Source organism: Camelina sativa, chromosome 2, assembly GCF_030686135.1.
Source record: "Camelina sativa cultivar CO46 ecotype springtype chromosome 2, ASM3068613v1".
In the NCBI taxonomy this organism is placed as follows: domain Eukaryota; kingdom Viridiplantae; phylum Streptophyta; class Magnoliopsida; order Brassicales; family Brassicaceae; genus Camelina; species Camelina sativa.
In genome coordinates, this window is record NC_141881.1 from 11663672 (window position 1) to 11724534 (window position 60863).

Genomic DNA, 60863 nt, shown 5'->3' on the forward strand with positions numbered 1-60863 from the left:
CAGAGAAGTCGTCCATAAACACTTCCACTGACTCCTCAATTAAATCCCAGAAAATTGAAGTCATGCACCTCTGAAAGGTGGCAGGAGCATTGCACAAGCCAAATGGCATGCGTCTGTAGGCAAAAGTGCCATAGGGACAAGTAAAGGTTGTCTTTTCCTGATCATTTGGGTGGATAGGGATTTGGAAGAATCCACTATACCCATCAAGGAAACAATAATAAGGATGACTAGCTAGTCTTTCCAACATTTGATCAATGAAGGGCAGAGGAAAATGATCTTTCCTAGATACGGCATTCAACTTCCTATAATCTATACACATCCTATGTCCTGTGATGGTTCTAGTTGGGATTAAATCATTTTGTCGTTTTTGATCACAGTTATGCCTCCCTTCTTAGGTACACAATGCACTTGAGATACCCAAGTACTATCAGAGATAGGATAGATAACTCTAGCATCAAGTAGTTTTAGGATTTCTTTCTTAACTACCTCTTTCAGATTAGGATTCAATCTTCTTTGGGGTTCAATACTAGCATATGATTCATTTTCAAGATTGATCCTATGGGTGCAAAGACTAGGTGAAATTCCCTTGATATCATCTAAAGAATAACCAATAGCCTTTCTATACTTTTTTAGCTCAGTCACTAGCATCCCCAATTCATCATCACTCAACCTAGCATTCACTATAACAGGATAAGTAGAATTGGTTCCCAGAAAGACGTACCTGAGCCCGGAAGGAAGAGTTTTGAGTTCTACCTTTGGAGCTTTCAGTTCTGACCAGTCGTCAGCATGGGAGTCTGGAATGATCGCGGTCGAGTGAGAGGGGTTCGACTCGATCGAACGGGACATTGGTGTCTCGAGTTGGGTCTTGACGTCGGTCGAGTGGGAGATATCACGTTCTGAACTCTTTGTCTCAACTGCACGTACCTCCTCTGCGTCAGATAGCTGCTCGAATTCCTCTGATCCATCCGTTTCTCTGTGGGAATCTAGCAGATGCTTGTAACAAGTGGTCTCCCCATGCAGAAATCCTTCTTCTCCATCTTTGGTTAGAGCAGTTTTGAGATGATCTTCTTCAGCTAGTTCCTCCAACAACTCATCAGCCAATTTATCCATCTCTTCAATGTAGAAGACTTGTCCTCCTATCGTTGGCTTCTTCAAGGTATCCTTAATGTCAAACTTCATAGTGAAGTCGTCGCCCAGATTGAGGTCAATCTTGCCATTTCTGACATCAATGATGGCTCCAGCAGTCGCTAGGAACGGTCTTCCTAAAATCAGAGGATCTTTAAGTTCTTCATCCATCTCCAGAACCACGAAGTCGGTTGGCACTTCCACGTCTCTGATCCTGATAGGTAAATTCTCTAAGATACCATGTGGAAGTCTCACTGATCTATCTGCAAGGATGAGGGAGATGTCGCATCCCTTAAACCTTGTGAAACCCAACCTCTTAGCCACAGAGAATGGCATCAGATTCATTGAAGCGCCAAGATCACATAAGCACCTCTCAAAAGACATAGGTCCAATGGAGCAGGATAGAGTGAATGATCCAGGATCTTTGAGCTTCTTGGGTACAACCTTCTTCTGGATGATTGCACTGCACTCAAGACTTAGTACAACCATGCCTTGAACTTCTTTTGATCTCTCCATCACTAAGTCCTTGAGGAATTTCTGGTAGTGAGGAACAAGTGCGAATGCATCCAGTAATGGCATCCTCAACTCAATCTCCTTGACTTGTTTTTCGAACAAGGCTTTGTATTTCTCAGTAAGCTGCTTCTTGAACCTCACTAGAAATGGTAGAGGAGGCTTGTACGGTAGAGGGATGAACCTCGCAGGTCTGTCTTCAGAAACAACAGGCTCCTTAGCCGCTTCATGTTTGGACTGCGTCATTGGTTCAACTGGGTCTTTAACTGCTTCGTCTGGGTTCTCCATCTGAGCGTCATCCTGACCAAAATCCTCCCCAGCTAATTCCTCACTGTCCTCAGTGACGTCTGGAACTCCTTGCCTGGGAGGAAATGTTTTCCCACTTCTCAGCGTAATAGCATTGGCGAACTCCTTGGGGTTCTGAACAGCTTTACCTGGGAATTGGCCAGACTTTGGGGCAGAAGTAGAAGTCGATTGGCCCTCCAGGTACCTTATATTCGAATTCAGAGTTTTGAATTGACGTTCAGATCATTGTAGGAACATTCCATCCTCTGACTAAGGTCAGCGAACTTCTTTGCAGTATCCATGGAACCTCTAGCTTGGCCCTGAAGAATTTGTTGCATCATCTGCTTCATTTCTTGATCTGGGGTTGGTGTAGGCTGAACTGGTTGAGGGCGGAATCCTGGCGGTGGTCCTGAGGGAGCTTGGTAACCCTGCTAGAACTGTTGTTTTGGAGCGAATCCCGGATTGTAAGGCACAAAAGGTTTTTGTTGCCCTTGCTGTTGTTGTTGAGGTGGGTACACATGATCTTGTGGATTAGCAACATTGGTACTTCGGTAAGACAAATTGGGGTTCGTCTTGTAGGGGTTGTAACCTTTCTTGTATCCACCCTGATTTTGAACATAGCAGATCTCTTCACTCTGCTCACCCTCCCCATCTGGAACTTGGAAAGGGTCGTCCTCAGAGACGAAGTGGACGCTCCTCTGCTGGCTCAACAAGATACGGTCAAGCTTCTCATTGACATTCTTGAGGTCCTTCTTGTACTTCTCGTCAGACCCAGCGTCGCCGCGAAATGTGCGGTCATAATCCTCGTTGTAGTTACCGTCGGACTGAGCGAGATTCTCCACCAGTTGCCAACCTTCATCGACGTCCTTGTTCAGGAAGTTACTGTTAGAAGCGGTTGCAAGCAGCATACGTATTTTGGGAAGGACACCACGGTAGAGAGTACTCAGTAATGACTCATTGCTGAAACCATGGTGTGGGCATTGGCTGTGGTAACCCTTGAAACGCTCCCATGCTTCACATAATGATTCTGAGCTCTTCTGAGTGAAGCTGGAAATCTCATTCCTGAGACGTGCTGTTCTGGAGTTGGAGGAAAACTTGGCCAAGAATGCTTTCTTGCAACCATCCCAGGTGGTGATTGATCCCTTGGGATGGTTTTTCTCCCATTGATGAGCCTTGTCTCCCAGGGAGAAAGGGAAGAGGCGCAACTTGTAACCATCCTCACTCACGCCGTTGATCTTGGTGAGACCACAAAGACGGTCGAACTCGTCCAAGTGTTCGAGTGGATCCTCCATAGGCAACCCGTGAAACTTGTTTCCTTGGATCATGGTGATCAGACCACTTTTTATCTCAAAGTTGTTGTTCGGCACGGCGGGAGGGACGATTCCAGCACGTTGAGTATGAGTGTTCGGTGCATCCCCAACACCAATGTTTTGCGGTCCCTGATGTGGTTCATTCTGGTGTTCCATAGTGACGTGTGCGGGATGATCAGTGGGTTGACAAGCTTGTCGTGGGCGTTGCAACCGATTGATTTCGTCGATCACAGGAAGGAGATTCCGATGCCCTCTTGATCTGGTGTGCATGCAAGGTTGCAATCAATGGGTACCTGAGATGCAAAACAAACAAGCAGAAAACCAAAGCAAGTCAGTACTCAGAATGATTGTGTAACAAAACTTAATCGTGCAAAACTTGAAATCTTAAATGTAGCAAAAAGAATCCCAAATGGCAACGGCGCCAAATTGATACTAGGCTTTTTGTGTGTCTATCCTAGCAGGTTCAGTTAACCTTAAGTGTTGTAGTATTTAAGGTGTCAATCCAATTGGGATGTTGCTAACACTCAAGATGCGATCAAGCAATCACAAGTCAAGCCAGTTCAAGAAGAGTGTTTTTCTAACAATAGTAGAATGGTCAAAATACAAAACGGAAATTAGTTACAGAAACAGAAACGAAAATGTATGACAAGAAGCAAGCAAGAAAAAGAGAAACCGAAAACGATTCTAAGCATGAACAAATGAAACAGTCTCGGGAATGTAATATCAATCAAAAAGATAAAAGTCCTAAGGATGGGAGTAATAGACGTCGGTGAAGTATCCTAGTCTACAGAGTGTTTAACATGCCACAAGCAATCTATCCCTAAACAATGAACATCATGACTTAGCTAATCCAATCTCTTGACAGAAGCTACTCAGACTCAACCACTTCCAAACCTAGCTCTCGCTAGAGAAACATGATCAAGCATTGCATGACAAACAAGTTCATTCACGTCAACAAACATCCTAGACAATTCATCTCTTAGGCTAGGAACGTAAGTCTCTGGCAATAGTTGGTCAGACATTTCATCGAACACCTTTTGGGTGTGGAAATGTCTCAAACCTAGTTCCAATTGATCAGAGAAAATTTAGTATTTCCTACTCTAGCCCAGAAGGGAAATCATACAATCAACACTTAAACACTCTGCATCCTAAGATCCTCCACCTAATCTATCCCATCCTCAAGGACTAACGCACTACTCAGATCCGAAAATCATAGTCAAGGTTGCAAACGCATAAAACATTGAAACAAGCATTCTTAGATAGATTAAAATGTGAAGAACAACTTTGTAGAAGAAATCAAATCAAAATACTGAATAAGTTCAAAGATATCGGGATACAAAGTCAGAGTATGTTTTTGGTGGCTAGGGAAACCTTACAAAAGAAAACGAGATAAAAACTAAGATGATGTCGCAAAGACTTAACAAAACGTATTTATAGTAAAGACATAAAATCCCTAAAACTTAAAACGACAAGATGAAGAGTCGGTTTGGGAATCTCCTGAAGCGTGTAAGATGGAACGTCTTCCTCACATGTGCGAACGAGTAGTGGCTCGAGTGAGTGATGGCGTTGGCTCGAGTGGAGTGACGTCGACTCGAATGGTGGTCGACTCGAACGGTGGTCGACTCGAACGGTGGTCGACTCGAACAGCGGGACTCGAGTGGAGTGATGATGCTGGCTCGAGTGGAGTGATGGCGACTCGAACGGCGCGACTCAAACGGCATGACTCGAACGGCACGAGGTCGCTTCGAACAGCGTGACTCGATGGGTGCGACTCGAACGGCCTGGCTCCGAAGTCTCCTAAATATCTGAAATACTCCAAAATGCACGATGTATGCGAAGATAATGCAAGAACTACCTAAATATGCAAAGTGTACAAAAAAAGACTAGAAATTTATGCAAAACAATTAGTTATCCTAACTAAATGCATGACAAAAACATGTTTAGCAGAGACAAAATATAGACATATCATCTCATCAAATCTATTATGGTATCAGAGCCAAGATCCTTGATGTGGTTTATGGTTTCGTTACGTTAGCTTCCGCAAAGAAAAAAAAAAATCTGTTTCGTCTCTTCTTTTATTTTGACCTTCCTCCATCGCTTCTTCTTTTAACGTTGGAGTCTTTCTTTCTTTTTGTTCTAATTTTGAGTTGGTAATGAGATTTATCCAAACTCCATCGACTAAAAAAAATATATATATTCTGGAATTTGGGCTTCACACACACGTGAGTGTGTTGTCTTGTGTGGCCATGATTTGGCTGGTGGTGGTGACTACGAATATCACCCAAGACATACGGTGGTGTTCGGCCTGTTGGCCAAGTGAAAAAAAAAAAAAGGAGAAAAAAAAAGAATGATATTTTGTCTCTTGTATAAGAGATTCGGGCATAATAGCACGTGTTTGTGCTACTCTATCTATCGTCATGTGGTTTCTTTGTTTTACTACGAAAAAGATGAAGCCATGACGATGACTTTGATGGATAGTCGAATACGATGCTGATTCGGCGGTGATAAATTCAAATTCGACCATGACTACACAAGTTTCTTCATGAACAAGAAGTTCGAAGAACGATTCAAACTTGTGATTTTAAATCGATGGAGATTGACTCTATGGCTGAGTATAAATGCCACGAAAATGACTCTACGGCCGAGTATAAACGCCGTTGATGACCCTAAGACTGGGTATAAACGTCGATGATGACCCGAGGGCCGGGTATAAAGCCGTTATTTTGAAGACTTGTCCAATCTCACCCGTGTTACCACGCATGAGCTAGCCGGGGGTATTGGGAGATTGAGAACTGGAGATCAAACCAAAAGATCGACGGTCGAGATAATTGTCCAAGAATATGGAATACATGAATATTTAGAATATATAGTTTAGGAATGTTAATATTTATGTCTAATGTATAATTTACATTTATATATATCTTAGAATAGGAAACTAAATCTCTATATAAGAGAATGCATATTGTATCATTGAAATTAGGAGAGTCTAATATAATTCTTCCTAAACACCTTTGTGTTCTTGCTCTCATCAAATCTATCAAGCTGCTTTTATGAATTGAATGTGTTGGTGTTGAGCTTGCTTTGCTTCATAGTACAATGTATAGAAAATAATATCAAAATGTAATTCTTTTGTGTGGGAGATGCTGGGTTTTTTTTCGTTTAGCTTGTTTGTTAATTTGGTAATGTTCTTGTTGTTGCTATTTATATACTGACACATATGTTGGTTAGTTGATACTGTAATTATTTCCCATTTAATTATCATTTATTATTTGTTATTCTTTGGTCTTTTGTCCATTTGTTTGTAGCCGTTGGAATGATGTGCTGTTACATATTTGTGTATATTTATTGCCATTGGTCATTATTGTTGTTATCAAATCTCGTAGAAATGGAAGTTTGTGATTTCTCGATCGTTTACCAGTTTTACAGTATCTCAAGAACAAGTTCAGTTGTTCGATAAACACATACATTTGCACGTTACTATATCCGTACTTTTGGTTTTAACCATAGACGACGTTATATCGGAGAGGTTTTAGTGGCCTTATGCAAATTTGGCTCGCAAGATGCCAAGATCCTATAATCTTTCTTTTCTTAGTTTTTAGTTTCCCTTATCTTTCATACGATTATATAAGCAAGCGGTTTAATTTTTAATTGCAGAAACAAGGTAAGGACACAGACGTTTTATTTTCTTTTACAATAACAGAAGCAATTGTTAGTTCAGAAAAGAAAAAAAAAAAGAAAAAAACAATAGCAGAAGGAATCAAGCAAGCAAACATGTTTTATTCTTCACGCGTGGTTTGATTTTTTTCTTACGATAAAGAAGCAAACAGAACTCGTCTTCGATATTTATGTTTCGGTGAGTGCGTCAGAACCCCAAGTGTGCGATGCTGTAAATTTCCAAAATCCAGATATAAGAGAATTGATAATGTTGTTTATTCTAAGGACGTGAACTATATGTAATTAAAAAGTACAAAAGACGAACCTGCACGAGATAGATAAGAATCATCGTCAGCTGCAACATTCCAAGCGAAGTAACCAAGCAGACCTTTTTTCTTAGTGTATCTCACTTTCGTCACGACGCTCTCAATATCGTCGTACATAATCAAAGTCGTTCCATCAAAACAATAATCTCCGACCACTGTCTGGTCATGAACCGGTTCTGCTTTGTGATACTTTATGAAATTAACTATCTGATTATAGTTGGTCGAACCGTCAGCTGACACCGCTACTCCGGTGGTGGCCGCAACATCAGCACCGTGATCCTTGTCGTTTGAGAGAGTCCAGGCCCATCCGAAGTAAGGAAATCCAAAGACTGCTTTCTGCTCCGGAAGTCCCGCCTTAATCCACTGTTTCAAACCGGAGTCGCCGCATGGACCTTTCAACAAATTTTTATTCAAGTTAAACAACAAAAAAAAAAATACTCATATATGGATCAATGGTAGTTGACGTACGTATGAACCGAAAAAATCAAAGTTATGTTCATCTTATAAACTTTATTATACCTTCTGGCTTTGAAGTATTATACAGACCGGCGGGTGGACCAATGGTAGTGGACGAACCGAAAAAATCAAAGGCAATAATATTAACCCAATCCAAGTTATCTTTAATCAAATAAACCGGGTAGTGACCATCCACGTGAACCGGGTAGGAACCAGACGTGTAAACTGGGCAGTAGTAAACTGCAGCCGTCAACAGCAAAGTCGGCTCGCCCGTGATTCTGCTCTCGACCTCAACCGCTAATCGCCACTCTTCAAGTAGTTTCCCGAAGTTCATCATCTCCAGAAAATTGCTTGGGTACTCCCAAGCTAAATCTAGGCCGTTGAATCCGTACGATCGAGCGATCCTGATAGAAGAATCAATGAACGATTTCCGAGAATGGTGGTTACTTACCATGCATGGACACAAACGCGAGTTTGTTCGCGTCTTTTCCGCCGATCGACAAGAGGGTCTGCACGTCACTGTTTTTCTTCTGGACATCTTCAGTGAAGTTTGAGAACTCTTGTTCGTGACTTTCGGGGACAACGACTTTGTGGGTGTTAGGGTCGACGTCGGCGAAGGCGCAAAAAAGGTGAGTGAAGAGACTTGACTCAATATCCGTGGGTGGAAATTGTGGGTGTGGGGTTCTATCATCACCGTGATACCAGTAGGAAGCTTTTACGAAGGATGAGGATTCGGGAGCCTGAGAATCTGCCATTTCGTGGAGACTCTTTCTACTAGAATGTTTTATATATGTTTCTTTGTTTGTTGTGAGCTTGTGGTAGTGATACAAATTATAATGGTGCTTCCTTTGTTTATATAGAAATTTTGGGAAGAGATATTTATAAATATTTAAAGAAAATACAAGGTCAACTAATATTTTTTCCTTAGTTTATTCATTAGTGGATTTTAATTGATTTCTAAAGAACGGTCTTTGTTAAATATTGTAACTTGTACATGTACCAATAACTAAAAAACTACATAATGAAAAAAATATAAACTAAAGAAAAGTCTTTGTTGAGTCATTCATATCATAGTTAATGCATTTCTATTTCAAATATCTCTTATAAGCAATGTTCAAGAAAGCGGTCTAGGCGGCCGCCTAGGCGCCGTCTAGGCGCTAGGCGCTCAGCAGACGCCTAGATGACCGCCTAAACCGTTTAAAATTACATAAATTGTATTTTAATATTTATTTTTGATTTTTAAATTACATATATTAAATTATTATGTTTTATATCTATATATGTAATTATAAACATTTATATGTTGTTAATATAATTTAAATAAATGTATTTTTTTACTTTTGTTTATAATTTATATTTTTTTTATTTTTATAACATATATTTTTGTATAATTTTATATATTTAATGTTTTATGTTGTAAACGCCTAAACCGCCTAAAAACCGTCTAGGCCCCGACTAAGCGTTTTAGGCGCTAGGCGCTGGATCACCGCCCAGATACCGCCTAGCGCTTTCTTGAACACTGCTTATAAGTCAAAAAAAAAAAACTTAAGTTATAATGACCAAATGGTTGTAAAGCATATATAAAGTCATTTGCACCCAAAAAAAAGAAAGAAAAGAGTTTATGCATCTGACTGAACTATTTTCACCATGTTTTCAATCAAATCCAACCATTGAAATGTTTTAAATGATAACTACCGAATATATAATCTTTTCTACATTCCCTTGGATCCATCAGTTTAATACTTCAATATGTATTAAAATAAGCATTTCAATATAATTTTACTCTATTCATAATTTTACTCTATCAGTTCTAGATGAGACATTAACAATATGAGTAAGATATATTCAGTATTATGTTATCCTTTATAATGATTAATCAAATAACTAGAACTAAACTATAATGTTGTTATTAAACCAAAAGTCACCTTCAAAACCAACTCCATCTTAATAATAGCAAAATGTTTTAGAGTTTCATAATTATAATTTAAAAAACTGTTCAAGAAACTATCTCCAGCCACACATAGCTTAGTCCTCTATTAGATTTTGACCCCCAAAAGGCCAAAAATATGACCTGTTAGATTGAGCAATGGGGGATCAAATTTTGCAGCTTACAATACCAAAAATAATTTATCTTCGATCTAAAAAGTATGTCGCGTTTAAATCAAACTTCAATCAAACCGAATTCTTAACCAAATAATTGATATGACTCGAGTCCTGGCCTGAATTCAACAACGTATATACATTTTACCAAGTTATACATCTAATAGAGTGGGATATTTTGTATGTTAGTTTGTCCAAAGAAAAGTAAAGTCTTTCAATAATAAAAATAGACTAGGTTATAGTCTATGGAATAATAATTAAAAGACTCGTTTATAGTCCATATATATATATATGTTTTTTTTTGTCAACCGAGCACTACTTAAAAAAATTCTAAGGTTGGATAGTTCATATATCTAACAGGTATATTTGTATCACAATGTATATATTGGTTGGCATACATTTTTTTTTGTGTGGGTGTAAATGTTAACAAGTCTATTTGTCAAATAATGTTTTCATTCACATGCATGACAATAATATCGTGACAAAATCGGATGTTAGAAATTTTATGATTCATATATATATATATATATATATATATATATATATATATATATATATATATACTTGTCATTTTAGTATATGTTATTACAGTATATATAATATAGGGATACAATTGGTATGTACGATAAAATAAGAGAATAACGGGGATAACCTTTATAATTGTTAGCATAACAAAACTTAATTAAATAACTTTTTGGTAAAATAATTACAAAACGTTGATTTGGTTATTGTAATTCAAAGTGGCTTAATTAGTATTTTAGACTTAAGACATCTTCGAGGACAAGTTTAAGTTATGATACAAAATAGAATCATATATTGTTTTTTGTTTTATTTCGTTAGATGAATTTTATATGAAAGGTACATTAATAATATGAAGTAAGCACGTCGTTGTTTCTTTTGGAATGCATTTTTCTAAAAAAGTAAAACTTTTTTTTTAATTGGTTTACAACAATACATAATAAGTAAGCATTTTTCTAGCTGTCTTTAGAGGAGTGTCACGCCAACAGCTTAGACAGTGGTTCGTGTCTGCTATCGTTGTAGAGAGGCTAGATACATCAAGTCCAAGTGTTTCAAGTTGTAGCAAATAGCGGTAGTAGCGGTGTAGATAGTGGTAGTAGCGGTGTAGCCGGGAATGTAGCAGGTGATACGAATTGAGCAGGCAGGATGTACACAACCACAGAGATCGGTGGTACCATTACCGGGACCATCGCATGTATAATTTCTGAGACTTGGATTTTGTGAATTTCAGTAGTTCATATTTTATGATTTGCCTATAATAAAGTATTAGGGTTCTTAAAATTTCAAAATACACACATATATATATATATATAAGAAACTCAGTATTAATGTTACTTAATCAAATAGGGAACGAACTATTGATATTACTAGGAGCACAAAAATCAAATAGAGAAAAGATGTGAATTATATTAAAATAATGAAATTATAAATAAATTAAGGAAGTAAGATATGATATATATTTTTTTATTCAATAAATCGGTCGTAAGTGCTTTCGGAAAATCATAATTTATGAGACTCCGGATAAAACCGATCACGAACTATTACCTAGCACAAGAGTAATAAAACTCAACCGAACAGATCTACATTATACTCTCGGGACTACTAACAAGTAACAACTAATAACTTATTTTGGACGAAGCAAGAGAGAGATGCGATTTTAGAACTTTGAGTTTTTGTGTGTTTTGAGCTTCAGAAATAATGAGAGGCTGCGGTTCTTGATACTATGATTTTTTTGTGTCTACTAGCAGGTCTCAATTAACCTAATGTAGTTGTTATACAGAAGGTGTCAATCCAAATGGGAAACTTTACTAACAATCAAGATGCAATCAAGCAGACACAAGTTAAGCCAGATTCAAAATGAGTTTTTGTCTAGCAACCTAGTGTGAACGAGATGCAAGAACAAAACGAGTTTGCAGAACAAGAGCTAAAATGCAATAATAGAAGATAGCAAAAACAAGCTAAACGAGCAGAGAAAACTGAGCAAGCTATTGCAACAGAAATAAAGAACAAGCTTAAAGATGCAGAAACAATCAGATAAGTAGAGGCCTTAAGGATGAGGGTTATTGATTTCGGTGGAGTATCTTAATCTACCTAGAATGCCTAACAGAACACAATCAAGCTATCCCTAGACAATGAACATCATAGCTTAGCTAATCCAATCTCTTGACAGAAGCTACTCAGACTCAATCACTTCCAAAACTAACTCTCGCTAGAGAAGCATCATTAAGCAGGCATGAAAAACAAGTTCATTCACGTCAATAAACACCCTAGACATCCAATCTCTTAGGCTAGGAATGTAAATCTCTGGTATTAGTTTGTTCAAGCATCTCATGGAACACCTTTTGGATGATGAAATGCTTAAGATCTAATCCCAAATGATCAGTAAGAAATTAGCAGTAAGAACACTAATCCAGAAGGGAAATCAAACAATCTAAGCTTAGACATTCTATTAGACTAAGATTCTCCACATAATCTATCCCATCCTCAAGAACCCTAGTTCACTACTCAAGAACAATCATCCTCCAAAACCCAGAAAACATTAAATCAAGCATGTCTAGATAGATAAAGATGAGATAAACAACTTTGCAGAAGAAATCAAATACAAAAATTAAATAGATTAGGAGATCTGATTGTATCCCACCTTGTAACTTGAGCAAACACCTTGTAAAAATCCACATCATAAGTTTGATCAAAACCTTTTGCAACTAACTTCGCTTTGAACTTCTCGACTTATCCTCTTTCATTGAACGCTTTGTCTCCTCCAATTAATTCGACCAGTTCCCAAGTATTCTCCTCCTCAATCAACTTGATTTTAGTTCCTATAGCTTTTCTCCACTTCTCATGCTTTACTACATCCTCTAATCTCTCTAGATCTTCTTCACCAGCAAACATCACTCTTCCTCTCAGTTCCACTTTGTTCTCTCATGAGACCTCACATCCTTGTTGACCCCAAACATCACACACTAGTTATCGAGCTCCTCCGCAAGCGTTACCGAAGTCTGCAAATTATGTACCTCCAACTGCCCCCTGGATTCCTTTACTTTGGCGAGGATCACAAACATCCGAATGGATAATCAATCTATTTTTCTGCTTCTGCCAAATCTCACACATATTATTCTTGATAATTATTCTCAACCCCTTTTGTTGAGTTGTCCAACACTAAGCAGATTCTTCTTCAAGCCCGATACAAAATAAACTGAAGAAATCACCTATGTTATGTCGTTGATCTCCAATCGCAAACTGCCTTTCCCTTCTACTAGCATCCTTCTATCATCTACAACCTTCAAATGTTGACGAAATGTGACGTCGAATTCGATAAACCAAAATTTTTATCTTCAGCTTTAGGGAGAGCGGTTTGAGCCATCAATATCTTCTTCTAGTTCCGCATAATTCACTATCATTTCCCAGCTTGGACACTCATTTGTAAAATGACCCATCTTGTGACACTTGAAACATTCAGCATCAGATTTGTTAAAACTGGTGCCACTTCTGCCTCATCCTCCTCTACCTGGGACATAACCTCCTCGACCTCTTCCTCCTTCCATTTTCAGAATATGCTCCTCTCCAGCTTGCTTACTCATGTTTTTCTCATGCACAAGCAAAGAACTTTGTAGTTCATCCACCGAGATACACTTGATATCCTTCGATTCCTCTATAGCACACACCACATTCTCCACCAAAGTTTGAAGTATCTTCTCAACTACTTTGGCATCCGGCATATCCTCACCCAGATTCCTCATGTCATTGGCCACCACCATGACTCTTGAAAAATACATAGTGATATTTCTCCATCATTCATCTCCAACACTTCAAAGTTTCTATGTAAATGCTGCAACTACGCACTGTGAACTCTCATGTTACCTTGGTACTTTGTCCACATTGTGATAGATTCCTGGTAAGGAATCTGCTTCCCAAGAACACACTTGCAAGGTCTTTAAGAAGAACGGTCGGAATGATGATGATCAAAGGGTCGAAGATGCAAAGACAAGATTGACGAAGAAGGTGAAGGGGTGAATTATGCAGCGGATAAAAAGGGGAATTGAAATGAACTTCTAAGAGAGATGGAAATCTCTTAGACTTCAGGCTCGAGTTCAACTTAGATATGACACACTAAGAAGAAAACAAGTTGAGAAGATATTACACACTTCTCAGATCAAACAAGTAGAAAGAAGTTTTTGATTAAAATGTTTGATGAAAAACAAAGAAGATATACATTGTCTTTTTATAGGAGAAGAGGAGGACGAAGGAGAGAAGAGAAATAAAACCCTAGACAGCCTTGCAAGAGCTTTAACAAGGTCAAATTCATGCAAGATGTCTAGGAAATGACAAAACATTAAATGCATTGTTTTTGAATGAGAAAGAGATAGAAAATGGGCCAAGGCTTTTGTAATGAACCTTGGACCATGACTTGGGCTGGGAAAGGGGGCTTGAAAATTTTACTTAGGCCTCATTAAAAACCTTGTCAAGAAAACCCAATAGGACAAAACTTGACCAAGGGAAAAAGAGCGCCAAAGCAACATTTTACCCTTTACCGAGCACCTTGAGCTGTGATCATGGTGAAAGTGGTTTGAGCCACATCTTCTAGCTTCTTGTCCAACTCCTTAAGTATTCTATTGATGGCTTGGTTGAACTTCTTGGACCGTGACCTTGTTAGAGGACCCGCCGGGACGATCAATGCTTCCTTCGCTGCTTCTGCTGATACAAGCTGCTCCTCTGGTGCTTCCTTTGGTTCAAGCTGCTCCTCATGTCCTTGTTCTTTGGTCGAGCTTTCCCCGGTCTCATCATCCTCTCCCACTTGAAAAGAATTTGACCTCAAATCCGAATTATCTGCACAATAAGGAAGAATATCAGAAACATTGAAACTACCACTAACTTTGTACTTACCTTGGAGGTCGAGTTGATAGGCTTTGTTGTTGATTCTTTTGAGCACTGTGAATGGTCCATCAATTCTTGGCATTAATTTGCACTCCTTTTCAACTGGAAATTGTTTACTCCTCAAGTGTACCATTAGTTGTTCTCCAGCCTCAAAGATCATCCTAAAACAACTATTGGATTTATGATCATGCATCAAAACATCTCCAATTCTGGTTCTCGCAAAGACTTTGGGCAAAAGATAATCTGGAGGCCCCTCTTTTGTACCTGCAAAGTAGTCAATACCTTTGGCAAAGAACAAGTGCGTCATTATTGTCATGGTACAAATCTGAGCTTGGTACAAATCACTATCCTTGTCATGTTCTGAATGTAATAAACTGATAGTCAAAGCTCTAGAATCATGAGAAACAAATTGGATTAAGGAAGTACTTAGCTGAATAATGCATTGGGTATGATTGATGCTTATCATGATAAATGGAAGTGGATCAGGGGGTTCTTCTTGGATCAGTATGAAGCTGCTGACATCTTGGTGCTCACCTTGATCCAAATCAGGTGGCTTAAATCGTTTGTCTCCCAGTTTCTTTTCAGTTTTCCTTATGCGCCTCATGACTGCTCTAAAATCTGTATATGGCTCTTTTGACAAAGACAAGTGAATCATATCTGTGTGATCTTGGATAAAAGTATCCTTGATAAGAAAAATACTTATCTTATAACAGTTTGGTATGAGCATAAGTGTTGCATCAGGTGGTTCATCTTTGAGCGTTGAGTAAGCTTTCACTACTTTTCCATGCTCCGCAAGATCTCCTACATCAAAAGGAAACAGTTTAGGCACATAGGAAAAGATCAAACAGATATTCATGTAGTTGTTATCAAAATAAAGTTTTAGAATGGAGCATCCTTTGGTGATCATAATTGTTTTTCTGAAATACTTCCAGCTTCTAACTCCAAAATGATAAATCATTTGTTGGCATAATATGGTGGTTTCTCCTTGATTTGAATAGAACATCTTTCTTCTCCAAAGTACTTATGCTTCTCCATGTAACATGTTCCTTTCTTAGCAATCATGGGAAAGAACAAGTGCATTATACTTGAAATAGAGAAATAAAAAACATGATCTTTCACAGTTGGTTTGCAAAGCTCAATGAATAGTTTAAACTCACACAACTCTTTTTCAAGTAAATATCTCATTTTAGAAAAAGGTTTAACCATTACATGCTCAGTTTTAGTTCCAAACGGCTCAATCACAATGTTACTCAAAGAAACTCTCAAAGAAGAGTTAAATTCAAGAAACTTTTCAAATAACAACCCTTTTGGCTTAAAGAACTCTTTAAAAGCAAATGTTTCAAAACTTGGAATCATTTTGTTAAAAACAGATTTTGAAACACAAAATTCTTTCACATTTTCTAAACCAGAACGCTTTTCATCTTGAGCAGAAAGCATCACAAAATAATTAGGATCTGTCCAAACCAAATCAGTTTCCTTACAGTGCTTTCTTGGAAAGCCGCAAAGATATGGCATAGGTACTGGGTTTGGCACATAGTTTATCTGCTCCAAATCACTAATCAATGGCAAACTCATTTGTGTTGATTCTACTGATTCTTCTTCCTGAACCTGTAAAAAGGAAATAGTACTACTCGGTTGCTCCGGTTCAAAATGGGTTAGTTTTTCAAGCACAAAATCAGATTGGATAAAAGAAAGATCACACTTAGCTTGAGATAGAGCCTTAGGTCCAGTTGGTATAGCAACATCATCCTCATCAATGAACTGTCTCTCCTTGGCTTCTTCTCCAAGCTGTTTCTCCTTGGGTCCGTCTCCAAGCTGTTCCTCCTCGGTTCTGGGCTTATCCTTTCTTTCAAACTCCTTATTCTCCTTTTCTTGTTCTGCTTGCTTCCATTGTTCTCCATTAGAATATGTACTTATCTCAACACTTTGGGAAAAGACAAGTGCATCATACAAGAATTAGAATTTTCTAAACCTTGAACAGTTACTTCCTTGGATTTTGAAAGTGTAGAAGACTTACATTGCCTCGGTTCTCCACTTTGTTCAAGTGATGGGTTTTGTCTTGGCTTGGGAACATCAATCTGTTCAGGAACCTTCTTTGGTTGAGATGTTGACTTAGCCTTCTCAAATTTAATGTACTCGGTTAACGCCTCAAAAAGATCTGACTGCGTCTTTGCCTCCACAGATTTTGGGGGTTTCTTTTGATCTGGGACTAAGGCTGGTTTCTTTTCTGGAACTGGTTGGATTGTGGAATTAGCTTGGGGAGCACAGTGTAGCGCTTGTAGAGCATACTTCTTCCTTAGAAGCTTCTTAAGATCTCTCCACAATGTGATATTCGGCTCCTTATAATACCAGCGGTCATCAACTTCTTGCGACCACAATTTGTAAGCGTCTCCTGTGAGTTGGGTAAGTGCAAAAGCTAATCTCTCATTTCTCGGGATATCCTTGAAGTAGAACCAATCCTCCATGTGTTTCTCCCATTCAAGGTAATCTCCTTTTCCTGCAAATTTATAGAGTTTATGAGCTAAAGAGATTTTAGAATGAATCACAGATTTAGATTTGGGAATATGAGAGGTTTTCTGTAAGCTGCTCCAGGTTGATCTAGATGTGTCATCTGGTGGCTTGGGTTTAAGATCTTGGTGTTGTCTTTGACGTCGAGCACAAAGCTTTTCGTCAAGGATTGTTGCCATAGCAGCTGTGATTGATTTCGTGATTCTCCTTTCCAGGCTAGAGGTGGATGACTCTTCTTCTTCCATTGTACCTGAAAACAAATCAAAGACCCAACAAGTAAATAGTTCCAAAAACACGCAAACGAAAACGGATCTGGGAAAATTATGAAAACGAAACCAAAAATTTTCAAATCAATTTTCAAAAATACTAGACTCGTTCTTGGTTCTAAAACAGTTGATTTTGTAATTTTTGAACGAGTAAAACATTTTATAAAACTCTCGCAAGACGAAATGACAGATCTGAAAGAAATAAAAAGTGACGATTAGAATCTCAAAACCTGGTTGCAGAGTGGTTGCTCTGATACCACATGATAGTTTCCTGGTAAGGAATCTGATTCTCAAGAACACACTCGCAAGGTCTTGAAGAAGAACGGTCGGAATGATGATGATCAAAGGGTCGAAGATGCAAAGACAAGATCGACGAAGAAGGTGAAGGGGTGAAATATGCAGCGGATAAAAAGGGGAACTGAAATGAACTTCTAAGAGAGATGAAAATCTCTTAGACTTCAGGCTCGAGTTCAACTTAGATATGACACACTAAGAAGAAAACAAGTTGAGAATATATTACACACTTCTCATATCAAACAAGTAGAAAGAAGTTTTTGATTAAAATGTTTGATGAAAAACAAAGAAGATATACATTGTCTTTTTATAGGAGAAGGGGGGGACGAAGGAGAGAAGAGAAATAAAACCCTAGACAGCCTTGCAAGAGCTTTAACAATGTCAAGTTCATGCAAGATGTCTAGGAAATGACAAAACATTAAATGCATTGTTTTTGAATGAGAAAAAGATAGAAAATGGGCCAAGGCTTTTGTAATGAACCTTGGACCACGACTTGGGCTGGGAGGGGGCTTGAAAATGTTACTTAGGGTATCTCCAATGGTCCTCTATTTTTGCCTCTATAATAGAGGAACTCTATAATAGAGATTGCTATTTTTTTCTCTATTTATAGAGGAACCCTATTTTTTTTTACAAAGGTTCCTTTATAAATAGAGGAATCTCTATTTTAGAGGGGAGAATAGAGGACCATTGGAGTAAAACTCACCTTTATTATAGAGTTCCTCTATTATAGAGGAAAAAATAGAGAAAACCATTAGAGATGGTTTTAGGCCTCATTAAAAACCTTGTCAAGAAAACCCAATGGGACAAAACTTGACCAAGGGAAAAAGAGCGCCAAAGCAACATTTTACCCTTTACCGAGCACCTTGAGCTGTGATCATGGTGAAAGTAGTTTGAGCCACGTCTTCTAGCTTTTTGTCCAACTCCTTTAAGTATTTCATTGATGGCTTGGTTGAACTTCTTGGACAGTGACCTTGTTAGAGGATCCGCCGGGACGATCAATGCTTCCTCCGCTGCTTCTGCTGGTACAAGCTGCTCCTCCGGTGCTTCCTTTGGTTCAAGCTGCTCCTCATGTCTTTGTTCTTTGGTCAAGCTTTCCTCGGTCTCATCACATTGATTCTCCCAAATGTCCTTCAAACTATCATTCTTTGCTATCGTCTTCAATATCATCTTGTTAATCGACGCAAAGAGGTTGTTTTTCACCTTTAGATCCTTGAGCTTCAGTTTCGCGAGCTCTATCCTTTGTGCACCAATCATGATCACGCACTTCTCCGGCTATGAGACATCCGTCTCAATAAGATCCCACCATTCCTTCAACCGTAACAGATTCTTCATGAGCATAGCCCAATGCTCATAATCATCATCAAATTTTGGAATACTCAACCACGCATCTCTATCTCCCTCAAATTCGGAATACTAAACCCATTTTCACTTTTCTCTCTTTCGGCTCAAACTCACAAAGAATTTTAAATCGCTCTGATACCACTTATTATGAATTAGGGAGAAAATACTGAACTGAATTGTTCTGTTAAAAAAAAAAGTGTTAATAAATAAATACAGACTCGACTAGTTTAAATAGAAGAATAAAGCAACAAACTCCTCAAACTTATTACAACTAACTAGCTTCAAAAACTAATCAACTACGAAACAAATGCATAAGACTCGGACTTAACAAACGTGACAGTTAGACAAAGACACTTTGGTGGCGAGAACATTTTTATCTTTTCAGATGATCTGATGATGTTAAAGATACTCCGGTTGACATTGCTCGTAACAAAAGTTGGCAATTTTGAATGAAAAAAAAAAAAAAAAAATCTCATAAATTTTCATGGTAGGAATTGGTTAAAAACATCAATAACGAAGAATATTCGACTTTATAAGAGGCAAAACTCGCCTCATCAACAAAGTAAAAAAAAAAAAAGAAAAAAAAAACCATACAAAACGCCCAGTTCAAGACCACAAATTTTTTGGTCTGATTTATTTATCTGTGAGAAAAAAATGCACTGGAGGAATAAAGCTGATGCTTCATATATCCCAGATGAGCCTGCCTTATGCAGTACCTTCCTTCAAGTAAGCAATGAGATCGGCACGATCTTGCGGCTTTTTCAGCCCAGGAAACACCATTTTCGTTCCAGGAATGTACTGTAAAGAACAAGCAAAGAAAGATTCAATCTCTTCATATCAGCTTAATGAGAAAAATACAACCCACATAGAGAAGAGAGGACTCAGGTACATATAAACTCAAACAACACTTTGAGGGGACAATCTTATGATTCAGACTATAGAAAGTAACTAAAAAACAATGTTGCTAAATATCTCATCGAATAGAAAACAAATGGGGGCATATATATAGAGATGTTTCATACACCAAAAAGCTTTATGGAGCACGATTTTGAAAGATGGAAGTGAAATTTCACAAATATAAAGAGAACAAGCGAAACAGGGTTTGCGTGTGGATCAGCTTAACAACACTACCTCCGAATTGTTTTAGCAACAAAACAATCTCTAAAACTCTAAAAAAAACCACACAAGGTAGCTTATGAACAATCAAGAACCTCAGAAACTATGATGGAAATCCATTAAGGATACACAAATTATATAGATTTTTCACAAACCAAAAAAGAAGAACAAACACATTGGGGTTTCTTGTATAACTTTAAAAATATTTAAATTAGGTTGCTTAAGAACAATCATAAACCTAATCCATCACCAAACAATAAAAAAAAAAAAAAAAAGAGAGAGAGCAATACCTTCTTGGGGTTCAACAAGTAATCGTAAAGAGTCTTCTCCTCCCAATTCACAGCCATGCTTTTGTTAGCAGCTGAGTATGAATACCCTGGTGTTGTTCCTGATTGTCTTCCAAACAATCCATTCAAATTAGGTCCTGCGTTCGTCAGAAAAAAGTTCCAAATCAATACACATACGAATCCAAACACACAAAACGGAAAGATTCAAATCGCTCAAGCTAATCACCGATGCAGTAGATCCAGATTCAGAAAGATGAGATCAAATCAAACGACTGATGATGATACAGATAATTTTTAGATCTAAAGAGGGATTCAGAAGACGGACCTTGTTTGTGACCGGCGCCTTTTTCGACGGTGTGACACTGAGCGCACTTGGTTCTGAAGATCTTTTCACCGGCTTTGGGGTTTCCAGGAGGTGCTTCATTGAACGACGCCATTTTCAGAGAGACAATGAAGAAAAAATTCTCAACGGTGGCTTTTGACAGTTTCTTTCTTCTGACCTTTTTTTTTCAAAATACTTTTTATTTTTTTTGGTTTGTTCGAGAAAAAGTGGAATTGTTAGAAAGGAAGGTTCGAGGAGGTAGAGAAAGAGAATAAGAGGTGGCGTGAGAGAGACACAGGCCATACGTTTTTCTTGGACTACACGTGGCGCTTTTGTAGTGGTTTGATATATTGAGTCGGTTGACTATTTAATTCTTTTTTTCTTTTCATTATTTTGTTAAGAACTTGGTTTTCCGAAGTGCACTTATTAAGAACTTTAAATATTTATTTAGTTATAAATATAAAATAAGTGAAAGTTGAATGACTACGTTGTAAATAACAAAGTTTAACTATATATATTATAGAAAAAATAATACAAATGTTCTATATATATAAAGAAGAAAATAATAATTTATATTTTAGAAGTAAAATTAGAAGTTGATTTAGAGTAGATTTTACTCTAGTGTAAAATTTAGAAATAAAAATAGAGATATGTTTGAAGATTAATTCATGTTTCTATAGTATAATAATAGGACATGAGATGATAACACTAAAAGAATTTTATTTATTTCTTTTAACTGGTTTTAAAATTTAGTTATTTCGTATTATTTTTGTAGATGTCAATATCACTGACAGTGGTAAAAAACTTTTCGCTAACTCAAAAATTTTCAAATATAAAGTGATCACCATAAACTTCTATTTTTTATACCCCCACATTATATGTTTAAATATTTTCAAATTTTCAAAAATAAAAATAAAATTATATATAGAATTGATCATTTTCTGAAAAATCATCTATTCAAAAATATTTTTTCCAAGTAACAATGATCAAAAATTAAAATTTTCTTACTGTGGAAGACAAAGCACAATGATACTTATTCAACTCTAAAATCGAATTTGTTTTTCCTTTTCATCTATATATTCACTTTGTTTAGATAATCATTTAATTTTTTTTGTAAGTTCTATATTAATCGGTATATCAAAATTTTGCGGTTATATCATATTTCCAAAAGATATGGCACCTTTAAAATTTTGAAAATTGAAGGTGTTCTCTTTAATGCTAAAACCTCAAATTTAACTTTAAAATTTTGTATTTTACATTATAGTTCTCATATTGTTCATAATTAATTAAGATCATAAAATTTTTTACATAAGAACTATAAAACACATAAATAATAACAAAACATTATATTACAATCAATATTAGTTAAAAAAACATTATATTACAATATAAAATTACCTATAAATTATAATAAACACACTAGTTAAGACACAACTTAGTAACTTACAAATAAATTATGAAAAACACTAATAAACATGTGCAACGTATGTACTCTACAACATTATAATCTCTAGTAGGAATGTTTCCATTTTCAATCAAGTAATGATGATGTGAATCAAATTTATCACATCGTCTCATCGGATCAAAAAAGCAAAACTCAAAACGGATATTGTTGAAGGCAGAATAATTCACATGTTAAACTTTTAGTTTCATAAAATCATTATTTTTTTTTTTGTTTTAAGAAAATGCATCAACTGGGGAAATAGTTATGAGAGAACTCAATTATATATGCAAAATAAAAAAAAAGGAATTAAATGGAATGAAGGAAGAATATTAAATTTTGTTAACAAATTTGAAACATCGTCGTCGATAGTAAATACCGTTATTTGATTTGAACAAGTAAGAATCATACAAAAAAAAACTCAAAAACAAGAACAAATTTTAATTACACCAATTCTATATGGACATTATCTGGTTACTTTTCAAGAATTATGTCATTATTAGTATTTTTGTAGTATTTTAATTTTTGTAATATTTATGTGTTCATGTAACTTTACTTGCTTATGTTACTTTATTTTCTTGTATCCTTAAAGTACTATTTTATAGTATATCATTTTGTTTAATATGTTATTCTATATTAATACTTTATGTTATTGGTATTTATTTTATTTTCTGTTATTGGTATTTATTTTATTTGATGTGTAAAAATTCATACTGAAAAAATTATCAAACAGTCTATATCACATTGCTAAATCCAAAATAATCTGCTTCTCTAGATAAACGAGACAACACTGCTAAGGGTTTGTTGCGCGGTTTGAAGGGAGTAGCATCATTTGGTGTCATTTGAGCGTCTTGGGTGTTTGCATTGTTCACCCTAATTTACTAATTTTGTTTAGAGAAATCAAGTCAACATAATATCAACTATATAGTTCATTCATTTATGGGTTTTGTGGTATAGGGACAATAATGATAACAACAAAATAAGTATGTTGTGATACACTTAGTGGACTCACTAGACCGGCCCATATACTAAGCCATGGAGTCTCGGTCCATCGGCTATATTCAGTCCATATAGCTTCGGTCCATTAGCCGAAGCCTTAGTCGGCCATTACTTTCCTTAGTCGGTTTAACCCCAGACTTGTAATCTACTATATATATGCATGTAATCTTTGGGAATCAATAATAAGAAACACAAGAGCTTTATCCCTAAACTCTACTTATATAACACGTTATCAGCACGAGTCTCTAACCCTAAAACCCTAATAGGCAGCCGCCGATTCTTCTTCTCCTTCCAAACCCTAAACCGCCTCTTGTTCTTCACCTCCTTTGAGATTCTCTCTTGATCTCGAAGTTCTTTCTGTTGATACTCGAGCATCCTTAGCTCGAGATCAAGTTTTCTCAAAACCCTATCGAGGTTTACACGGTTACTTGGTTCGGGGGTGAGTTCGCGCACAAGGAGCTGTTCGCGTGGAGGCTGTTCGTGGTTCGTGGAAGCAGTTCAAGGTTCGTGGTTCGTGATATCTGAGGTCTTTAGCTCCCAGATCCTATCCAGTCAGAACCCTAAGGTGTTAAGGTAAACAAAGTTCGAACCTTCTCAAAACCCTATGATCGAACTTGAACTTAAAACTATGCAACCCTAAAACATCCAAGTATACAATCTAACAAACTTTAAATTCCCTAAATCCTAAGACTTAAAATCGGTTGCTTAGGTTGTTAGATTGTTTGAGAAATTGCACCATATACATCAAGCTTTAAAATCCGAATTGGTTGATTGAATAGTTTAAGATTGCTTGATTGTTTATGTTGCATAAGAACCTAGAATTAAAATTGTTAGGATCATAAGATAGGATTTGATCTAACTGTTCTAGGAGATTTAAAACTTGGATTGATTCATGCTTATAGAAATCGAAATTGTTTAAGAGAATTGAATTGACTGCATGAATTTCGAATTAGTCTTGTGATCTAGGTTGAATCCGATCATGAAAAGTTTTTGTTAAATTTCCATAATTGTGAAACTTGAATTTGGAATTAAAATATTGATCATGATAAGTCTCTAAAATAATTAGCAATTATCCAAAAGATTTAAAAGACTAAATCCTAGACTAAATAGGAAAGTTAAGAAAAAGGAAATCCTACCTAAGATTGTTGCATGCATTAGCCTATTTGCTTTTGTTGTCTTGCATGCATGAATTTAAACCAAAAACCAAATATGGGAAGGCATGGTTCGATCTTAAATATCACATGGCCTGAGGCATGGTTCGATCTCAAATATCGCATGTCCTATTGATTAAGTGCATGGTTCGATCTCAAATATCGCATGCTAATATTCGGATGTCTATTTCTGTTGTATGCAGATGGTAAACCTTAAGAGCTTAGACTATCCAGTCTTGAATGCTTCTGGTGACAATTACTTGCTATGGGCAATGAACACCAAGATCAACTTGAAGTCAAAGGACTTGTTCGAGTGTGTCGAAGAGGGTAACAAGATCTCGGACAAGAATAAGAACAAGTGTATCCAGCATATGCATCACCACATTGCTGAGAGTCTCAAGAACCAGTACCTATTTATTGAGGACCCTCTCGACCTTTGGACAACGCTTAAACGGCGATATGGGCACCAGAAGACGGTGCTCCTTCCAAAGGCCGAGTATGAGTGGAAACACCTAAGGATCCAGGATTTCAAAACCCTGGACGAGTATAACTCTGAGCTTTTTAGGATTGTCTCAGTCCTTAGGCTGTGTGGTACTGTGGTAACAGAGAAGGAGCTAATTGATAAGACTTTGTCTACCTTTAGCCCTAACAACATGGTTCTTCAGCAACAATACCGGCAAACAAAGTATACCGAGTATGGGGAACTAAATGAGGTGTTACTGCTAGCTGAGCATAACAATGAGTTGTTGCTGATGAATAGTGCTATGAGACCTCCTGGTACAGCCCCATTACCAGAAGCACACAAAGTGGATTTGGGAAAGAAAAATTCTGCAGAACCTAAGGAGCCTAAAGAGCCCAAAGAGACCAACTACGTCCACAGAGAGAGACACTACGGCCGTGGCCGTGGTGGCAGAGGACGTGGTGGTCGAGGGGGCCAAGCCGGCCGCGGACGCGGTGGTAGAGGCCGTGGTATCTCCAAGCCACAAGCTAAGGCAAAATCGGTTTGTCACCGATGTGGTATGTCAAACCACTGGATGAAAAACTGCAGAACTCCCAAACATCTTATTGATGCATATCAAGAAAGTTTGAAGAAGAACCCAGAAGCTAACTTGGTGCATCTCGATGATGAAGGAGACTTCGATCATGAGAATGATGACTCTCTAGAGACTTCCGACCTCTTTACAGAGGATGAATGAATTTTCGGTTTTTATTTTGGTTTAAGACTATGCTTTTATGCTTGATTTATTTCTATGTATTGGATAATTGATTTGGTTTAAATTCAAGGATTTATTTTATAAATTATTTTGCCTTATTGAGTTAAAACATAAATGTTGTTTTATAGAAATGGCTGAGGATATGAGTGAACTAGTGGTGGACAGTGGATCCAGCCACACTATTTTAAAAGATAAAAGATATTTTATAAACCTCACCATGAAAAGTGCCAATGTTAGTACAATTGCGGGTATAGCAAACCTTATAGAGGGCTACGGCCAGGCTCACGTGTTGTTGCCTAAGGGAACACACATTGAATTAAGTGATGCCTTATATTCACCCAGCTCCAAGAGAAATTTGTTGAGCTTTAAAGATATAAGATTGAATGGTTATCATGTGAAAACCAAGGGTGAAGGAACTAGAGAGTTCCTATATATTACAGAAAATATAAATGGACAAAAGAAGGTCCTAGAGACTATACCTGCACTAGCCACTGGTTTATACCATGCTAAGATTAATATGATAGAGGCTAACTTGGCAAAGCATAGAATGTTTAATGAAGAGTTCACTTTATGGCATGACCGGCTAGGCCATCCGGGTTCGAACATGATGCGTAAACTAATTAAGAGTTCGAATGGGCACAACCTAAGTGAAAGGAAAGTTATCCCTAAACATCTCACGTGTGTAGCATGCGCACAAGGGAAACTTATTATAAGGCCTTCACCAGTAAAAGTCACAAAAGAGACTTTAAACTTCCTGGAAAGAATACAAGGTGATATTTGCGGACCAATACACCCATCTAGTGGGTCGTTTAGATATTTTATGGTGATGATAGATGCATCAACCAGATGGTCGCATGTTTGCTTGTTATCTACAAGAAACCTTGCATTTGCAAAGATGTTGGCTCAAATTATAAGGCTAAGAGCACACTTTCCAGATTTTCCACTTAAAACTATACGTCTAGATAATGCTGGTGAATTTACATCCCAAGCGTTTAATGATTATTGTATGTCCATGGGGGTGAGTGTGGAACATCCTGTGGCACATGTCCATACACAAAACGGACTTGCTGAGTCCTTCATTAAACGAATACAAATGATAGCTCGACCATTGTTGATGAGATCGAAGCTCCCTGTGTCGGCTTGGGGACACGCAGTATTGCATGCAGCAGAACTCGTACGCATCAGGCCATCTAGTGAACATAAGTATTCACCATCCCAACTATTAACGGGTCATGAGCCAGACATATCCCATCTCAAGACATTCGGTTGTGCCGTTTATGTACCGATTGCTCCACCACAGAGAACTAAAATGGGACCTTAGAGGAGGATGAGAATATATGTTGGATATGAGTCTCCCACCATCATAAAGTATCTCGAGCCACTGACAGGAGACCTGTTCAAGGCCAGATACGCGGACTGTCAATTCATTGAGTCCGAATTCCCTGTAATGGGTGGTGAGACTAGCAAGCTGGTCAAGGAATTAACATGGAATCAAACATCCTTAAATTGGCAAGATTCTCGAACTAGAGCATGTGATGCAGAAGTTCAAAAGATTATACATTTACAGCAGCTAGCTAATCAATTGCCAGATTCCTTTGCTGACCCAAAGAGAGTGACAAAATCGTACATACCAGCTTGCAATGCACCAGTACGAATTGATGTTCAGAAGGAACACAATACTCAAGTTGCTACAGAGTCTAAAACCCGTTTGAAACGAGGTTGACCATTAGGTTCCAAAGATAAGAATCCTCGGAAGAGTAAAAGAGGTGCATGTCAGACCGAGGCTAAGGGAATTACCGAGAGTGTAGACATGGCCGCGGTAAATGATAAGGAGCCGGATGGGGTTCAGGACGCTGAACCTCTAGGTCCTGAGAATATTGATAACGATGAGATATCGATCAATTATATCATTTCTGGAATTACTTGGAACCGTAAGGATATCGACGTCGATGATATTTTCGCATACAAGGTAGCACTTGAACTAAATGAGGATCTAGAGCCCACATCCATATTAGAGTGCACTCAAAGCAAAGATTGGCTAAGATGGAAAGAAGCTATTGATGTGGAGCTAAATTCTTTGAGGAAGAGAAGTGTGTTTGGTCCGATCTTAAGGATAACACCTGAAATTAAACCAGTTGGACATAAGTGGGTCTTTGTAAGAAAGAGAAATGAGAAGAATGAAATCGTGAGATACAAAGCACGGCTTGTAGCACAAGGATTCTCTCAAAGACCAGGAATAGATTATGAGGAGACATACTCCCCTGTGATGGATGCAACGACTTTTAGATATCTAATAAGTCTGGCTGTAAGAGAGAAACTGGATTTGCGGTTGATGGATGTTGTAACTGCTTACTTATATGGTCCACTGGATAATGAAATCTATATGAGATTACCAGAGGGAATAGAACTCAAAGAAAAGAGTGGTTCTCGAGAACAGTACTGCATAAGGCTAGAAAAATCGCTTTATGGACTGAAACAGAGTGGTCGAATGTGGTATAATAGACTTAGCGAATTTTTGGCAAAGAAAGGCTATAGGAATGACCCCATCAGTCCATGTATATTTATTAAGAAGTTTGCAAACAAAGGATTTGTGATAATAGCAGTCTATGTGGATGATTTAAACATCCTTGGAACCTCTGGGGAAATCGCCCAAACTGTAGAATATCTCAAGAGAGAGTTTGAGATGAAAGACCTAGGCAAGACAAAGTTCTGTTTGGGATTGCAGCTTGAGTACAGAGACAATGGTATCCTTGTGCATCAAAAGGCATATACAGAAAAGATACTCAAGAGGTTTAATATGGAGCAAGCTCACCCATTGACTAGCCCCATGGTTGTGAGAATTACACAAGTGGATAAAGATCCATTTGCTCCTAAGAAGGCCGATGAAAAAGTTCTCGGACCTTACGTGCCTTACCTCAGTGCTATAGGAGCGTTAATGTTCTTGGCTAGCCACACTAGACCAGACATAAGTTTTGCCGTGAACCTCCTAGCAAGATATAGTTCTTGTCCGACCATAAGGCACTGGAATGGTATAAAACATGTTATGCGATACCTACAGGATACGACAGACTATGGTCTATATTACACTAACTATAACAAAGATGGTTTAGTTGGTTTTGCTGATGCAGGTTATCTATCCGATCCACACAATGGAAAATCACAAACAGGTTATGTGTTTACACACGGTGGTACAGCAATCTCTTGGCGTTCTATGAAGCAAACCCTTGTTGCGACATCATCAAATCACGCAGAGATACTAGCAATGCACGAGGCCAGCCGTGAATGTGTTTGGTTGCGGTCCATGACTCAGCATATTCAGACAGACAGTGGATTAGGAGACAGCAAAGAAGCAACCGTAATTTATGAAGATAACACAGCATGCATCGCACAGCTCAAGGAAGGTTACATCAAGGGAGATCGGACGAAGCACATATTACCAAAGTTCTTCCATACACATGATCTACAAAAGGCCGGAGAATTTCTTATAGTGCAAGTTCAGTCAAGTGAAAATTCAGCCGATCTCTTCACCAAATCGCTACCGACAACAATGTTCAAGAAGCTCGCGCACCAGATTGGAATGCGGAGACTTAGGGACTTGGAGTGATGTTTGGAACAGGGGGAGCAATGTGTGCTGTACTCTTTTTCCTTCACCAAGGTTTTGTCCCAATGGGTTTTCCTGGTAAGGTTTTAATGATGCAGCATCCCCTAAGCACATTGCAGCGATCCCATCCAACATAGGCACGGTCGTTCGTCCAAGGGGGAGTGTTGTGAAACACTTAGTGGACTCACTAGACCAGCCCATATACTAAGCCATGGAGTCTCGGTCCATCGGCCATATTCAGTCAATATAGCTTCGGCCCATTAGCCGAAACCTTAGTCGGCCATTACTTTCCTTAGTCGGTTTAACCCTAGACTTGTAATCTACTATATATATGCATGTAATCTTTGGGAATCAATAATAAAAAACACAAGAGCTTTATCCCTAAACTCTACTTTTATAACAAAGTAAAATTACTTATGTGATATTTTTCAGATTGAGGTTGTTGAATAATTGGAGAAGTTAATAAAGTAATTTCTTGTAGATTTTCCAACTTCTCTTAAGATTTTATACAGTAGAATTAAAAAATAATAATTTAAACCAAATCAAACCAATTTGTTTACTCGGTTTGGTTAGATTATTTTTGGTACATTTACAACATTTACCAGGAAAAAGAGAGGTTGTTAGTTAGGTGGGGAGGCTGGACCGGACCGACCGACTACTCTACGCCCGTGTCAAAGCCGACAAAAGGGGTATATCTGTCATTTCCTCTCTATTTCCAACCTGAGAGGATCCTCCAGAAACAAAAATATACGGCGGAGGAAAAAGCCAAGGGAGACGACGGAGAGACCAAGGAAGAAGAGAGGAGGAGACGACTCACAAATCGCATTGCATTCGATTTCTCCGCCTCTTTTTAACTTCTTCATCAATCGCCTTCCTTTCTCTGTTTCTGGTTAAATTGCGAATTCCGGCGTTTTTCCCAAATTTTGAATCTGTTCGTAATGTCGTCGGTCTCTTGCTCCACGGCGAGCTCTAACGGCGGATGTAGATTCATATTTCAAGCCAAAACATCTATTCATTCTCCTAGTTTCATCAGAATCGGAACAAATTATCAGGTTCCTTAGACCTATTCCTCCATCTCTCTGTGTCAATCAGTTTTAAAGTCTCAAACTTAACTTTTACTCTGTTTTTTTTTTTGGGTTTGGCTACTTAAAGAGTGACAGATTCTGTATGCATCGTTTGGGATTGGTAAGTGGAACTCGTAAAACTAGAGGAACATCTATACGTATGGCATTAGTTGATGAGAGACAATCAACTAGCAAAGATGTTGCTGAGCCTCCTCGGATCCTGGTATATGAATTTGTGATTAGTTTCATCTTGTTCTGTTCCAAAAAAAAGTTTGATACTTGATCATTGATTTAATCTTGTGCCATTGTTTTGTAGGCGTATGATCTTGTTCAAGGAGCACTTGTAAGTTATCTGAGAGCTAGTCTGTTATATATATTTCGTTTATTGGAGTGTATGATCTTAGTGTTTAAAGCTTGTTTTGCAAGGAAAAAAGTATTGAATTTGATGATGCTGGCCACTTAGCTAATAGAGAAGCTAACATAAGTTTGAGAGATTCTCTCTGTTTCAGATTGATTGTGGACTGAGATTGATGATTTACACGCAGGTGAAATGGATATGGAAGGAGGACAAGTCTGTTCCAGATACACCCACCGCTGTTCTCGTACATGGAATTCTAGGGAGCGGGAAAAACTGGGGTCAGTCTTGTGGGATTCTTTGTGAAATGGTTTCAAGTTTGGCTGTACTTAATGCCTTCTTAGCCTTTTTAGTTTTGTTTCTTGTTTCTTCAAACTTTGTTGTTTAGTTGTATGATCTGCATAAAATTTCTAGCTAACCAAACCTTATTCCTGCTAGTCTAGGCACTTTCGCCCGAAGATTGGCTCATGAGTTCCCAACTTGGCAGGTATCTGTTTTCACCACCAAATGCACTGAACTGTGCACATACACACTTATTGGCTTGCGAATAACTAATATGCTTCTCTTGGTTCAATCTTCACAGTTTCTCTTGGTAGATCTTCGTTGCCATGGGGATTCAGCATCTCTCAAGAAGAGAGGTCCACATTCTGTTGCTACAACTGCTTCTGATGTTCTAAAACTTGTAAGTTTCTTTCTCAGGCCACTTTTTATTCGATTATTCACGAAAGATAACTTCTCTGACATTCTTCTTTCTTTATTATGTCATTCTTAAGGTTGGTCAGTTGAGGTTAACACCTCGGGTCCTTGTTGGTCATAGCTTTGGTGGGAAAGGTAACTTAACTTATTTATGAAATTGCTTCATCCAGATTATTTACTCTGACGTGATAACACTGCTGATGAGTCTTTTCTATAATCATGTAGTTGTTTTAAGCATGGTGGAGCAAGCAGCTAAGCCTCTTCCACGACCAGTCCGAGTAAGTGTTTTTTTTTCGAATGTCTATATCGCATGACCATTGGTTAGATTTATGTTAATCTCCCTAATTTGTATCCATTTTAGGCTTGGGTACTGGATGCTACTCCTGGAAAAGTTCGTGCAGGAGGAGATGGAGAAGATCATCCACGAGAACTTATATCATTTCTACGTACGTTGCCAAAAGTGGTAAGTAGTGAGGGCTACCGATCTTTTGTCCTCTTTTATTCTGTCAGTTTCAACTTTCAACCATGCGCAGAATGTTGTTCATGAGAACTTTATTGTGTCAATTTTTCAAGTTCAGTTTTGTGATATCAAGAAACTTTATTATGCGAATAGAGTTTAGATTCATGTTACGGCTGAGAGAACTATAAAATTCTATCAAGTAAATAGAACATGTGGGTACAAAATGATGAAAACATTTTTGTCTTTCCTTTACAGTTTGAACCAGTTACAGGGTCTTAGAAGCCAGATGACAAAAGCCTAGAAAATATTGCTTATTAACATCATTTGTGTTTGGATTAAGGTATCGTCAAAGCGTGAGGTTTTAAATGCTCTTCTCAAAGAAGGGTTTTCCAATGATGTTGCACAGGTATAATAATATTCACTCTCTGAACAGATTCCATCAGTTCTTAACCAACTTTTAGACCATTGATTCTGCCGATACTTTCCGAATTGCAACAATCTTGATGTATCTTGTGCAGTGGGTTATTACCAATCTTAAACCTACTGGACCATCATGCTCTAGCTTCTCGTGGACATTTGACCTGGATGGGATCTCCCAACTTTATCAGTCGTACGAAGACACAAATCTATGGTAATCTATTTCTGTCAACTTCCTGTGTTTACTGGAGCAAACTTGTATGAGATCTTACCTAACTTCTTGGCAATGCTGCTTCTACAAAATAAAAGGAACTTTGTTGAAAATCTTCCAAGAGGAGTACATGTGAATTTTCTGAAAGCTGAAAGAAGCTTGCACCGTTGGGCCCTCAAAGACCTTCAACGAATCCACGCTGCTGAAGAGCTCGCCTCTGAAGAAGGAGCCGGAGTAGAAATGCATGTCCTGGAAGATGCCGGTCATTGGGTAAATTATGCTAACTATATCTCTGCTTTTACAATGCTCCATCTTTGTTTCCTCTTTGTTATTCTATTACTGAACCCGTAAACTGGAACCGGGTTGTGCCCTTTTAGGTTCACACGGATAATCCAGATGGTCTCTTCAGGATCTTGTCATCTTCTTTCCAAGTTCTCAGAACCTAGAGGTGCGGAACAGTCTTGGTTCTGCTTTTTTTTTTGTCTGTATAATACTTGTGAAGTTACGTCTCAATCACATTCGACTGATATCGTATACATTAGCTTTGTGTCGTGTAATGTTTTGGTTGACATAAGTAAGAAGTACTATCATATCTCGCATTATTCTTGACTCTATGTCCATTTTACATTGCTTTTTCTTCGTTTACTTAGTCGGAGAAAGTTCTAAAGCTCAAGTTCACTCTACACTCTACACACCAAACCGACCGCAACTCTTGTTTCTCAATCCAGTTTTTATTACAACTCTTGGATGTTAAACTGCGCAAACCGAGGAGGACTCGCAGGATACCGAGGTGAGCTTGCAGGATACCGAGGTGGGCTTGCGGTATAGTGAGGTGGGCTTGCGGGAAACCGAGGTGGGCCTCCTTCAAGCATAAGTTTCATTTGTGAAGAGGATTCATCCAGAGGCATACCCGCCCCTACCCCAACAAGGGAGCTTCTACGTGAACCCTCAGTAGACAGTAACAACTTGAATGTCCATCTCAGCACATTTGGCGTGAAGACTCTATAAAGGAGAAACACGTCATACCAGTTTGGGAACTTTACGTATGGGTCTCCCCTGCAAGCTCCCGCCACAATCATCTTTGCAAAATCCTCTAGCGGCCCACCGTTTGCAGATACCTGCAGATCGTGTAAGTAAGTCCTTGGGATTTAATTTTTAAGTTCATTCAGTCATATGCATATGTGGTTAAATTAGTTTTACTTCTCTTTCTTCCTTCCATTGCATCTCAGCACCTTCTTCTAGCATGAACTTTCCTCTAGTCATCTCACTCCCGATCCATCCGTGAGTCGCAATAGTTATTCCAACGTCTTCATTTAGCTCGAATCTTAGCGTCTCATAGAAGTTGACTAGTGCTGCTTTTGCAGCCTACACAATGGTAAATTAATATTATGTAATCTCTTACGCAATAGAATTAAACTAAACGAAATTCAAAAAAAAAAAAAAAAGTAAACGTTTATAGTATAGGTACTAACAGAATAAAGACTCATCCGTGGTAGAGGCAACCAGTTCTCAACCGATGCATTCACGACTATCCGGCCATTTGTCTGTTGAAGGTATGGCAACGCTACATACGTTGGATAAACATTCCCCCAGAAGTTTATGTCCTGCTCAAGAATCTCAATCCTTAAAATCTATACTATTGAAATGAGATCGATGCACAAGACAAACCCAAAGATACACATACCATCAGATGCGGAAAGACAGTCGTGTCACTCACTTCCTCAAAGTAAAACGTGTGTCCAAGACTCGCTGTATTCACTAGGTGATCCACTAGTGTGTTGAATTCGTCATCAGAGATGCAAACAATATTTTTGTTAAAACCAAAACTTTTGCTTGACCTACAAGTTGACATATCCCTAGCAATTTATAAGGAAATGACGAGAAGTAGTGTACCGCGGCCGTAATAGTTGACGGCTTGGGTGATAAAACGGCGGCAATCATCTTCTTTGATAACATCAGCAGCGATGATGATGACGTGGTTGGCTCCAATTTGCTTGGCCTTATTGCTCACAACTCTTAGTCTCTGCTCTCTCCTCGCCACCAACACCAAATTCGCTCCTCTCTTTGCATATTCATAAGCTATTTGCTGCATTAATCCACCTCATTAACAAGATCATCAGCATCCATGCAAACTCAAGAAACTCATTATACCTTTTTTCTATCATTGCGATGAAAATTACATTAACTAAATAAACCAGATCTTGTTTTAATATGTGTGTTTGATAATTAGAAGAAGCATCTATAACTAATATTTGCATATTCATACGTTGTTTGCTGCGTTCCATCTCAAAAAACAAGATCATCAGAATCCATGCAAACTTGAAAAACTCAAAATATTTTTTTGCAATGGAAATTACATTAACTCATAATAGTTTGTATAATTGGGATTTGGATCATTTGATAATTGGAAGAAGCATCCACTACAAAAATTTTAAAAATACCATTTATATTAAAATTTTACATTAAGTAGAAATAATCATAAATGCAAAAAGCAAAAGTACCTCTCCAATAGCGGATGAAGCTCCGGTGATGACTACGACTTTATCTTCCATGTTTTCAGTGGCGAAATAAGAGTTGTAAACCCGTTCAGAGAAGCTAATGAAAGACAGTAATGGCCATGCGAAGGCCATCACCACCATCGTCGCCGGAGGCGCCACAAGGTTCATCACCGAGTTCAATAGATCCACCATTTTCTTATTTTCTTTTTCCTTTTTTTTTTTTTACTTCCTAAAAAAAAGAGATGTTTTGGATCAGGCTATTGAAACGAAGTAGAAAGATAGGAAGTTCCTTTTTGTTTTATGAGAAAAGAGAGAAATTAAATTTGTGGGGCGGATTTTGACGTATAGTGATGGATGGTGAACAACATGGCTGCATGCAGATAGAGGTACAAAGCCACGTGCTTGTTCCTTTGACGTCTTTGAGTTTTATATATCGTCTAGACTTTTACATAAAGATAAAACCGTAAAGCTCCCGTTCCGATTTAATCCGGTTTGGATGTTTTGTATCCTGGTTCAATAAGTTCGTGGAACGTGCACATCTCCATTTGGAATAAAGATTCTGATATTGGTTTTTGGTACGTATAGCACATGCACAGCTCCATTTGAACGTCACTTTCATTTTAGTGGGTGGTTGGTTCATTACAAGACCAAGGAACCAATATCCAAACCAAAGTGATTGTTGTTATTATTGACTTAAGCTTGAAGAAAGCTTGAGTCATAAGGAATTATAATCCTACCAAGTTGTGATTCTAAAGGATTAGGATAATGACAAGTTATAGTTATCTAGATATATGCAAAGTCTAATAGAAATTTTTTTTGGTATTTTAGAGTTCTTTATATAAGGAGGTACAGAGTATGTTGCACAACTTAAGAGGTTTTTAGAGAGAACAAGAATAAGCTTTAGGTTTTGAGAGAGTTTCCTAAATATCAATAAAAGAGAGTTATTCTTTTAAATTCTTGTGTTCTTTGATTCTTTGTTTACAATAATTGGTATCAGAGCGATGGGACTAAACCTATAGGAGATATTATCGAAGCTACGGTGACAAAACCAGTCGATGGAGGAGGATCTTCTTCCCTCAAGTGTCCGATGTTGAAGTCGATAAACTACACATTTTGGTCGATGAAGATGCGAATCCTTCTTAAGATTCATAAAGTCTGGCCGATTATTGAAGCCCCTACCGATGACAGTGATATGAATAATATGGCAACAGCTCTGTTATTCCAATCAATTCCCGAATCACTAATACTACAAGTTGGAGAGCTAGACATTGCAAAAAAGATTTGGGATGCGATTCAAGCAAGGCACGTTGGAGCTGATCGAGTCAAAGAAGCAAGGTTCCAGACCTTGATGTCTGAATTTGACAGACTTAGAATGAAGGATACAGATAAAGTCGATGATCTCGCGGGAAAACTGTCAGAAATATCTTCGAAAGCAGCAGCACTCGGGGAAAGCATTGAGGAGTCCAAGGTTGTGAAAAAATTTCTTAAGTGCCTTCCTCGATCAAAATTTATCCACATGGTGGTGTCTTTGGAACAAGTTCTAGATCTTAATAAGATTAGCTTTGAAGATATAGTTGGTCGAATGAAAGCATATGAAGAAAGAATTTCTGAAGAGGAAGCGATACAAGAGGATCAAAACAAACTAATGTACACAACCATGGAATCTCAGCAAAACCGTGACTACAGTGGAGATTATCGAAACAGAGGATGAGGAGGACGTTTTGGTTTTCAAGGAAGAGGACGTGGAAGGTCCAATGGGGGAAGAGATATAACAAAAATTGTGTGTTTTCGTTGTGACAAAGCCGGTCACTACGCCTCAAGTTGCCCAGATCGTTTGTTGAAGCTACAAGAGATTCATGAAGAAGAGAATAATAGTGAAACACAAGATGCAGATGCCCTTATGATACACGAGGCCGTTTATCTGAATGAGAAACACTGCAAACCAAGCAAATATGAAGCAAACATAAGTGGAGAGAATGTATGGTACCTTGACAATGGAGCTAGCAACCACATGACAGGTGATAAGCGATATTTTGAGAATATTGATGAATCAATCACAGGAAAGGTAAGATTTGGAGACGACTCCAGAATTGACATCAAAGGAAAAGGCACAATCTCATTCATAGACATCAATGGAGAACCAAGAAGTATGTTGGATGTCTACTTTATCCCGAAACTCAAGAATAATATCATCAGCCTTGGTCAAGCAGCAGAAGCAGGTTGCGACATTAGGATAAAAGGAGAGCATCTAACAATGCATGATAAACAAGGAAAATTACATGTCAAGTCCGAAAGGTCCAAGAACAGATTATACAAGGTGATCATGGGAATTAAGAACAATATCTGCTTATTCACTAGAACTATGAGTGATTCAAACAAGTGGCACACTCGTTTGGGACATATAAACTCTGAGACTTTGAAGAAAATGATGCAGAATGACTTGATTCAAGGTCTACCACGGTTTATTGTAAACTCAGAAGTGTGTTCTTCGTGTCTACTTGGGAAGCAAACACGAAGAGTGTTCCCAAAAGCTACTTCTTTTAGAGCAGATAAGATTTTAGAGCTTGTTCATGGTGATTTATGCGGACCTATATCACCAAATTCAGCTGCTGGAAACAAGTATGTGTTTGTTCTCATAGATGATCACACACGATATATGTGGACTATCTTACTCAAAGAACAAAGTGAAGCCTGCGAAAAGTTTAAGATTTTTAAACAACATGTGGAACAAGAAACAGGAGCTGCGATTCAGACTTATAGGACAAATAGAGAGGGTGAATTCATGTCTCATGAGTTCAATTCGTTCTGTGAATCTTTTGGGATAAAAAGACACCTCACAGCCCCATACACTCCACAACATAATGGGGTTGTGGAAAGAAGAAATAGGACACTACTAGAGATGACTAGAAGCATTATGAAACACATGAAGATACCGAACTACCTATGGGGTGAAGCAATCAGGCATTCAACTTATTTGCTAAACAGAATTGCAACTCGATCACTTGATAGCAAGACACCATATGAGGCATTACGAAACAAGAGACCAAACGTCGAGCATCTTAGATTTTTTGGTTGTATTGGATACGTCAAGGTTGAAAAACCTCATCTTCGAAAGCTTGATGATAGATCACGAACCACAGTGCATCTCGGAACAGAACCTGGCTCTAAGGCGTATAGGCTCCTAGAACCACAAACCCGTAAGATAATTGTGAGCAGGGATGTGGTGTTTGATGAGACAAATGGATGGAATTGGAGTACTAACAGTGAAAATATAGAGCATAGTGGAAGTTTCGACATTGCGTTTGGTGTTTTTGGAAACAGAGGTATTCAGCAAGAGGTTGAAGAAGACTCTGTTCCGGTTCATGTTTCTAATAGGGATCAAGTTCAAGATATCGATGAGGAAATTGGTGAACAAATATCGGATAGTTCTATAAGTGATCAAGAGTTTGAGGAGGTGCAGAACCAAGAAGAACCAGTGTTACGACGAACAACAAGACAGGTAGTGAAACCAAAGTATCTGCAAGATTATGTCTTGTTAGCAGAAGAAGAAGGAGTACTCTTACTCATGAGTATGAACAATGAACCCAAAAACTAATTTGAGGCTGCAGAGACTAAAGAGTGGGTATGTGCTTGTGAAGATAAGCTTCTATCGATCAAGAAAAATCAAGTTTGGAACCTTGTAGACCTACCAGCTGGAGTTAAGCCAATAGGACTAAAGTGGATATTTAAACTGAAGAGAAATTCAGATGGGACTGTCAACAAATATAAGGCACACTTGGTGGCAAAAGGTTATGTTCAACAATATGGGGTCGATTTCGATGAAGTGTTTGCTCCAGTGGCTAGGATAGAAACTATACGATTGTTGCTTAATCTTGCAGCTTCTAACGGTTGGGAAATCCATCATCTGGATGTTAAGACTGCATTCTTACACGGTGAGTTAAGAGAAACAGTATATGTCACACAGCCTGAAGGTTTTGAGGTAAAGGGAAGTGAAAACAAGGTTTATAAGCTCAACAAGGCATTATATGGACTGAGACAGGCTCCAAGAGCATGGAACAACAAGTTAAACAAGATATTGATCGAGTTGCAGTTTATAAAATGCTCTAAAGAGCCATCGTCTACAGAAAGGAGGAGAAAGGGAACTTACTTGTTGTTGCTGTGTACGTAGATGATCTGTTTGTGTCTAGAACGAGCATTCATGCTATCAATAAGTTCAAAACCGAGATGACAACTAAGTTCGACATGAGTGATTTAGGAAGACTGATATGCTCAAATTTAACCCTAGAGCTACTCTCTCAAATTAAGAGATCAATTGTAGTACTTAGGGATCGAATCCACAAGAACTCTAGATTCACACAATAGATTTAATAATCTTTTAATTATGCTAAACCAAAATTGTAATTTAAATAGCAATGCAAAACAGAAAATAAAAGAGTTGTAAATTCAGGAATTAAAAACGCTAGGCCTAGGGAAATTCTCAGGAAATCATGGAAAATCAGATCAATTAATTAAACTAGCAGGATTCAACAATTAAGCACCATTCTTGAACTCTAAACACAATTATAAAATAAATCAGTTCTCACTGCAAATATTATCTAAGTTTAAAACCAGAAAATCCAAATCTCTTTGCAAAATTCAAGTTAAAAACCAGCAATAAAATCAAGTTTAGATAAGTTCACAAAATTACTAAATCAAATCTCTTTGCAAGAAGTAATTTTGCTCACCAAAGGTTTTATCAGGAAAATCAATTATATTCTCATATCAATCAATAATCCTAAGATCAAATCCAGATGACTAATCAAAGATCTAGCATTAAGAACAACCTATGGTGAAGAACAAGAAAGATAATGAATCCTAATTTAACAGATCTAACAATCCATGAAATCCCTAATGAGAAACCCTAAGCCTAACAAGCAGATCTACTCAGACATAATTGTATGAACACAAATCATGAATAAAATAGATAGCATTAAGAGATTAAAAGTAGAAGAAAAGGAGTTCTGAATCTTCTCTGAAGGAGTCTTGATTCTTCTCTCCAGAAACTCTCTAAAATCTCTCACAGGGTTTTGCTCTCAAAAGTTGCAGGGAAAAATAAAGCTTAGGTCTAAACAATGACCATAAAAATCCTATTTATATTCCTAAAACACGGCCAGGGACCAATGATGCAAATATGGAAGACTTTGGGGCAACTTTGTAAATCTTCAAAACTTGTGGGAAAACTTCCAATTTCGTATTTGGCCTAGCATCGATCGATGCTATCAGTGTGTCGATCGATGCACTCTCTAAATTTCATCTCCCAACTTTGTAACTCAGCCTCAATGCTTGATTAAGCTCCAAATCTTCATATTTAGCTCCATTAAGCTCCCATCCATGTTAAATCCTATAAAGACTCAAAAAGACTCTAAAAACACCAAAAGACTCTATAGATAAGACTTATATCATGGCTAAAAACACCTAAAAACCATGATATATCAAAGACTAACCTATTACTTAGGAATCGAGGTAAGCCAAGTTGAAGGTGGGATAAAACTGAGTCAACAGCTGTATGCTAAAAAGATATTAGAACAAGCAGGTATGAAAGAGTGCAACCGAACTCTCACGCCAATGGAGTCTAATCTGAAGTTAGCAAAATCAGAGGAGGAAGAAGATATTGATGCTACAAGCTTTAGAAAAAACATTGGATGCCTCCGTTACCTGCTTCACACTCGACCTGACTTAACCTATTGTGTAGGAGTGCTAAGTAGGTACATGCAGACTCCTAAGGTCTCACATGGTGCCGCTATGAAACAGGTATTGCGTTATTTGCAGGGTGCAACGAGTTTTGGATTAGTGTTCAAGCGGTCTGATACAAGAGTAACGAGACTGATCGGTTACAGTGACAGCAGTCACAATGTGGATCCAGATGATGGAAGAAGCACCACTGGTCACATATTTTATCTCGGAGGGAGCCCAATTTCGTGGTGTTCACAGAAGCAAGATACCGTGGCACTATCATCCTGTGAGGCTGAGTTTATGGCCGATACAGAGGCAGCTCGACAGGCCATATGGTTACAGGATTTGCTTGAGGAAGTCACAGGCGTGTCTAGTAAAAGGGTTACAATCAGAGTTGATAACAAATCAGCAATTGCTTTGACAAAAAATCCAGTCTTTCATGGTAGGAGCAAACATATCCACATAAGGTATCACTTTATAAGGGAGTGTGTGGAAAATAGTCAAATAGAGGTTGAACATGTCCCTGGACATGAGCAAAAGTCTGACATTTTGACCAAGGCTTTAGGAAGAATTAAATTCAAGGAAATGAGGGAGCTAATTGGAGTTCAAGATTTGGAGGAGAAAGACTTCAAGCTTAGGAGGGAAATTGTTGACTTAAGCTTGAAGAAAGCTTGAGTCATAAGGAGTCCTAATCCTACCAAATTGTGGTTCTAAAGGATTAGGATAATGACAAGTTATATCTAAGAGTTATCTAGATATATGCAAAGTCTAATAGGAAAAAGTTTTGATGTTTTAGAGTTCTCTATATAAGGAGGTGCAGAGTATGTTGCACAACTTAAGAAGTTTTTAGAGAGAACAAGAATAAGCTTTAGGTTTTGAGAGAGTTTCCTAAAGATCAATAAAAGAGAGTTATTCTTTTAAATTCTTGTGTTCTTTGATCCTTTGTTTACAATAGTTATGGTTCCCGGTAAATTCTAATTTTTCTTAACTAAGCGATCTTGTGGATTGATGGGCTTCCAGCATAGGAGATGAAGACGTGTGTTGGACGTGGACTTGGACTTGGACCCTGGCCGAGTTGCCTTTCCCTATTCGGAGAAGTATAGCATTAAACAAGCTATATATTTTTCTTTCATTTAATCTTTCGTGCAACAAGAAACTTGATCATATGTTTGACAAAAAAAAAAAAAAAACTTGATCATATAAATTAGTGAAAATATAGTTTGACATAAATTTAACAATTAATTGCTAGATTAACACTCCATCCTATACAGTGACTATAATAACATAAATTTTAGGTAAAAAGACTAAAAACCCATAATTGTTTTAAAAAAAAAATTTTTTTTGGAAAAAACAAAAAACTAAAAAAAATAATAGTATTTAATATTTTGATTTAAAAATATGATTAATAAAAAAATGTTTAAAAATATGATGTTTATATTTCTAATATAATTTATAAAAATAAAATATGATTTATAAAATTAATATTCAAAATTTTTTTATAAAAATATTATGTATAAAGATATGATTTAAAAATATGAAGTTTAAGATGATATAGTTTAAATAAGTTTAAAAAAAATATAATGTATAAAATTATAACTAAAAATAATGTATATAAAAAGATTAAAATAAAATTATGAAAATATATAAAAATAGGATTTTAAAATATGATGTTAATTTTTAATATGATTTAGGAAAATAAAAAATGTATGACTGAAATATATGCTTTAAATATATGAGTTTAAAAATATCATTCATAATATGATTTATAAAAAATATAATTAATAAAAATATGACTGAAAAAAATATAACTTAAAACAAATCTGTTGTCACTATATTTACATTTTACATCTAATAAATCTGTTATCAAACACTAGATTTATGGAAGTAAACAAAAAAACTCTCATAACTTAAACAAATATGTCATAACATATGGTATTCACATAGGTCATTTTAGCAATTTTTTAAAAATGTTATAAATCTGTTATCAAACGACAGATTTTTGGTTAAATTTAAAAATCTGTCGTAACTAAAAACAAATCTGTTATCACTAGAGTTCAACCTAGTAATTATTTCTCTGTGAAAAAATCTGTCATGTTACGACAGATTTTTAATCAAGAAAATAAATCTGAAATAACTGTGGAAAATAAATATGCCAGACATTATATCAAATCTGTCATATATTCTGAAAGTCTTTGGTGTCTTTATAAATAAGTCTGTAATAAAAAAATAAATCTGTTATCAATTATAAATCTGTCATAACTGTAATTAAAAAATCTGTTGTCCAAAATAAGTCTGTCATAAAAAATATGTCTTACAAAAATAAACCTGTTGTGCAAAAACAAATCTGTCATACACAAATTAATCTGTCACAACTAGTCCAATATTTTGATTTTAAAAAAAAAATTCTGGGAGGGTAAATTTGACTTTATTTTTTTCCAAACAAAGTAAAAAAGAGTATTTTAGCACTACAAGAAAACACGCGATTTGCGATGGCAAGATTTGTCGCTCTTCCCTCGCAAACTGGTGTTAGCGAGGAATTTGCGAGGATCGTCAATTCCTCGCTAATCGTGTGTCGCAAATTAATACACGTAGCACTTCCCTCGCAAAATTTGCGACGAATAGACGTCCGTCGCAAAACACCTGCAAATTGCGATGAACAACATTCCTCGCACCTCTCTTGCAATAAATGTCCGTCGCAAAGCACTCGTAAATTGCGATGAACAACATTCCTCGCTTTCCTCTTGCAAAATATGTTCGACGTAAATCCCTCGCAGATTTGCTAGATTTTTGCGACGTTGTTTCCGTCACAAAGTTTTAATAAGATTATAAACCCAGATATGTGTTTCGTCGGAAAATCCGTAGCAAATTAGTAATCCTCGCAGATCCGTAGCATAAATTTGCTACGGAATTAAGAATTTTTTTCATTTTGATATTTATATTTTTGATTTTCAAATTTATATATTTATATATTTATATTTTCACAATATTTTATAAGAAATAGAAATTATAATCAAAATATAAAATAAAATTCAGACATATTAACCGAGACAATTTTTTGTTTCTAAACAAAAAATTAAGAAACAAAAAATTGTCTTAACAACAACATTAGAACCATGTCCAAAAAACAAAATCAACCTTAGAACTTAATATCAAATTGTCTTAAAAAGAGGGTGATAGAGAGGGAACCCCAGTTCCGGTTCCTGTATCTGTGCCAGTGGTTGTGCCTGTGCCTGTGCCTGTGCCGTCTAGTGTTGATGGAGGATTGGAGTCAACAAGCCTGCTTCCAAACTTAGCAGCAAACTCAGGATCCTTGCCGGCAAGGTAGTCAAAATATGCATCATAGCTATGCATCCTTTGAGCACTGTCTTGAATTTGAGTGGCCTGGGTTGCAAGAGTAGCTTCAGCGACAGCAAGCTTCTGAGCAAGAACAATCGGATCCTCAGTAGGCGGAAGCGATGGTCCAAAATGGGCTGAAGATGCTTCATGTTGCAGAGAACCAACTCCATAAAGTCTATTTTTCTTCCTCAGAGCAACCTACGAGCAATACAATCAAACAATTAGTTTCATATTCATTTGAAACAGCCAACAAGTGACATACAAGATTCGGATCCTAGAACAGACACAACAACACAAATGTAGCATATCCTAATCTTATGACAAACTATCAAGACCAATCTTAGCATACCATATGACAAACTAAAAACAACAACACAAACTCATACAAGACAAACTTTAGAGTTTTCAAAAGCACACAAGAAATACGTTCAACATCCAACAAAAACTCCAAACAATAAGGCAACATCAAACATCCAACATAAAATAGAAGTTTACCTCGGCATAAATTTTGTTCTTGGCATGAACAGACAACCCACCAGAAGCAGAACTCTCCGTGTTATCCCCTGAACAGAGCTGAGACTGAACCTCTTGTATCTTTGATGACACTTCATTGAAGATGGACTCTGACTTTCCATCGACAAAACTCCCATCGGGTTTTTTGTGAGTGTCTTCTAGGACACGTAGATAATCCGGAGTGCTTTCACCAGTCACCTCAGACTAACACAAAGTAAAACAAAAGACAAAGGTCATTAGTAAGAAAAAGACAAGAAGTAACATAGAATTTAGAAACTTGTAACTTGTAAGAATTAACAGACAAGAAGTAACTTGTAAGAATTTAGAAACTTACAAGTTTTCTGGCACGAGCTTTAAAAGAGGTCTGGCCTGAGCGGTGTTTATGTATGCCAGTGCCATCAGGATCATGATATCGAGCATTACGACCGTTGATACTCTTTTTTCTGATTTGGGATCACGCCAATACTTAACTAGTCCATCCCATACTTGAGGATCAATCCATCGCGGCCTTGCATCATCACCATTCTCCCTCCACTTTCCCTTCCACCGGCACACTTGATCACACATCCGCTCCTTCAACTTCTTCTCAAACTCATGTCTAACTCTACCGTTTATAGAACGGTCCCAGTTATATGTTTGCTTGTAAAAAGAAAACAAAATATATTAGTATTGATCCAAGCTACATAAGTTATATATCAACGATTAAACTAAACTAAACTATTACTTACCGCAAAAGTTTCATACCAACGATCTACGACCGCCTGTGGCGTTTGTGACCAATTAGCATGAGGCTCTTTGAAATCTCTTTCAAAGATGCTGCGGACAGTGGCTGCAACGCCTCCATCATCACAAAACCTAGGGATAACATAATTGTTTTGATGTAAGTATTGATCCTAAAATTAAAAATTCAAATTTAAAATTGAAATAAGTTAATCATTCTCTTACCAGAGAGTTCCTGGTGGACGGTTTGGATCTAATCGTGTTAGATTTTGACGGCCAGGACTCTCGAGTAACTCCTCCAACGTCATACTGTTTAAACGTTGAGGCAAAGATGTAGGAGTGGCTGGAGATGAAGGTGTGGCTGCATCGGGAACAATCATTTGAGATGCAGCAGCGGTTGGAGGTGTACGAATGGGTGGAGATGAAGCAGGTGCCGGAGGCCTATGCTGTGAGGTTGCATGTCGAGAACCTTGAACCCCCGATGACGACCCTCGAGAACCACCACTGCATGGACTTGGAGCATTAGTCTGCGAGAGGAATCGTGTGTAGTCGTTCCCAGAAAACATCTACAAGAAAAAAAAAAAGTCTGAGATCAAATTCGAATAAATTAGGGTTCTAAATCGGTTTAGGGTTAAGGGTTCTAAATCGAATAAACATCTACAGATCGATTGAAAAACCCGTGAATCGAATAAAACAACACTTAAATCGAATGAAAAACCGTAAATCGATTCAAAATGAAACTATAGAAAAATGACTGTCAGATTTACCTTTGGAGAAGCCGAGTCGAGTCGAAGAAGAAGAAGATTGGAGGAAGAAATTAGGGAAAGAAGAAGGATTAACCGCAAAACGGCGAGAGGTTAAACGGAGAAGAAGGAAGAAGAAGAGAGAATTTAGGGTTATAACGGAGATCATTTTGAACCTATATATAATAGGAAAAGTTTATTAAAATTAAAGAATAAATAAATTATACATATAGTTTAAACCAATATTATATGTATACTTACATAGTATTTCAACCAATTAGCAAAATCCCGCTCTTTGTAAGCTTCATAATCAACTTCTTATCTCGGCTTCCCGCAAAACCGACATTCCTGCAGCTTAGCATCATCTTTCCAAAAAATCATGCAATAGTCAATGCACACATCAATCATTTCAGATGGTAATCCAAGACTTGCAACCAACTTCTGTATTTCATAGTAGTTCTCAGCCGATACATTATCAGGTGGCAAATACTCTTTAATGAGTTCAGCCCAAGAATCCATGCAAATCTGACTTAAGTTATTATCAGCTTTAATTGTCATCATCCTAGATGCCAAAGATAACTTAGAATGCCCTTCTCTACATCCATCGTAGATAGGTTGATTTGCAGCATCTAACATATCATAAAAACGTTGTGCATCTACATTGGGTTCTTCCGTATTATTCTCAGGAAATGCAGCAGTAGTTTCATGAAATGCATCATTAACCATATGATGAAATCTATTTTCTTCATTATACCCATAAAAACCAAATTGATCAGATTCTTGATGCCCATAATTACTAGGTTGATCAACAGCATAATTCATACTACTACTTCCAACGTTACTGCTACAACTCTCTCCATGACGGAACCATACATAGTAATTTGGCATAAATCCTCTATTATAAAGATGCTTCTTCACTAGATTAAATTCCAAATAATTAATGTTCTTGCACCTAGGACATGGACAAAATATTGTACCGTTTTCACGAGCAAAGTCTTGGTTGGTCGCCTGGTACATGAAACCGCGCAAGCCATCACAAAACTCTTTCGTCACATCATCGGTGTTTGGGTCTCTATGATTGTACATCCACCGTCGTATGGTATATATCTCGTGCTCTCCACCTCCAAACATTATTTTCTCTAGAATTTTTTTATCACAAATTTTTTTTTTTTGACAATTATTTTTCTCTCTTTTTTTTTCTCTTGCTCTCAGAATTTTTTTTTTTCTCTCCCACCAGTTTTTTTTTTTCTTATTGCTTTGTGTTGTGGTTTCCATGTCTCACGGACTGGCTATTTATAGACTTTCTAAAAATATCTGCTACGGATTTGCGAGGGAATTTGCGACGGATTTGCAACAGGTTGCTTTTAGATATTTATTTCTTGCTACGAATTTGCGAGGCAGTGTCCTTTTTGCCGACAAAACAGGTACACTCGGGGAAAACGTGCTTGCCGACATCTGGTCCCTCGTAAACTCCTCGCAAATTTGCTACGGCAGTCTTATCGCTAATTCGTCGTAAATTTGTTAGGGAATTGCGTGTCATTTGCGAGGAATTTACTTATCCTCGCAATGGTGTCTTAGTTCCGTTGCAAATTTGCGAGGGAAATATCCGTCGCTAATTTTGCGAGGAATTAACGACAACGTTTTCCGAGTAGCAAAATCATTGCAAATCCATAGCAAATTTGCGACGAGGTTTCTCCGTCGCAGATATACGTCGCAAATCGCGTGTTTTCTTGTAGTGTAGGCAAAAAAATAACTTATCTAATCCTTACATTTTATGAGTTACTTTAGTAATTAACCTCCTAATTTGGGTCAATCTAGTTTTTCTCCCTATAAATTATAGCTTATATTCTCTTGAAATCTTTGTAGATGAAGCAAACGAGAGACGCGCCTAGGCGGGAAGGCCGTGCCTAATGTATACACTATACAGTATACAAAATATAAAGCATGAGCTTCAAGACCCAAAGAATTTGATGCAGGCCCGGCTTAGAGGCAGTGCAGACGGTGCAAAAGCACCATGTCTCCAGATTTTTATGATTTTTTCTTTAAGGTTTAGGGTCCTAAATTTTGAAATGTTGCAAATATAACCCTAGTTTTATGGGAAAAAAAAATTTGAGCACAAGGTCTCAAAAATAAGTGAGCCGGCACTGATTTGATGCATTATAATCTTTACTAGTTAACCACGTATACATACTTGTTTATCGAGTTGAAGTTTAAAAAAGAACAACTACCTTAATGTTAAAGAAACATAAAATTTAGTTGATATCGATATCTTTATGCAATCTCTTATCATTATGCAACATGCATTTATTTAATTTCTAATATTCTAGTCTACGACGTCGTGGTCAATGCAGAGCTTTTCATATGCTAGCTAAAATACTTTGTGGGAGACTTGAACTTAATTAGAAGAGTCTTTGGGATAATGTTCTTCTTTTCTAGATAGATATGGAAAGATAGAACAAGTGGGACCCACGATCTCCGACAGAAAACATCCTACGTGGGTCATTGTCGTAACAACAACAACACAAACTACTTCATGTCTTCTTTTTTTAACCGTTGGGATCAAATCTTCATCACTTCATGCAAATTTCTAGTCTGTTTCGTAACGAAAATACACAGATCCAAAAATAGAAAAAGAGATATATATTGTGAGTTGTTGTCTTTGTCTAGAGAATCTAGGGCTTCTCCATATTTTCCGGTGACACAAAAACCAAATCCATCTCTCTCCTCATTCCTAAAAATTTCCAAATCAGAATTAACAAACACTCTGTTCGTTATTTCTCTCTCTCTCTCATTCTCTCTCCGTATTTTCCGTTATCGACGAACAGTTTGCTGCAAGAAACCAAATTAACAACGTTTTGTTCATCTTGCAGTGGAGATAACGGAAAAAAAAAACCAAAAACATCATCAATCTCTATTGTTTCTTGATTCACAAGACTTCTTTTCTGTGATTTTTTTCTGAATTTACATACTTAAGAGACGTACAATTGCATAATTTAGGTTTGATCATCGATCATCCTCTGTGTTTTAGCTCTGATAAAACCTGAGGTTCCTGGGGATTTGGGGCTTAGGGATCATTCAGGATATATATATTTGTTCTTGATGCGGATAGGTGACGAATCAGCCTGAAGTATTATGGGATGCATTTGCTCTAAAGGAACAGCAGAAGAAGAAGTTAATGACCAATATGAGAAACCTAAAGAGAATTGGAACAAAACGTCCTCAGTTCAATTGACCGCACCTGTAACTTCCAATAAAGATGAGTTTTCACTTAAATCGGGGGACGAAAGCTCTGGTAGACGCAAAAATGAAGGGTTGGCGCATAAACCATCCGGTAGAGCCAGCGGATTGATTGTTCCTATAGATGATAGTGATGGTAAAACTGTAATTGTTGAGAGACCTACAAGGTGTCACCGGAGATGTTCAACTGCAGATATTGGGAGAGGAGGAGGAGGAGGAGGAGGAGGAGGAGGATTCAATATGTTTCAACCGGTTAGTATCTCCACAGTTGTTCCACAGAGCCCCGAGGCCGAGCTCATTGCAGCTGGATGGCCTTCTTGGTTAACCTCTGTTGCAGGTGAAGCCATCAAGGGTTGGGTTCCACGAGGTGCAGAGTCTTTTGAGAAGCTGGACAAAGTTGGTTCCTTTTCTCTCTCTGTTTCCATATAGTTACAGTTTCTTGATTGATATATGTATGTTCTGTTGTGTTGTCTCCTTGGGCTGATCATTATGTGACCACTGTCTTTTTGCAGATTGGACAAGGGACTTACAGCAGTGTGTACAGAGCCCGGGACCTTGAGACTGGTAAAATGGTAGCCATGAAGAAGGTCAGGTTCGTTAATATGGATCCGGAAAGCGTGAGATTCATGGCCAGAGAAATCCACATCTTGCGCAAACTTGACCATCCAAACGTTATGAAGCTTGAGTGTCTTGTGACCTCAAAACTCTCTGGTAGCTTGTACCTTGTCTTTGAGTACATGGAGCATGACCTTTCAGGACTCGCTCTTAGACCCGGTGTAAAATTCACTGAATCTCAGGTACGTTCAAGGTTTTGATAATAGCAAAAAGGTAACCCTACCGAAGAATCATGGACCACGTGGAGACAAATATGATTTCTTGTTACTTCTTGCAGATCAAATGTTACATGAAACAACTGCTTAGTGGGCTTGAACACTGCCACAGCCGTGGAATCCTCCACCGCGACATTAAAGGTTCAAATCTCTTGGTAAACAATGATGGAGTTCTCAAGATTGGAGATTTAGGTCTGGCAAACTTCTATCATCCAGAACAATATCAACCCTTAACGAGCCGTGTAGTAACCTTGTGGTACAGGGCCCCTGAGCTTTTACTGGGAGCTACAGAATATGGACCCGGGATAGATCTGTGGAGTGTTGGTTGCATTCTTACAGAACTGTTTTTAGGGAAACCTATCATGCCAGGAAGAACAGAGGTAAAATTACCTCTATACATTTATCATACAATCAGTTCTTTGAATCCATGACCATTCAGCATAATTTATTGATTCAAGCTATCTTTGACAATGTCTCTTAGGTGGAGCAAATGCATAAGATCTTCAAGTTGTGTGGTTCACCATGCAATGATTACTGGCAAAAGACAAAGTTACCACTTGCCACAAGTTTCAAGCCACAACAACCTTATAAGCGTGTCCTTCTAGAGACTTTCAAGAATTTACCACCTTCAGCTTTAGCTCTTGTTGACAAGCTTCTATCCTTGGAACCAGAGATGCGGGGCACAACTTCTTCGACACTAAGTAGCAAGGTAGCTTTGTATATCCTTATCTAGCAGTTCTTCATTTGCTTCCTAAATCCAAAACTCAGTTTTCTTTGTTTTTTTGTCTCTCTCTAGTTCTTCACAACAGAACCACTCCCTTGTGATGTATCAAGTTTGCCCAAGTATCCTCCAAGCAAGGAACTTGATGCAAAGGTCCGTGATGAAGAAGCAAGAAGGTGTGTGAGAAAGGATCCTTATATAAGTATTCTTGCATGAAATAACCACAAAATGATTCATGTGAATTCCTCCTAAACATACTCTCTATATAAATTCAGGAAAAAGGCTGAAACTGTGAAGGGTCGTGGACCTGAATCTGTGAGACGAGGTTCGAGAGACTTCAAGAGTACCGCTACAACACCGGAGTTCGTTGCTTCAGGGCAGGCAAAAGATACAATCACCAACCGGAGGTTCAATCCTCAGGAAGACAGTAGAACCGGCTTGAGGGGAGAGATGGGAAGAGGCGACAGAGACAAAGGATTTTCTCATACCAATTCAATGATTCATCCAAGCATAGCAGCAACATGGAGTAAAAATGATAGCTCTAGGCACAACGTTCTTGAGCTGAAGGCTACCCGATCTAGCAACGTGCCCATGGCTGGGAGATACTTGTCTCCTTCACATAAAGAGGATGTATCCTTAGAACCCACAACGGTAACAAATCACTTGGAACAGGGATTACTTCAACATATTGGCTATATTTTTCACTTTTAGATTACGAATCCTAAGATGTTTTCTCCTGTGGTTTCAGACATACGTACGAAAGAAGAACAGAATGCACTGCTCAGGTCCACTGATGCCTCCCGGTGGAAACATTGAGGACATTCTGAAAGACCATGAGAGACAAATCCAAGAAGCTGTAAGGAAATCACGACTTGAGAAATCAGCAACAAAGAAAAATAACAACAGAACAGGTACTGCAAAGTAGAGGAAGACATGGATGCAACTTTAATTTGCTAACACCAAAACAAGAAAAAGAGCATTACCTGAACTGGAAAAACGAAGATCGACCATGATAATCGGCTCTGCGATTCGATCCAGCGCTGCAATAGACAAGACTCTTACAGATATATAAGCAAAGCCAATGCCACAGCTATGCTTATGGTAGTATGATCTGTTACTATATGTAGTGTGGTCCTTGTACATGACAACTCCTGTTTTCTCTGTCTCAACACACATATTACTTGTGGTTTGTGGATGCAAACAAGTGTGCATATTTAGCAATCGTGTTTAGTTGTGCAAGTTAATATGTAGATAGAAGCTTTTGTCCATTAAAAATGCAAAGAGATGGTGCATCATTGTTGTCATAATTAATACAAAAACAAGCCAACTAAGTAAGCTATAGTATACATTTGGCCTAACAGTGACTCACCTACATGTAACTAACATCTACATATACTGAAGCTTCATCAAAATTCAAAACTGTTCCACCATAGCTTTAAACAATTGACCTATAAAAATCAGATTCTCATGACTCACATTATTGATGTGAAACAAACCAATGTGCTCTGTGACTGTGTGAGAGAGAAGATGAAAGTGGTATTTACTTGTTTGCCTTTTAAGTTCAAGGCACTTTTATTTGTATCTTATAATATCTGAGGGTAAATATGTAAATTTTAGAACCAAGGTTAACATTTTCCCCAAGCGTCATCGTCATCGTCGTCGTCGACAGTGTTGTTACCAGTGCGCCAAACTTTTGTGTCTCTGTGAATCATCGATCGTTCTCCTTTCTTCACTATCGAATTAGGGTTTTCTGCGGAATCCAATGCTAACATCGGTGGCTAACAGCACTCTCTGTTTTCCGATTGCGTCGTTTCCATCATCCACGTTTCATGCTCATCGATTCACGAAGAGAATTTCAAGAAAGGGGACATGGGTTTGTGAAAGGGGAAGACTTTATGTGAAATCAGAGGCGAAAACAGATGAAGCATCGACTACGAGCAGCAAGTCATCGAGCTTCTTGTCTTTTTTATGTCCATTGCTTAAAGTTTTCTCTGTGAGGAGTCATTCTCTCTTTTACTCACTCTAATCTGGTTCTGCTGTTATGTTGTCATCGGAAGTCTCAAGTGTGTTTTGTTTTCTAGGTTGTTGGGTGTTAGTGTTATGTCTCGAAATTGCTTACTGATGAGAGTGATAGGTTCAATCTAATATTTCTCAGCTCTTGTTTCTAGGGAGGTGATCCTTCTCAACAGCGGAATCATGCTCTGGAGGTTAGTCATGTTTTTAATTTATGGAGTTTTTTTAGTCAAATAATTATGTTTTATGTTGTTTTGCAACACTTCTGTTTTTAAGCCCGACAGCCCGTAGTCTCTCAAAACCAATGAATTAGATCTGACATTTGAGCCTGATTAATTGTTTGGTGTTGTGCAAGTGTTTAGGTTTCAGTTTACTGATACTATTTATAGCCTTTTTAGATCTAAGAACTATATTAATATATCACGCACTGTAAACCATTTCATGGTCCCTTTGACTTTAGCACAAGGGTTTGTGAGGGAGGATGTAGGTTTCTGAAATTTCTTACGGAGGGGTAAGAGAGTCCTGTTTCTCTGGTTTGTTTCAAGGAAATAAGGACTGTTTTGCTGAGATTTTTAGCATTGATTATGTCACGACAAAGCTCTGCATATTTTTTCTTCTTTCCTTATGGTTGGCATGTATACAGGTTGCAACTTCTTCATTAGCATCTGTTGCCAGACTTCCATGGGGATCTCGAGTATCATCTGGGGGCATAATAGATAACCAAGATGTTGTTTCTTCTAATCCTCCTTTGCGTTTGCAGCTTTTTGAATTTGGTATGTTCTTGTTGATGTCAAAATATAACAAAGTGCATTTATGGAGAACAAATTTTACATTTTTTGATAGTTTTTTTTGGATAATAGAGGCATGCCCCTTTTGTCGGAGGGTGCGGGAAGCCATGACTGAGCTAGACCTCTCTGTAGAAGTAAGAACTAAAACCAAAGATGGCTCATTAAGCAATAAACCAAAGTTTATCCTGATTATATTTTGTTGGTTCAGGTTTATCCGTGTCCTAAAGGATCTGTGAGACACAGAGAACTGGTTAGAAGATCTGGCGGAAAAGAAATGTACCTTTACCTTCTTGTTCTGTCAATTTGTTTTGTTTTGTTTTCATCATTCCATAGCATTTCTTGTTTTCCCTTCTAATGGTCTGTCGTTAAAATTCTGTGAATGAAATTTTGCAGGTTTCCATTCCTCGTCGACCCGAATACTGAAACTTTAATGTATGAGAGTGGTAAGTCGCAAGTTCCGACATTAATAGCCTATTTTCGTCTTCTTTGGATATCTTTACATTGGTTCTCATCTCTTTTCTAATGTAGGTGACATCGTGAAGTACCTATTTAAACAATATGGAAATGGAAGAGACCCTTCCACAGGACTTCTGGAAAGGTGAGCATCTTCAAAATCTGCTATTCATGTAGACTAGTTGCTCTTAACTATAAGTTTTAACTGACTTATTTAGAATTGTACAGCACCTTGTTCACTGGATGGATGCCAACACTTCTCCGAGCAGGTAGAGGCATGTCATTGTGGGACAAGGCTTCAACACATGTGCCACCTAAAATGCTCGAGCTCTTCTCTTACGAAAATAACCCGGTACTAAGCTTTTTCCTTTTCCTCTCTCGCATGCAAGACTCTTCTCGTGATTGGTGACCAAGGGTTTTGATTCCTCTTTTTTTTTTTTTCCCTCCAAGTATTCACGGTTGGTGCGTGAAGCACTGTGTGAGCTGGAGCTCCCCTATGTATTAAACAACATTGGAGAAGGGTCCACACGGATGAAATCACTTCTAAATGCTTCAGGATCAAATAAGGTCTGTTTTTTTTTTTTTACCTCCCTCTGTCTATACAAGAATCTACCTACCTACACTCTTACCAATAACTTATAAGAAACGGCTGTTACTGTTGTTGTTTAATACAATTTACAGGTTCCATTCTTGGTTGATCCAAACACTGGTGTCCAATTAGGTGATTACCAAAAGATTCTGGCTTACCTCTTCAAGACTTATTCTACAGCAGCATCTGCATAAGTGTTTAGTCTGACCTATACACCATTATTCCCAAGGTACAAGCTTTTTTTTTTTTACTCTACATGTTTTAACAAATACTGAGAAAACTATTTTACATGAAAGTACATAGTCAAAATCCGAACTTTTGAATATCTGATGATCAGTAGGTGGTATCTCAAAGTCAATCAAATTAGTGGCATGTTAGATGTTTTCTAAATTAGACTTTAACTTATTACATATGACAATGCAGGATCAGGATGCATAGTTACAAAGAGGCCCTTTTCTTATTTTAAGTAACTTAAAAACTTTTGATGTATATATTATAGACTACACACCTGTATTATTGTCTTGTGTTTTGGCATCCAATTCTTGTTCTTCAAGCATCAGTATGATAACAAAAGCCTCCCTCCCACTACGTTTCACATCTTTCCAATCACATTATACAAAACATATGAATAATATTCAACAGATCCCCACCAAACTTCTGGTTCAACAGCAACCTTAGTAGCCATCATGTCATCCTCAACTTCTCCAATCATTTTCTCTTTAAGGTTACATCAATTCAATAACATAGCTCTCTATCTTTCTCTAAAATAGATATACACATTTTTCACCATCGTCAACTTATCTATCTCTCCATACTTTTAAAACCGATTATCACCCAGAGAGAAAGGAAAACATGAGGAATAAAACCCAATCTTTCATCAGCTCAAAGCTCATATTCGGTTGTTGCTCAATCTTGGTCTTGTTCATTCTCTTCTTGAAAAGAGAAAGCATCTCTTCCCCTCCAAACTCAACCATACGAGAGGAATATCACCAAAAACCTAAATGCCCATCAACCAAACAATGCACCAAACTGCCCATTTCTCTATCCGACGCGTTGGTTCATTACGTCACCACGGAGATCACACCACAACAAACGTTTGATGAAATCTCAGTCTCAAAGAGAGTCTTGGACAAGAAGTCTCCTTGTAACTTCCTTGTCTTTGGCTTAGGACACGACAGCTTGATGTGGGCATCTCTTAATCATGGTGGACGGACTTGTAAGCTTCTCATAACAACATACCTTTAAAGTTTAATCAAATCTCTGGTTTCTTTATAAAGTTATTTCTTACATTGCTAGTGTTCCTCGAGGAAGATAAAGCTTGGATCGAGACAGTGACTAAGAAATTCCCTAACTTGGAATCATACCACGTCGTATACGACACGAAAGTGAAAGATTCGAACAAGCTTATGGAGCTAGAGAGAACAGAGGGTTGCAAAGCCGTGTCTGATCCGCGAGATTCGAAATGTGCTCTGTCGCTGAAGGGGTTTCCAGCTGACGTGTATGAGACGCAATGGGATGTGATAATGGTCGATGCTCCCACGGGTTACCACGAGGAAGCTCCGGGGAGGATGAGCGCTATTTACACGGCGGGTTTGTTGGCTCGTAACCGTTATGACAGCGACGAGACTGATGTTTTCGTTCACGATGTTAACCGGCTGGTGGAGGACGAGTTCTCAGTGGCCTTCTTGTGTCGAGGGTACATGAAGGAGCAGCAAGGGAGGCTTAGGCATTTTACCATCCCTAGCCATCGAGCTCGCGTCGGTACACCGTTTTGTCCGGTGGGTATCAGTCGCCGCTTTTGATATTGTCCGATGAGAGAAAACTGCAAAGAACATTAACAAGAAATGAGAGAATTCGAGGATATGAAATGAGCTATGAGATAATTCAATACCATATAAAATTGATATATATAAAACTGGTCCATTCTCTATTGAGGTTTTGCATAATATCGTGCATCCTCCATATCACTTGATAATTCTAATTACTTTATACTCAACACCAAGAAGTTCTTCTATACCTAACAACGCAAATCCTGAATGACATGCTTCTTTGAGAAAGTTACGTAACAACATAATGAGTGCTACCAAAAAAAAAGAAAAAAAAAAAACTTAATGAACGCGTTTAGGAAATAAAGAACAAAAAGGAATGAAAATAAGTTTTCAAGCCAGTTTTGTGCCATTAGAAGTTTGACATCAGTTGAAGATATTCCCGAGCGCCAAATGAAGCATTATTAAACTGTACTAGATTTTAATCCGCAGTATACTGCATGTATATAATTATTATTATTATTTATATTTTATATTGTATTTGTTTGTTAAATATTGGATGTTTTCCAGATAGAGGGATAACTAAATTTCCCGACCGTTTGTGCAGCTAAACGTTTATATTAATTTTTTAACCTGCATTATACTTCATGACCATTTATTTGTTATATTTAATTTGTTTTGTTTATTTTTGAGAATCTATTTTGATTTTTAATTATTATAACAAAAAAATAAGGGATCTTAATACATAGTAACATACACTATGATTAAATCATATTATTCCTAATGATTTAATTATTTTACACAATCTTAGGAAAATCAACTTAGTTTTTATATGTCAAATATTCTAAATATTAATAGTGTTGACAAATAATAAAATGAAGATTTAACCCGTGTTAGCACAAATTTAATAATATTTTATTAATTCCAACATGTCCTCTTCGTAACCCATCTACTATGTAACCATATTATATACTATTTTTTTTTTTAATTTTAATATTTTAAAATTTTATTAAGTTTATATATATATTAATTATAATATTTAAAATAAATATGAATCGAAGTTCTTCTTACGTTAAGAATCAAAGCTTACAGGTTTTGGAAAACAAAATAGGAATCAAACTGTTGTTTTCTTTGTTTGCAAATGATTCATAGATAGAATATCTTTAATACACAATAGAAGGTGTTGTTAAATATAACATAGTTTCTGTTTCCATATTGATTATGCTGTATTTTTTTAGTTGGAATGGTATGTAAAATATTAAGGAAACAAAATCTGAAGTAATACTATTTTTGGAAATTTTTTAGGGATTATCTTTGTAAATAAGTTTTTAAATAAGTACAAATAAAAGGGTAGAATCCAAAATGTACTTTAAAAATGTATATATAGATAGATGGAAAACTATATGAGACAAGATTTGCCTCGAAATTGAATAAACCTAAACCGACGCGCAAGCCAAATAATTTTTATGCCTGAGGAGAAGCCAGCCAAGGCCTAGACCTGCTCCCAACCAACCTCCGTCTGACAGTCAAGAGACCTCTCACCATGCCTCCAAACCCGGGTTTTGCGGCGAGCCTCTAACATATATCCCTTTATAAAACCAAACGATGTGTTTTGACTCTTTAAGAACCATAGACCTAAACCAATGCCACGAAGTAGGCCTGGGCATTCAGATACTAGGGTCGGGTTTGGATAGGAACCGTTCGAGTTCGAATCTTTTGGGTACAGGAGTTTAGGATCCAATAGGGTAAATGTAAAAATTATGTTCGGTTTTGGTTCGGGTCCTTTCAGGTTTGGGTTGGCTCGGATAAAGTGGTTAGCTTTGATATAGTGGTTCTAGTAATTTTCAGAACCGCTAAGCACCCGATTATTTTCGAGTACATAAAACCCCAAAGTTTTATTGAATACCCAAAATTTTTCGGGTTTTTGGTTAAATACCCGAATTTTTGGATAAATTCCCAGAATTTCGAATAAAAATTAGAAATTTCAGATTCCCTAGTAAAAAAATGGATATTTGGATCATACATTATTAGTATGTATTTAGCTTTCAGCCCCTCTTCTCTCTATTGTCGTTGATGTTCCTCATTACTAGTGTTGAGAGAAAGAGAGAGAGAATGAGAGAAGCTAGGCATTGGTGTGAAGGAGAATAAGGAGGAAGCAGAATCGATAGAGTTTGGGCGAAAAGAGTGTCGACGTATCAAAACATACCAAAAGGTAATGACATTTGGTAGTGTTTTACCTAACTCTTATGTCGTGATTCTCCATTTTGGGAGATATCTGCAGCTTTGTGGGACATTTTTCTCCAGACGAAACTGGGACCAACAGAGTTTGGAAGTCTGTTCGTCGACTGTTACCTGATCGGCATAAAGTTTTGTGGGAAGATATGTGACGCCTAGGGATTGCTTTTCATCGGTGGAGATGGAAAGCTAAAGGTTAGTTTCCGATTTATGGCTACGTCTTTGAGGCTATACTTTCGGTTTTTTTATGTTCAGCTTGTTTCAAAGTTGTTTTGGTTTGGTGGCTTGTTGTAGGGCGTGGTTGAGTTGTTGAAGGTGGACAGTTTCCTGGTTGTGTTTGTTGTTTTAAATTACCTTGTTTGAGGTGAGTCTGTGACCATGCACTTATGTATGACTGGTTTTCGTGATGATGTGTAGGGGTGATGAATGTGTTATTGGATGTTCTGCTTAGTGGCTAGGTTGTTATTTTTATTTTTGGTTGTTATCTCGATGTCTTGTATGTATATTTGACACCTCGGTTTAAGAAAATATGGTGGTGCATTAAAACAAGTTTAAAAGAATTGATTTTACCAATTATGTCACCAACATACACTTATGTCACCAACATGCTGAGAGAACGCTACAATTAAGCGTGCTTATGCTGGAATAGTTTCAGGATGGGTGACTTTCCATGATGTGGTGATTTGTAGAGTAGGTAAACAAATTTTTTAAAGCCTCTCGGACATAGCAACCTGATCGTCAGATATGGGTGGGCCCACAGACCAAGAGTCGATGTGGAGCCCACTAACAGATGGATCCATGGGCCCATGTGGTAGCCTTCGGACTAAAAATCCGGATCTGAATCGGGTATCCGATCCAAAAACCGAATATCCGGTATGGGGGGATCCGGATTCGAAGAGTGAAATGACAGATCGGCCAGATACGGATCCGGATCCGGATACCTAAATCTTTTGGGCAGGATATCCGAATCCGGTCTATACAACACCAATCTAAGCCCACACATGTTTATTTCATTTTTTTTACTGAAAAAGTTTGCATCTTTTTTGGGCTTGAATATAAAATAAGCTCATTAACCAAACCTAATATCTTTCACACTTCATTATTTGCTTCTCTTCACCTTGCCGTAAACTTCCCCCTTCACATCTCCAGCCGCCACCTAAGCGACCTTCTCCATCACCAAAGCACCAAATCATCCTTCTTTTCCACCATAGTCTTCTCTTCTGCAACTAAAAAACGACCATCTCAACCATCAAATCATCCTCATCCTTGACCTAAATCATTTTCTTCCTTTACCAAAATCATTATCTCCCTTTGTGGTGATTTCTCATCTTTATTGATCTTCGACATGCCTTTTCACAACGGTTCAAATTTATGTTCGCCAATATTTGGTGTCTCAATTGTTTAGATCTATGAAGAGAATGAAAAAACTAATAATTGAAAAAAATTTGACCGGATATCCGGCTCCGTCTCAGGGCTACCGTGTGGACATAAGGCTTATTTAGAGAGTTGACGGTCGGGGTGGTACAATATAGCTCATAGATGGAATGATCATCTCACTGAGTAATTCTTGTAATACTCACTCACGGCAATGAGGAAGAATATGATATAGGGTCTCACTTGCATGTTGGATTGGTATTTTTTCAGAGATGCATGATAGTTTGTTGTTGGTTTATTGTTTGGATTTAATTAAATATTTAATTAAGCCTTATGAAATGATAGATGGAATGATCATCTCACTGAGTAAATATTATGAAATATTTAATTATCTATACTAGTATTTTTGCAGCAGTTTTTGCTCAAAAATATTTTTTGGAAAGCTTTTACATTGAATGCTATTTAATGCTTATATTCATATCCAAACAAGTTTTGTTAACTTTCTCTACTATCATTATAACCAAACACAATTAAAATATTTTATATATCTATATATATAAAGTTCTATAATTAATATAGATATTTAGAAGATTTATTCCAGATTAAAAAAAAATATTCTTCTATCATCTCTTTTTGATTTTAAAATTTAAATGTAATGAATCATCATATAATACATAAAGTTAATAAAAATGTGTATTTTTCATGCATATATTGTGATTTGAATTTTTTAAAACAAACATATATTACTCAATTAATATAAAAGTGTGTGTTCAACATGCATATATAGTAAATTTACTGTATATAGTAAATTATAAAATTTTAAAATGTTTATAATCTATAACTGATATATCTAAACTTAATAAAAATTATAAATATTTAAACATATTAAATTTTCAAAACTACACAAACGAGTTATATTACATGACGGGTTAT

At 37.4% G+C, this 60863-nt stretch overlaps 8 protein-coding genes and 1 non-coding gene across 13 annotated transcripts; 5 read left to right on the forward strand and 4 right to left on the reverse strand.

Annotated features, from left to right (window-relative positions):
• The first annotated feature begins 2883 nt into the window (after window positions 1-2883).
• Window positions 2884-2990, forward strand: LOC147948462 (small nucleolar RNA R71). The gene has a single exon (XR_015585947.1). It is a non-coding gene; the product is annotated as a small nucleolar RNA R71 (small nucleolar RNA).
• Window positions 2991-13946: 10956 nt separating this feature from the next.
• On the reverse strand, window positions 13947-18005 carry LOC147948463 (uncharacterized). The gene is made up of 2 exons (XM_087481975.1): window positions 16677-18005; window positions 13947-16583 (listed from the first exon to the last, which is right to left on the reverse strand). The coding sequence occupies exons 1-2, from the start codon at window positions 17410-17412 to the stop codon at window positions 16573-16575; spliced, it is 747 nt and encodes a 248-aa protein (XP_087338101.1). The 5' UTR covers window positions 17413-18005; the 3' UTR covers window positions 13947-16572.
• LOC147948464 (uncharacterized) lies at window positions 14313-15617 on the reverse strand. Its single transcript, XM_087481972.1, has one exon. The coding sequence runs from the start codon at window positions 15615-15617 to the stop codon at window positions 14313-14315; it is 1305 nt and encodes a 434-aa protein (XP_087338098.1).
• A 1557-nt stretch (window positions 18006-19562) lies between the features above and the next one.
• LOC104721393 (cytochrome c-2) lies at window positions 19563-21096 on the reverse strand. Its single transcript, XM_010439366.3, has 3 exons — window positions 20797-21096; window positions 20475-20608; window positions 19563-19866 (listed from the first exon to the last, which is right to left on the reverse strand). Exons 1-3 carry the CDS (start codon window positions 20906-20908, stop codon window positions 19774-19776), a joined length of 339 nt encoding a protein of 112 aa, XP_010437668.1. The 5' UTR covers window positions 20909-21096; the 3' UTR covers window positions 19563-19773.
• Window positions 21097-29818: 8722 nt separating this feature from the next.
• LOC104721412 (uncharacterized) lies at window positions 29819-33847 on the forward strand. Of its 3 annotated transcripts, none has more exons than XM_010439388.3 (14): window positions 29819-30251; window positions 30352-30486; window positions 30580-30606; window positions 30809-30899; window positions 31062-31105; window positions 31202-31300; window positions 31392-31449; window positions 31540-31592; window positions 31676-31777; window positions 32115-32180; window positions 32293-32405; window positions 32501-32672; window positions 32780-32850; window positions 33053-33847. In XM_010439388.3, exons 1-13 carry the CDS (start codon window positions 30138-30140, stop codon window positions 32846-32848), a joined length of 1143 nt encoding a protein of 380 aa, XP_010437690.1. In that variant the 5' UTR covers window positions 29819-30137; the 3' UTR covers window positions 32849-32850; window positions 33053-33847. The 3 variants fall into 3 exon arrangements, 1 of the variants encoding a protein (XP_010437690.1); XR_015578332.1 differs by having other exon boundaries at window positions 29887-30251; window positions 32030-32180; XR_015578331.1 differs by lacking the exon at window positions 33053-33847 and having other exon boundaries at window positions 29823-30251; window positions 32030-32180; window positions 32780-33004.
• Window positions 32976-35374, reverse strand: LOC104721402 (11-beta-hydroxysteroid dehydrogenase-like 5). Its single transcript, XM_010439376.3, has 6 exons — window positions 34904-35374; window positions 34296-34488; window positions 34087-34172; window positions 33875-34006; window positions 33603-33767; window positions 32976-33520 (listed from the first exon to the last, which is right to left on the reverse strand). Exons 1-6 carry the CDS (start codon window positions 35090-35092, stop codon window positions 33137-33139), a joined length of 1149 nt encoding a protein of 382 aa, XP_010437678.1. The 5' UTR covers window positions 35093-35374; the 3' UTR covers window positions 32976-33136.
• Window positions 35375-48598: 13224 nt separating this feature from the next.
• LOC104721424 (putative serine/threonine-protein kinase At1g54610) lies at window positions 48599-52007 on the forward strand. The gene is made up of 7 exons (XM_010439405.3): window positions 48599-49557; window positions 49674-49958; window positions 50054-50371; window positions 50473-50700; window positions 50788-50888; window positions 50988-51363; window positions 51461-52007. Exons 1-7 carry the CDS (start codon window positions 49057-49059, stop codon window positions 51635-51637), a joined length of 1986 nt encoding a protein of 661 aa, XP_010437707.2. The 5' UTR covers window positions 48599-49056; the 3' UTR covers window positions 51638-52007.
• A 184-nt stretch (window positions 52008-52191) lies between these two features.
• LOC104721434 (uncharacterized) lies at window positions 52192-55128 on the forward strand. Of its 3 annotated transcripts, XM_087481991.1 has the most exons (12): window positions 52192-52248; window positions 52330-52705; window positions 52881-52919; window positions 53369-53498; window positions 53586-53647; window positions 53722-53789; window positions 53907-53956; window positions 54042-54111; window positions 54195-54318; window positions 54417-54533; window positions 54648-54784; window positions 54979-55128. In XM_087481991.1, exons 2-11 carry the CDS (start codon window positions 52475-52477, stop codon window positions 54747-54749), a joined length of 993 nt encoding a protein of 330 aa, XP_087338117.1. In that variant the 5' UTR covers window positions 52192-52248; window positions 52330-52474; the 3' UTR covers window positions 54750-54784; window positions 54979-55128. The 3 variants fall into 3 exon arrangements, with proteins under 3 accessions (XP_087338117.1, XP_010437719.1, XP_087338114.1); XM_010439417.3 differs by lacking the exon at window positions 52192-52248 and having other exon boundaries at window positions 52300-52705; window positions 53586-53698; window positions 53761-53789; XM_087481988.1 differs by lacking the exon at window positions 52192-52248 and having other exon boundaries at window positions 52300-52705.
• Window positions 55129-55198: 70 nt separating this feature from the next.
• LOC104721442 (glucuronoxylan 4-O-methyltransferase 2) lies at window positions 55199-56485 on the forward strand. The gene is made up of 2 exons (XM_087481993.1): window positions 55199-55771; window positions 55852-56485. The coding sequence occupies exons 1-2, from the start codon at window positions 55408-55410 to the stop codon at window positions 56355-56357; spliced, it is 870 nt and encodes a 289-aa protein (XP_087338119.1). The 5' UTR covers window positions 55199-55407; the 3' UTR covers window positions 56358-56485.
• Window positions 56486-60863: the final 4378 nt, after the last annotated feature.

What these genes read in the sequence shown, in the direction of transcription:
- LOC147948464 (XM_087481972.1), bottom strand. Translation starts at nt 15,617, where the DNA reads ATGATTTATCATTTTGGAGTTAGAAGCTGGAAGTATTTCAGAAAAACA.
- LOC147948463 (XM_087481975.1), bottom strand. Translation starts at nt 17,412, where the DNA reads ATGGAAGAAGAAGAGTCATCCACCTCTAGCCTGGAAAGGAGAATCACG.
- LOC104721393 (XM_010439366.3), bottom strand. Translation starts at nt 20,908, where the DNA reads ATGGCGTCGTTCAATGAAGCACCTCCTGGAAACCCCAAAGCCGGTGAA. An exon ending in AGGCGCCGGTCACAAACAAG is followed by an intron (nt 20,609 to 20,796) that starts GTCCGTCTTCTG and finishes TGACGAACGCAG; the next exon opens with GACCTAATTTGAATGGATTG. An exon ending in ACTTGTTGAACCCCAAGAAG is followed by an intron (nt 19,867 to 20,474) that starts GTATTGCTCTCT and finishes TGTTCTTTACAG; the next exon opens with TACATTCCTGGAACGAAAAT.
- LOC104721412 (XM_010439388.3), top strand. Translation starts at nt 30,138, where the DNA reads ATGTCGTCGGTCTCTTGCTCCACGGCGAGCTCTAACGGCGGATGTAGA. An exon ending in ATCTTGTTCAAGGAGCACTT is followed by an intron (nt 30,607 to 30,808) that starts GTAAGTTATCTG and finishes ATTTACACGCAG; the next exon opens with GTGAAATGGATATGGAAGGA. An exon ending in TACGTACGTTGCCAAAAGTG is followed by an intron (nt 31,778 to 32,114) that starts GTAAGTAGTGAG and finishes GTTTGGATTAAG; the next exon opens with GTATCGTCAAAGCGTGAGGT.
- LOC104721402 (XM_010439376.3), bottom strand. Translation starts at nt 35,092, where the DNA reads ATGGTGGATCTATTGAACTCGGTGATGAACCTTGTGGCGCCTCCGGCG. An exon ending in CTGTCTTTCCGCATCTGATG is followed by an intron (nt 34,007 to 34,086) that starts GTATGTGTATCT and finishes ATTCTTGAGCAG; the next exon opens with GACATAAACTTCTGGGGGAA. An exon ending in CACGGATGAGTCTTTATTCT is followed by an intron (nt 33,768 to 33,874) that starts GTTAGTACCTAT and finishes ACCATTGTGTAG; the next exon opens with GCTGCAAAAGCAGCACTAGT.
- LOC104721424 (XM_010439405.3), top strand. Translation starts at nt 49,057, where the DNA reads ATGGGATGCATTTGCTCTAAAGGAACAGCAGAAGAAGAAGTTAATGAC. An exon ending in CTTTTGAGAAGCTGGACAAA is followed by an intron (nt 49,558 to 49,673) that starts GTTGGTTCCTTT and finishes GTCTTTTTGCAG; the next exon opens with ATTGGACAAGGGACTTACAG. An exon ending in CTTCGACACTAAGTAGCAAG is followed by an intron (nt 50,701 to 50,787) that starts GTAGCTTTGTAT and finishes GTCTCTCTCTAG; the next exon opens with TTCTTCACAACAGAACCACT.
- LOC104721434 (XM_010439417.3), top strand. Translation starts at nt 52,475, where the DNA reads ATGCTAACATCGGTGGCTAACAGCACTCTCTGTTTTCCGATTGCGTCG. An exon ending in GCAATAAACCAAAGTTTATC is followed by an intron (nt 53,699 to 53,760) that starts CTGATTATATTT and finishes AGACACAGAGAA; the next exon opens with CTGGTTAGAAGATCTGGCGG. An exon ending in AACTTTAATGTATGAGAGTG is followed by an intron (nt 53,957 to 54,041) that starts GTAAGTCGCAAG and finishes TTTCTAATGTAG; the next exon opens with GTGACATCGTGAAGTACCTA.
- LOC104721442 (XM_087481993.1), top strand. Translation starts at nt 55,408, where the DNA reads ATGAGGAATAAAACCCAATCTTTCATCAGCTCAAAGCTCATATTCGGT. An exon ending in TAATCATGGTGGACGGACTT is followed by an intron (nt 55,772 to 55,851) that starts GTAAGCTTCTCA and finishes TTACATTGCTAG; the next exon opens with TGTTCCTCGAGGAAGATAAA.